The sequence below is a fragment of the Lobosporangium transversale genome, assembly GCF_002105155.1.
Source record: "Lobosporangium transversale strain NRRL 3116 chromosome Unknown BCR41scaffold_60, whole genome shotgun sequence".
NCBI classification, from domain to species: domain Eukaryota; kingdom Fungi; phylum Mortierellomycota; class Mortierellomycetes; order Mortierellales; family Mortierellaceae; genus Lobosporangium; species Lobosporangium transversale.
The window spans coordinates 113,897-183,349 of NW_019029038.1; the positions used below are offsets into that span (position 1 = coordinate 113,897).

At 40.6% G+C, this 69,453-nt stretch overlaps 10 protein-coding genes and 1 non-coding gene across 11 annotated transcripts; 5 read left to right on the plus strand and 6 right to left on the minus strand.

Moving 5' to 3' along the window:
• Positions 1–2,835: 2,835 nt before the first annotated feature.
• Positions 2,836–3,430, minus strand: BCR41DRAFT_363119 (hypothetical protein). Its single transcript, XM_022025841.1, has one exon. The coding sequence runs from the start codon at positions 3,343–3,345 to the stop codon at positions 3,133–3,135; it is 213 nt and encodes a 70-aa protein (XP_021876337.1). The 5' UTR covers positions 3,346–3,430; the 3' UTR covers positions 2,836–3,132.
• A 15-nt stretch (positions 3,431–3,445) lies between these two features.
• Positions 3,446–5,157, minus strand: BCR41DRAFT_342296 (hypothetical protein). Its single transcript, XM_022022280.1, has 3 exons — positions 4,881–5,157; positions 4,734–4,787; positions 3,446–4,538 (listed from the first exon to the last, which is right to left on the minus strand). Exons 1-3 carry the CDS (start codon positions 5,019–5,021, stop codon positions 3,726–3,728), a joined length of 1,008 nt encoding a protein of 335 aa, XP_021876338.1. The 5' UTR covers positions 5,022–5,157; the 3' UTR covers positions 3,446–3,725.
• A 296-nt stretch (positions 5,158–5,453) lies between these two features.
• Positions 5,454–7,987, minus strand: BCR41DRAFT_401295 (hypothetical protein; the record flags this gene model as incomplete). Its single annotated transcript, XM_022029210.1, has 4 exons — positions 5,454–6,911; positions 7,001–7,322; positions 7,436–7,560; positions 7,655–7,987. 4 exons carry the CDS (start codon positions 7,985–7,987, stop codon positions 5,454–5,456), a joined length of 2,238 nt encoding a protein of 745 aa, XP_021876339.1.
• A 6,816-nt stretch (positions 7,988–14,803) lies between these two features.
• Positions 14,804–14,875, plus strand: BCR41DRAFT_t139. The gene has a single exon. It is a non-coding gene; the product is annotated as a tRNA-Arg (tRNA).
• Positions 14,876–15,071: 196 nt separating this feature from the next.
• On the plus strand, positions 15,072–15,451 carry BCR41DRAFT_207163 (hypothetical protein). The gene has a single exon (XM_022019934.1). It carries the CDS (start codon positions 15,164–15,166, stop codon positions 15,401–15,403), a length of 240 nt encoding a protein of 79 aa, XP_021876340.1. The 5' UTR covers positions 15,072–15,163; the 3' UTR covers positions 15,404–15,451.
• Positions 15,452–15,684: 233 nt separating this feature from the next.
• On the plus strand, positions 15,685–20,733 carry BCR41DRAFT_363122 (hypothetical protein). The gene is made up of 10 exons (XM_022025842.1): positions 15,685–16,324; positions 16,647–16,708; positions 16,838–16,988; positions 17,102–17,436; positions 17,543–17,615; positions 17,704–17,959; positions 18,069–18,395; positions 18,501–18,724; positions 18,822–19,135; positions 19,234–20,733. The coding sequence occupies exons 1-10, from the start codon at positions 16,171–16,173 to the stop codon at positions 20,443–20,445; spliced, it is 3,108 nt and encodes a 1,035-aa protein (XP_021876341.1). The 5' UTR covers positions 15,685–16,170; the 3' UTR covers positions 20,446–20,733.
• Positions 20,734–22,502: 1,769 nt separating this feature from the next.
• BCR41DRAFT_363123 (polyphosphate synthetase protein) lies at positions 22,503–25,612 on the minus strand. The gene is made up of 3 exons (XM_022025843.1): positions 24,940–25,612; positions 23,964–24,618; positions 22,503–23,831 (listed from the first exon to the last, which is right to left on the minus strand). Exons 1-3 carry the CDS (start codon positions 25,330–25,332, stop codon positions 22,645–22,647), a joined length of 2,235 nt encoding a protein of 744 aa, XP_021876342.1. The 5' UTR covers positions 25,333–25,612; the 3' UTR covers positions 22,503–22,644.
• A 6,833-nt stretch (positions 25,613–32,445) lies between these two features.
• On the plus strand, positions 32,446–33,126 carry BCR41DRAFT_375075 (hypothetical protein; the record flags this gene model as incomplete). The annotated part of the gene is made up of 3 exons (XM_022026914.1): positions 32,446–32,488; positions 32,642–33,019; positions 33,086–33,126. 3 exons carry the CDS (start codon positions 32,446–32,448, stop codon positions 33,124–33,126), a joined length of 462 nt encoding a protein of 153 aa, XP_021876343.1.
• Positions 33,127–34,919: 1,793 nt separating this feature from the next.
• Positions 34,920–36,254, plus strand: BCR41DRAFT_207272 (hypothetical protein). The gene has a single exon (XM_022019935.1). The coding sequence runs from the start codon at positions 35,061–35,063 to the stop codon at positions 35,955–35,957; it is 897 nt and encodes a 298-aa protein (XP_021876344.1). The 5' UTR covers positions 34,920–35,060; the 3' UTR covers positions 35,958–36,254.
• Positions 36,255–45,355: 9,101 nt separating this feature from the next.
• Positions 45,356–45,973, minus strand: BCR41DRAFT_313423 (hypothetical protein; the record flags this gene model as incomplete). The annotated part of the gene is made up of 1 exon (XM_022021133.1): positions 45,356–45,973. A coding segment is annotated over one exon (618 nt), but the record flags the coding sequence as incomplete, so codon positions are not given.
• A 12,355-nt stretch (positions 45,974–58,328) lies between these two features.
• On the minus strand, positions 58,329–58,502 carry BCR41DRAFT_294838 (hypothetical protein; the record flags this gene model as incomplete). The annotated part of the gene is made up of 1 exon (XM_022020409.1): positions 58,329–58,502. A coding segment is annotated over one exon (174 nt), but the record flags the coding sequence as incomplete, so codon positions are not given.
• Between the last annotated feature and the right edge of the window lie 10,951 nt (positions 58,503–69,453).

Genomic DNA, 69,453 nt, shown 5'->3' on the forward strand with positions numbered 1-69,453 from the left:
CGTGGATATCCCAGACATCAAGGACCTTTTCCTCCTAATCTTTCATCCGTCTGGCATGAATTGATGTGAGAGGGGATGATTCTGGCGAGATTGATACCCTCAACAGCATGTAGCATTAATATACCGAGAACTATTAATATACTGACGACACAATCCAATATTGTATCACATTTTACCAGTCAAGCGCGTGGCAGCCTTGGCCAAATTCTTGATGTTTTTTTATTCCATGTCCCTGGACGCCTAGAGATTCAAGACGCGCCGCCTTCACATACTGACACTGAATTGGCCGAACATACAACTAATATGATCTCATTGGCCACAGGTTGCCATCTCGTGCACGCGCACCATGGGACATTTATGTCTTTAGAGTGGAGCTGTCATCCTAGCTCCCGGTAAACGTTTTGGCGCCCTGGATGATGATAATTGATAGGTCTTTCGCAAGTGGCAAGCATCCAGATGACAAAGCATACGAGAAAGGATAATTTCCTATGCCAGCTGTCCTGGTGATAATAATATGATTTTGGGTCTCATCATCAGACTCTCACTGGGTTCTCCACAGGATTCTTCATCTCTATCCGTTTTTACAAAACTCTTTGATACAAGATCGCATAATGATCACAGCTTTATAAAGTTCTAAATGCCCCAAGTAGAAGGGAGGACGGATTAAACCGCTCTATTTATTCGTCTAGAAGGTAAGTGGATAATGATGGCTTCATTCATAAAGAATGAACCTGGAGAATCAAACCTGATAAATTAATAATGAACTGAGATATAACGAGACAAGAATGAGGATCTTTATTTTCATAATAGAAAAGAGTATTTATACCTCTTTTCTATTATTGTATGTCACGGGTATTAATATTAATGTAAATTAGCTATATAGAGATTTTAGGTGATTATGGCGCAGAACCATTGTAAAAATTTCTCAAGGAATGTGGTGAAATATGAAAAAGGTGGCGAAAATGAAGTGGAGCAAAGGAAAGAAAGGAGCGACAGCTGATAAATTTGTTCCTAGGTTAGGCGACGTGTGAGAAAATATTTTTTTCAAATCAGCCACGTGCCATTTTCTAGGTCATTGTGACGTGACAATCTTTAGTGCGCAGCAGAGGGTCAAGCTTGTCACTCTTTTTGGTTAGTCCTTTTCAATTATAAGAATTTTGTTAAGTAAACCATTTATATTTGAAAGAGTCTAGCCAAAAAGAGCGACAAGCTTGACCCTCTGGCGCAAAGAACTCATTTCTCAGTCTCGTCACCAGCCTGAGGACGAAGTTCATGTGTACATGCACAGGCTGGGACCAAACTTGACATTTTGGCTGGAGGTCTCTTTTTTTAAATTTGAAAAAGTTACTAAGTCAAACACACCGCTAGGAAAGGCTCTTTTTTTTTTCTTAGTCATTTACTCCATAGGGAATAGCTTTTTTTTATTTCTTATATTTTTTTAAAGGTGAGAATGATGAGAGGTAAATTTCGTAGTGATAATTGGATGAATAAATGAGTTTGTGAAGAAAAACAGTAGCATGCTTCACACGTAGGCCATTTTCCTCTGATCTGTAGGACTTTGCTTGAAAAAAATGATTTTAAAAAAAAAAAAAGCTGTCCCCTGTGGTGAAAATGACTAAGAAAAAAAAAAGAGCCTTTCCTAGCGGTGTGTTTGACTTAGTAACTTTTTCAAATTTAAAAAAAGAGACCTCCAGCCAAAATGTCAAGTTTGGTCCCAGCCTGTGCATGTACACATGAACTTCGTCCTCAGGCTGGTGACGAGACTGAGAAATGAGTTCTTTGCGCCAGAGGGTCAAGCTTGTCGCTCTTTTTGGCTAGACTCTTTCAAATATAAATGGTTTACTTAACAAAATTCTTATAATTGAAAAGGACTAACCAAAAAGAGTGACAAGCTTGACCCTCTGCTGCGCACTAAAGATTGTCACGTCACAATGACCTAGAAAATGGCACGTGGCTGATTTGAAAAAAATATTTTCTCACACGTCGCCTAACCTAGGAACAAATTTATCAGCTGTCGCTCCTTTCTTTCCTTTGCTCCACTTCATTTTCGCCACCTTTTTCATATTTCACCACATTCCTTGAGAAATTTTTACAATGGTTCTGCGCCATAATCACCTAAAATCTCTATATAGCTAATTTACATTAATATTAATACCCGTGACATACAATAATAGAAAAGAGGTATAAATACTCTTTTCTATTATGAAAATAAAGATCCTCATTCTTGTCTCGTTATATCTCAGTTCATTATTAATTTATCAGGTTTGATTCTCCAGGTTCATTCTTTATGAATGAAGCCATCATTATCCACTTACCCTTTAGACAAAGGCGATAGCGCTTTTAAATCAGTCCTACACACATACTTATTGAGGGCCCGTCATAACCGCTGTTGCATATTTCGTTTAATTGCAGCTCTCCAGCCCACATAAATAGGATCTTTATATATAGAAAACAAATGAATAAATACTCGGATAATGTGGTGCTGCGTGCAATGTTTTAACCTAATTGATATTGTTTATACATGATCTAAAAACAAAACCTGTGAGGAAAAAATAAACCTCAACGTGCATATTATTATTTTTTGCCAGAGGGAAATGTCCCACGACAGAGTAAAAAACCTCTGCGATACTCTCTATGAGCGTTATGATGCCATTCTCTTGGATCGTGTTATTCGTCTATTTTTTGAGTTGGCTTTATCAGATGGCTGTACCTTTTTTTGGCTTATTAACCTCTGGTGTTGCTTCAGGAGATGCTTCGGGTGCCTGAGACAAACTTGCAGTTTTATTTTGATACAGATTTGGATAAATGCCCCATGGATGTGATGTGTGAACCCACATCCTATTCTCACTTCTGCTCCCTGGTTACTCTTTGTCTGTCTAAAATTTTTCATGAGCTACTACAAACATGACTAGGTCGGGAAAGGTCTTCGTCTTGAAAAAGTTGTAAGTATTAGCTTGACAGTGCTTTTCTTGACTAATCTCTTTATTTCTATGCTTGGTCTAGATGGTGTTTTTTTATGGGGAGGACTATTTAGACAACATATAGACCCCACATATCTTAATCATAATAAATTGGTTTGGTGGCATTGTTGTAAAAAATATCTTTGCTTAAGGGACAGAAAGATAGACACAATCAGGAAAAGGCAGGACAAAGAGTGTCAACAAGATTGACAAGAGAAAATAGAGTCAAATAACCTTGACTACAAACAGCGCCATAGAATGTCAAAAGAAAAGATGGGAGCTTTATAGGTGAGCTCACAAACTGAGTTACCGGAAGACAAATGCTTGTTGTGAAAAGGGGAAAAAGATAAATGGCAAGATGAACTGCGGGTGAAGAATAAGACATGTGGGGAAAACTGAAGACTTTATTAAGAAGGAAGTTTCTTTGGCTTTTATACTCGGTAGTTTCTAGGTGAGGCGGACCCGCCTATGACTACAAAGGCTTTGCGCAAAGATTCCTTTAAGCTGGTTCGACAGATTAGTGGATACAAAATTAATTTTAATGACCAGTCACACCACTTGCAATAACAAGCGAGTCAATTGGCTGCCAATACATTTAAGAGTATTCAAAAAATATAAGGGATCGCGACCAAATGGAACGGGCTATACGATGAATTGAGTTGTGCCAAGCTAGACATGATGTGTTTTATCTTGACATCTTTATTCAGGCTGAAGACATAGACCTTTGTTTCATGTGGTGAGAAAGGAGAGGAAAAACCCAGGGTCCTAAAGCTTGCTGTTAACAGGAGAACTACCTTTAATAGAGACAACAGCTTTTCCAAAGGTCTTTCTCGCAGCAAGATCATTCAGACCCGTTTTGACAGAATCCAAACCCTGATAGACCTTCTCATAGACCACAGGGACTAACTGCTCCTTTGCGAATAGATCCAAGAGTTCCTTCCAGACCTTGGCAACGGTAGCCAAATCATATTTAGCATAAGCCCCCCAATGAACACCCACAACTGATATGTTCTTGAGCAAGATACGATTAGCAGGAATCTTTTCGATCGTGCCTGCAGCAAAACCCACAACCAAGACACGAGCACACCATGCGCTGCACCGAAGAGATTCATTGATCAAGCCAACAGGGTCATAAATAACATCTGCGCCATGGCCACCAGTGAGTTTGAGCACTTGTGCAGACCAGTCCTTATCCCTGTAGTTGACACCATAGTCAGCACCATTCTTGAGCGCAATATCAAGCTTATCCTGCGATCCTGCCGTCGCAATGACCTTAGCACCAAGAGCTTTGGCGATCTGGACTGCACATAGCCCTACTCCGCCGGCTGCAGCGTGAACTAGACACCATTCACCGGCTTTAAGATGTGCACGCTCCACTAATGCAGCGTAGCTGGTTGGATAAGTGATGAAGAGACCACTGGCTTGCTCAAATGAGAGGTTACCGGGAATAGGGAGTAAGCTCTTAGGATCGCATGCAAGTTTCTCGGTGTAGCAGCCCTGAGTCGAACCAAAGACGCGGTCTCCGACCTTGTAAGATGTCTTTGCATCAGGATGGATCTGAGTAATAACTCCTGCAAACTATCAATGTCGATCACAAGAAAAATACAAATACACAAAAAAAAAATATTGGTCGGTTATAAGGAGGTCCCTTTGTTCTCGGTTCGGCACCAGCTGCTTTGTAATTTTGCGGGTGCGGATCCCAACGTTTTATTTTTTTATTCCAAAAACTACATGTCTTTTTATTGTCAATACTCAAAATAATTATATATTTACCTCCGCTCCAGGAATATAAGGATATGGCAGCTTCACCTGATATTTTTCTTGAACCTATTACGATAAGAAAAAATCATGAGTAAAAGAAAAAAAAACCCCCCCATTGGTACAGCACAACAGTGATAGGAAAGCTAACGATGAACCTACCTGCAAGATATCGAAAAAGTTGAGACCTGCAGCCTTGACATCAATAAGGATCTCACCTTCCTTGAGAACAGGGTCAGGGACAGTTTGGACAGCCATCTGATCAACAGAAGTCAATGCCTTTTCAATGAGAATGGCCTTCATGGCTTCTTTTTCTTTTTTTTTTTTTCTTTAGTAATGAAGGGTCTGTGAAAGTTGATTAGAAAGAGGAAATAAGAGTATAAGTGCGTAAAGTGTGAAGAAGAGTGAGAATGAGAGTGGAGCAAATAAAAATGAAAATAAATGGAAAGGAGGATGAGTGAATGACTTGAAAAGAAATGAAAATGAAAAGTAATAAAACTGTCCATGAACTTCCACATTGAACAGAATACAACTCTCTTTTGAGAAATGATCGGTCGGTCTGTGTCAACATTTGTGCAATATGGCGCTTTTTCCGTTACACTAAACAGCGTTTTATGGACATTTACATGTCATCGAGCCATTTTATATTAGAGGATGTTGTAAGTGCTATGCTACATTATTATTTTTATATATGCTAAATATTAAAAGTTAAGATTAGAAGGGAGGTATATCCACTTATGAGTTTCGATAGGGGGTAAGAAGCCATGATGGATCTTGTTGGTCATTTTCCTCCTGTGGTGTAGGTGTAAATGTACTCTCGGGCAGAGAAAGTTGAAAATCATGATCACCTTTCACGTCTGTAATCATGAAAGTACTCCTTGTTACTGCTGCTGGTGGAGAGACAACACGTGCTGGGGATGCCAGTGAGTTTGCGTCCATTGCCTTTGGAATGCTTGGTATCCGCTGCGTCCGAGGCGGAGGAGTTAAGCCAGACCCATGATGTTGAAGCCTTTGATACTGTTGCTTCTGCGCCTCGCAGGTCCGTTGCTGCTCGCGACGTTGAGTCCGTGTTGACTGTCGTTCAGATGTGGTTGTTGACAGACTGGTTGTGGAGGCTGCCTGAGAGGATGTGCTAATGGAAGACATTCTGTCTGTAGCCTGTGAATTTTGCCCATTGGAGGAAGATACAGACCGTGATTTGTCGCGTTTGCTCGTGCCGCTTTTATTGTCGCTACTACTACCCTTGGATTGACGTGAGCTTGGTCGTATCGACTTCAGAGGGAACGATGGTGAACGCGGACTAGATGCTGTGGGAGGGTAAGCAGGAAGAGGAGGACTATTTGGCCGATTCAATGGTTGTCCTCCGAAGACAGTACTACGAAGGTCAGGGGAACGAGAGCGATCACTTCCGCGAGCACAGAACGTTGTATTAGAATCCATGCTTTCTCGGTTTTCTTGTTCCATAAGGCTAAAAGGCCGAGCCGACGATCCCAATGATACCTTTCTCGTGCCCTCTTGCCCTGGCTTATTGGATTCAGAGAAGGTATCGTGTATGGATACAACTTCCATTAACTCAAGCTGGCTCCCATGATCCGCCAAATCAAATGAATCGCCCTCGTACTCTCCTTTTTCCATCGAATTAGCAGAGCGAAGTGTGCTTAGCTCGGCCGAGTCACGCAGTGTCAATGGTGCTTCAGGGTCCGATGGAGAGGACCTTGAGCCCTTTTGATTGGGAGACGAATACATATTTTTAGTATTTGATGGCGAACTCTTCTGGCCGGAAGAGGTTGGTACCAATGAATGTGTCATTGATGTAGCCGGATCATGAAGACCACGTCGTCGGTTGCGTACAGACTGTACAGCGATTAGGGCCATGATCGCAAAGAATGCAACCGCAATCGCGCAAGTCCAGAAAAAGGCCATAGTATGGGGAAGTCCATCATGTTCCATCGCAAGGATCCTCTTGCGGCATATGACCCAGATCATGCAGAGCGAACCAGCCAGTAATGTTACTAATGCACCCCCAAAGCCTGTGAGCTGTAATTGGATGAACAAGAACCGTGCAGGGCTGGAAGAGCGCAAGTTGCTGATACCAAAGGCTGCTTTGGGTGCTTTAAGAGCAGCCTCCGCAATAATGATATTAGCTCGAAGAATAAAAGTGTACTTTAGACCATAGTAAAAGAACATTATAGCCTGTATTGAAATAAAGACGTGGTAAGGATGTTAAAATCTTTGAAATTGTTGGCAAGCTGCAAAAAAAAAAAAAAAAAAAAAAATCTCACCATAGCCCAGAGGATCAACACCCAGTTTGAATATTGGACGATAAGCAAGATTTCAGAAAGGTGCCCATAACCAGGCATCTGTGCAAATACCGCGGATGCCACGCCCGCACCTGCGCCAAATACCGCGGGGTAGACAACGCCCATAACTAATAAAAAGTTTTTTTGAACAGTCGTTGGCGTTAGGACGTGGATGGGAGGCAGAGGACGTGAGTCGAACGTGGTTTCGGGCTGGTAAATGGCAAAGATGCCTTCACGCGTTGTTACAGGCATTGCATACAACAGGCCAACGAAATAGGAGGAGAATCCGATAGCGACGAAGATCCTATTGTGTCAAGAATAACGAACAAAAGAAACCTCGAGCTGTGAGTTTCACAAAAGAAAGTAACGGACTGATGTATTGAGCCCTTTATGAGACGTTATAGATATTGGGCTTACCAATAAGTTTGCTCTATAGCAATGCGAATCCAAAGCCTGTCCTTAAAAACATCAAAGATCACAGGCATATTGACGCCAACCTTGATCAGCGAAGCAAGCCCTGTGAAGAAAATGATGCAGTCCATCTTTATATTGATGTGTGATGTTAGTGTCCAAAAATGAACTCATTTATAGCTGATGCAGAGGTTTAATATGGAATCGCGTCTGCGACTGACTTACAGGCTTTGGTCTCAGTCCAGTGCCAACTTGTGTGAAGAGTTCTGTGACGATCCTGCTGTTAAAGCCGCGGTTGCGGAAAATTAAGAGCCAGAGCCCGAACAAGAAGACGAGCCCATGCATGACAGAAGAGGTGATTAAAAGGTTGCGAATGAAGTCTGCATCACGACAGTCTGCAGCTGACCGGATCCAGTCGCATAGTAGCTCTTTGTTTGCTGGAGGAAAGAGTGTAGCGGACGACGCAGGGTCTACAACAGATGTAGGTGTGGGCATTGCAAGGGTATTGGTGGGGGAGCTGAATGTGGTTGGCAGAGTTGAAGTCATGGTCCAACTCATGATGCTATTCCACCGCTCTATTTCTACAAAATGAACCAATGTATATAAACAAGAAAGAAGGGTAAGAAAGGTGTAAGAGTTGTATTTCCAAAGATGGAGAAGATGCAGGAAAAAAAAAGAGGAGTGATAATCCATCTCTCAAAGAAGAGGAGGGAAATCGTTTGTGCCATCATTGCAATACACTAATTGGCATGTGCGCAACAAAAACAACAAAGGCGTAAGGAAATGTTTGTGCTGCTGTTTTTTCTAGTCAGCAAAAATCATTTGCCTCACGTGCCTCTTCGCCCTGGCACACGCGACTTATTTCCAGGGCACACCCAATATGATTGTTTAGCATGCCAGAAGGTATGCTACCGAATGATCCGATCAGCGATAACGAGATCGAAAAAAAAAAAGAAAAAAAAAAAAAAAAAAGCGGTATTTGTCGCATGAAATGACGAATATTTTGAACGAGCTCTTCAGAAAGAGAGGAGGATAGCAAGTGATAGATCACACAATGAATGTAAGAGATAAAAGGATAGGATGGATAGATGAGCTTTTGGAAAACAAATCCTTGAGGATCCAGACGTACAGCAATGACACTGAGAAGCAAAATCGGGATCCACTAATGACGCTGCAGTATTGAAGTAAACCGAAGATAGAGTGAGAGGAGAGTGGGGAGGGGAAAGAGAGAGTGAAGGGTGGGAGTGACAGTGAGAATGTGGTAGGTGAGGATGAGGATGCGGAATAAGAGGAAGTGAAAGCGAAAAGAAGAAAGTGTGTATGTGTGTATGAGAGAAGAGAAGAGAATGAGAAAAGAGAAAAAGAGAGGGTTCAACTATGAAGAAGAAAGAAGAGAAGAGTCATTAGGGGGAAGACAAGAGGGGATCTTGTAATAAAAAAAAAAGAATTTGATCGTGTGGATGGAGAGAAATGAAAGGGAGGAAGAAGAAAAGAGAACGGAAAATAAAAAAGTGTCTTCCAATGGGGTGTTTAATAATGCACATCCATGGATATCCATGGAGCAAGCAGTGATCTTCAGTTTAAAAATAAGTTTTTGAATAGATACAGACAAGCTGTAGTCATGTTGTACAAAGACTTAGACTCCACACTAGTCTGTTTAAACTGTAGAAATGTGAAATTAGACACTTTACTGGCCGTTTCTTGACTACATGCACATGTATTTTGGTTATTGACTCTTTGACTTGCCACAGGCCATTCTCTCTGACCTATGGCGCAGTAGCAGCCAAATGTCAACCGTATACCCCTTTTATGTATCACTGATGCTTACGTTTTCCTTGTAGCGTTCTATTAAAGTGTATTATAGCTGCATTGCTGCCATATCGCCTTTAGAATTAAGAGATGGTCAAAAGGGCAGAAAAAGAAAGGAAAATAAACAAACAAACAAACCCATAAAAAAAAGCATAAACCCGCCCTTTCCTTTTGTCTCCCCTTTCTGCCCCTGCGGCTCTGTATTATCACACACCTGCTCTTAGCGTCAAAGACGCTCAAAACTTTGCTCACGTCCTTCTTCTTGCTCACTTGCTGCTTACTATTTTTTACCTTTGTGTTATTTTTTTTTTTCTTCAAAATCTGAACCCTTTTTGTGTTTGGTTTCCTACTTTCTTTAAAATGTGTGTTCGCTTTTCTGTCTCTGTACTCATTTAAATCCCTATGACGTGTTCCATGGGTTGACTAGCTGAATGGCAAGCACAAGGCACACGGACCTTAACTCAATTGAAAAGACCATTAACGATCTATTCACGCTAATCAATAATTGTAGGCTGGAGATGCTTTGTTCTTTCTATTCGGACATCTTCACTTTACAAGAATATTAATGCACTCTTTCACTGCCCGCATTTTTTTTTTTTTTTGTGAGACGCTCAGACTAACAGGGTACATGTGCAACATGAGGGTCGTTGCGCTCGGAAATCTATTAAATTGTCTGTTTGATAATGTGCAGGGTTTTTATTAAAATTATTTGTATTACATGCAGGGAAGGTGGACAGTCCAGTGATGAGATTTTTTTTTTTTTGTGTCTTGATCTGAAAAATAAAAATAAATACTAGTGCGCGTGTAATCTGTCATACATTTGTTTAAGCAAACCGAGGATTTTTGTGTTTTGTTTTGTTTTGTTATTTCAAAAAAATAAAAAAAAAAGCTCATTCAAGTGATGACATCTGCGTGTACTCTGCATGTTCTTGGTCACGGTGTTGTGCACTGCAAATACCCTCGACATCGTACCCCACTTTTTCTGTGGAGTTGACCTGCGTATCGGTGTACCAAATGTGGTGAGTGGAGTATAGGGAGGATAGAGAAAAGATGAGATGGTTTTAGATTCAGGGCAGGGGAGTTGGACGGTCAGCAGGGCTCTACTTGATCAAATGGAACGGAGTGGGCGAAGAATCATGCCGATAAAAATAAAAAATAAAAAAGAGCACATATTCAAAGAATCCCGTATGCTCTTCGCAACCCGCATCATATCCATATTTGTATCTAACAATGCAATGGTCAAGAATAGATCCTAAAATTGATGCCCTTTTTTTTAGGCGCTCTCAGAGTCGATTTACCAGAGTTTAGTGTCTTTTATTTTATTCCTTTCAGTATGCGCACTGAATATGTGTTCACAAATCTTCGGTTTAGATCCAGTGCCCATGAAAAAAAAAAAAAAAAATCCTTCTCAACCGAAATTGAAAAAGTTTAATATTCTAATCAATTAGTCAATCAAAATTGCTGCCGCTATCCGCTAGCCGTCATCAATGCAGCCATTAGCTGACAATGGTCAAATATTAATAACAACTTTGTGGAATCGGTATCCTCCATCGAAGCAAGTGTCTTATACCTCTCCAGCTCTAGTCGAATGATCCCTAAAACTGGGAGTGAAATATGTAGAAGATCAAAAGTAGCGAAAAGAAAGAAAGATGTGCTTACAACAATGGCCCTCAAACCTTCATTTTATAAATCCGGGTTGTAGCATACAGAAATGGACTGCTAAATAACCACCACTCTCCCTCCAGATGAGGGGTCATGTCTTAGCCATATTTAATATAGTCGGGTTGCCAGAAAATTTTGAAACCCCAATCCCAATTCATCTAAGCAACTCTTCATTTCATCTAATCACCCCTCAATTCTACCCAGATGCGAAATATTCTTGTCTTCTTTAATTTAAAAAATAATAAAATAATAAAATAAAAAGACAAGATGGACCGGTATTCCAGTCACGGTTTCCTTGACAAAGAACCAGCAATGAGGCGATCTTGGGATGGATTCGTGCGCTCAAGTCGAAGACGGATCAACTCTGCGAACTGGAGCTTCAATCCATAGCAGCTATTGCATATCAGGGTCAAAGTGACAAAGCTATTCGAGCTGAGTTTCCCACACGAAGCTCGCATATTTCATTGTACTAAAAGCATAAGAGTAGAAGTCAACGCTCCAAAACCCTGGAACGATGTGTTTATCACTAGATTTGGAGGAATGGTAGAAGATGTTTCATCATGCTGGTTTGGTGTTGTGGTGTTACAGATACAAATGGAGCTGCAAGAAATCACCCGAGTGGGTGCATTGACCCTAAATGATGCCTAAGAAACACATGGCAGAATGCTTGGGCAAGAGCTGCTTTGGTTTGCTGTGGACAGATTGAATTGGATGTTTGGTCAGCGTCAAACTCTTTCTTATGCTTGAACCAATACCAACGACCATATCGAGCTGTGGTACAATTCGCTCAAAACGCACTTTTTCCAAGGATCAGCAGCAGCGATGCCTCGGCACAGCCATCTATATTCTTGTTCAAAAGGTGACCCTAAATTGGCAGAAGATATGCGTCTGGCGCGCTGTGCAAGTTGGAAGGGTAGTCTTGGGAAAGAAGAAAGTGTTCCATAGTCGACTTTATGCCCTAAACTTTGCAACGGGCAGACACACTGAGGATTCATAAGCTATCTTTCAATCGCCAACAATTGATAATATATACGCTTTTTCGGCCTACTTCGTTCACAAGATTTTCGATGGACATCCGAAGACGGAATGAATCTATCTCTCCAAACCGGAATCTAATCGTGCATTTAAAAAACAAACCATCAAAGCTGAGCAATACACTTGCCAGTCTGGAGTGGACTGAACTAAATGTTTTAAATAAAACTGTGCCAGATATTAATTTACTACGTTTTAACCTTAGCGACGAGATAATGTCTGCTGATCTAACCCACCTCAGCCAACTGTACCAGCATCGTGCAAGTCCAACCCTACATGTTTCGCAAGGGGGGGGTTTTTTTTTTGATAACAAGGGCCCTCAAGGTCATGGGATTTATTTTCTACGCTCTTTGGACAAAATGCTCCAGAAACTATAATGCTTCGCAGGGGATCTAAACTCCAACAGTCCAATGGATCGCCTCGTGCTTGTGAATAGATTTTGATCTTTGCAAAATTAAAATGCTTCGGTTCTTTGACTGCGTTAATCTTAATTAGGGCATCGTAGAGCTAACTTGCCCTTTCACGAATCCTCCGATGTTGCTTGGAACATTGTATGCTGCTCGATTCCCCTGATCTCGGATTATTTTTCAGATTCGGATGTCTGCCAATCTCGTATGGAGCGAAGGTTTGTTAGATCATAGGAGTTACAGGTCAACTCTGCAGCTACTGCAAGCACAGTCTTTCGTTATAGCAAGGCTAAGGTGATGACAGCGAAGCCAACATTTCGATCAGCACTTCAGTTATTCCTGTGGGCTCTGCTAAATGGGCAGCTGGAGAGGCCATCATATATCACCTGATAACCTTGACCAATACCTTCAGTACCATTGACGAGAAGGCTGCTATGCCTAACCACTAAGTGATAAAATGAGCGTTAAAGATGGCTCAGGAGCTGTGCGAGGCGCACAAGCAAATAAGCAAACGAGCAAGCGCTCCCAGAACGTAATTTTAGAAATAAACTTTCGATTTCTTTGATCGCTCCATCTCTCGATCCTTTTGTCTCTCCTGTCTCCATAGTATATTCAAGCGTATTGCAGTTCTCCACAGCACTTGAAGCCTTACCAATTGGCCCAACTCTTAGTCTCCATTGCTTGCTACTGATTGCAGTATTAATTCCATGCCTTATTACGACGACTAAGAGCACCTCTCGTACGGTATCAGACGATATCCTGTGTTCGTAAGAGAACGTCTGCCTTCAAAATAAAGATCCCTCTCTTTGTCCTATTGAGAAAAAGGGGGGTTTTTTTTGAAAAAAAAAAAAAAAAAAAAAAAAAAACTGTGTTATAGAGCGCCTTTCTAATCAGATTTGAGGTAACTCTCGCTTTGACCTACTTTTTTTTTTATGATTGCAAGGGCACAAAGTCATGTTGAGTCTATTTCGATGTAAGCTCTATAAACGGATTACCTCATTTCCAGGATCGGGGTAAAGCTGATTTCGACGATCGGTCATAGGTGTAGCGCCATACCACCACAATACAACATCCTGTTCATAGCCACATCGGCATCGAGTAGCCTTCCTTAGTCCCTTGGGGACATGTGAAAGGCTCTACTCCCTACTTGGTCTGTTGTGCGCAAAGGTTCTCAATCATCAAAAAATTTACAATTTTCTAGGTGCTCTTTAACCACCAACTCCACTTGTTGTCGGGAGGAACAACCGTGATCGTTTTTAGTCTTTTTTTTTTTTTTTTTTTTTTTTTTTGATAACGAGGGCCCGCAAGGCCCCTTTTCTCACAAGCTCTGCAACGAAATTTTGTCTGCGAGGGGTGGGTCTAGCATAGGTCCTGGGCAGTGTCTGTCGCGATGCGCATCCATTGCCGTATCACAATGACAAAAACCTTCTGCTGCCATAAATCCATATCCGCTGGTTCAGTCGCCTCTTGGCCCAGTGTGTGGCGCACACTTCCGTCTTGATCTCACACCTCGGCCCCCCTCCTTGGCGATGGTTTTCTTACAGCGTGACTTCCAAATCAACTCCGTAGCCTACTGCTCAAGGTAACCAACGAACTTGTGAATCACTTTACCAGCGATAGATCGCGCTGTACAAAACAAAGGGCTCCATTCGTTGATCAAACTAAGCGGTGTAATACCTCGGTAGAGGTCCATTTGAGATCAAGAGCACGATCGATTTTGTTGCCTGTGCTTAAAATCGCACGTATTCCACTGATGCATGAGAGTCCTTATAAATGCACATCTCAGGGCTGACTCTTTTCAGGTTCGTACTCTTATGATCCTTGTTGCATTTGATAGTGGCTGCGCAGCCCCAGCGATCTATGCGCGACAGAGCCTCCTCCCAAATGTTACTGTGGGTTTCACCCATGGCACTACAATTTTTTTTTTTAATAACAAAGGCTCTCAGGGTAATGTATTTATTTTCTACACTCTATGAACTGCAAAATACTCCATAAACTATAGTCAATAAACAGTTATTACTGCACAAACGGCGAGAGCCACTGCATCCATTTTTTTTTTCTTTTTTTATAACAAGGACCCTCAGCACTGCATCCCTGATTCACCCAGGGCATTACAGGTTCACACATGGCACATGGCTGTTATCTTCGTTTTTAGCCTCACAGACATAGCAAACTCAAACTGGATAAAGAAGAGGTCGTCGGACTTGCATGACGTTGAGGTAGGCAGCATACCATGCAGCTTCTTGATATGGTGTTTTTTTTTTTTTTTTTTTTTTTTTTTGATAACAAGGACCCACGAGGTCATGTAGGTTCTTGATATGGTGGTGTTTATTATGGAGGTAAAGCGGAGGCTATTTTTTATATAGAAGGCTAAGTGGGGGTATTGGCTGGTTGTGAACGGCCATCACGTGCAGTCCGTCTTATAACCTTTTAGAATACTGAGATTCTTACAATTTCAATAAAAGGTCTATTGGCCCAATGGAAAGGCGTCTGACTACGAATCAGGAGATTGCAGGTTCGACCCCTGCATAGATCACTTTTAAGTTTATTTTGCTTGTACTACCAGCAAATATTTCCCAATTGAGTTCATTTAACGTGTGACACGTGTCGCGTCGCCACCAATTTGTTGCTTTTTTTATTAAGCCACGACGCGTCCTTGCGCGACTGCTTTGCCTTTATGGGATAAATTATCTCCCAAAGAAAACTGCACTAGGCACACAATTCCTTCACTGCCACTATTTACACACTCATGCACATACACAGATTCGTACACTTTCACACACTCACATGAGAAAATGGACAATAATATCAATAACGGTGCTAAATGAGACCTCGTTTACTTGGAAAGATCATCAAGATAGACGTTTCTTTCAGGGCAATGAATCTACTGCAAATCGTCGGTTATATACGTCCCTGCATATTATGTCATTTCCTTTCATCCTCATCTCTTTGGTGTAGTCTTCTCTCGATCTCGTTATCTGTTTCCTCCTTTGACATTGGCTATGCTGTTGTGGTTGGCTTTTTTTCTTTGTTTCTCTTCCTTTTATCAATTCGTAAACGTTGACACAGGGTGTAGCGCATGCGATCTCTTAGAATAAAAAAGAAAAGCAAGTCCGTCAGTAAAGTACGCTTGATGTGTACATCGTATCTGCCTTGTTGTTGCTTGGTGCTATTGAAGGGAAGGATCGTGAATAGCTGAGTAAAAGCAAAGGAGTTCCAGGGTGACTTTTCTTGGCAGCAAAGCAATTTTTTTCGTAGTCAGCCTTAATTGATTGTTATTTTGCTGCCGTTGCTGCTAAAGCTTTTTTCTCTTATTCTCATTGTCATTGTCATTGTCATTGTCATTGTCATTGTCATTGTCATTGTCATTGTCATTGTCATTCTCAATTTTTATTTTTAATTAATCTTTGCATTATATAGCATTGGCATTTCACTTGCTTTTCTTTATTCTCTTTCCATACTTATTTGTTAGCTGCTTAGCCCTTCTTGTCTGTCCCCCGCGCTACTCTAAACCTGAGTTTGCTAGACGCGGTTTAGTTCTGTCTTCTATTAGACTTCATTATTATTGTTGTTATTGATTTATTTTTGCCTTCATCTCTTTTCTATTTTTCCTTCTCTTCACTCCGGTCATTGCAACCATAGGCATATACATTCCATTCTCATTCCATTGTTGGTGATTGCAAACCTTTACCTTTTCCTTTTTCTTCTTTTGTTTTTACCCTCTTTCTCTCCTTCATTAGTGGTTTCACCTTGAAGCTCATCCTATTTTCTTTGCATTCGCCTACTCGCGACGAAATGTGTGAGTGCTAAATTCAGGATCCTCCCGCCAGAATGACAAGCGATCAGATGGATTTGCAATCGTCCCCATCTTCGGATGCCAGCCGCTCGTCCACAACGTTCCACGCTAATGTTTATATAGTCAATCTTGAACGAGCTTCCTTATCCCGCAAGTTGGAAAGAGTCCAGTGTATCCTTGCCTGTGATGGTGCGTCTTTTAACTATTACTACTCCTAGTAAAATACATCAATAGTACCGAACATTTATTATTAGCAAAAATACTCTCTTGTTCTTCTCCCTGATTTCGACATCTTCAGCGCTGTCGTTTTCCTTTTTTTCGCTTCTTTACGACCAAATGTCTTTAGCGATTCCATTCGCAACGTGAACAGACAGGACCCGCAGTTGAGGTTGGGATGATGACTATATGCTTTTACTCGTGAAGGTCCCTTCCACTCACAATCAGTAACACCATCGCCGTTCTTGCGTATGGCTTGCTTTGTTTCTCCACCATTGACTTCGTCTGCTTCTAGATAGTGCATCGGTGAACCTGTATCTTGACCAGCGACAGGAACTTGACTATATTCAGTTTAGGGTGAGAAAAAAATCAGTAGATGAGGCGTTCTTCACGGCCCGGCCCCTCTTCTTTGCGACTGCCAAACAATTGCACGCCATTGTACAACAGCAACACATTAACACATCTTTTACATGTGGCGTTGCTTAGCTAACTCATGGGATCAGACAGATCCATCTCAACGACAAGACTGCCACAATTAAGGTTCAATTATCAACTCAACAGCGCTTGGAAATCACCCCCGATCCCCGGGGCCAGTGTCAGGCACTTTATGATCTATTGCTACATGTCAAGGCAAGACGTAAGTCAAACGGCTGAACACAAATACTCTTCTACCCGTTGTCGCGTCAATCAACATATTTTGTCACACCACTGTTTTCTTATTTAGTCTTTGTAATGATATTTGCTTCATAGCCAGTGATATCGCCAAATTCCCTCTCCACCAGCCCAAAGTCGGTATTCTCAAGCCAGATTCGACTACAGCTTATTTGATCGTAAATGATATTCCATCCAGTCTCGATTTTCGTTCCCATTCAACCGCCAGCACCATTCCATCTACGCCCTCAAAACGGAAATCAGTCATATTGGAACAAACACACAAGAAGTCGCGGGTGCAAAAAATAGAGTGCTCTTCGCACACATATCGTCAGTCGAAAGAAGCTTACGACCCAATATTATCATCGCCCGTGGGACCAGATGATAGTCCGGATCGATGGCGCCCGCCCAGTTCGCCTACATATCAAGATGAAGTAATATGTTTATTGACCAAAGAAAGGCTATCACACGTTGTATTTCATACTACTTTGAAGGAGACACTAATAATCAGTTGAGGGTTTTTCCTTGTAGACCATGAAGCCCCGTAAACGCACTCAAAAACCATATGTACTCGAGAATACAGGAGACTCAAGTAACCATCTGTCTACCAAGCGTAAGATGTGCACCTTATTTAGTTGATTTCGCAAGTATAGCAGATGGAATGCACTCTAATAGCATACATCTTGATGCTCCCATCTTAGTCTATACCTTGAAACCCCAGTTCCACTCAACAGTCCCTACACCTCGTGTACTGCGGTCAATTAACGATCGTATCAGGAGATATGGGCGCGATGCTGGAACACGAAAGTCAAAACGACTATCATCACCTGATAGAGCAAGTAACGCACGATGTATTCCCGCTGTACTTCGTGCGCTGTTCTCAATGGAGCCTTTCGCACGGGACTTACGCGATCCGTACTGGCTTCGTATGTCAGGAACCCAGCATAGCCTATATAGGTATTTTTATTTTCAAATCTCTACTCGCACCACCTTTGTTCGTCAACAATACTTCATTGAGCTAATAAGGATTTGGTATAATGGATCATACCCTCATATTTGCTCTCAGATCTTTAGTAGAATCCTACACTCCATATTCTGAAAACACAAACAGGGATGTCAAGATTGACGCAGTTTCAGAAAATGTGATCAAGACTAGTAAAGGGAAGCTAGGAGACGAGGATGATGCGCGTGAATTCCTTAACGATACTCTCAATCAAGTACGCCAAGAATTTCGGGAACGAAATATAGATAGTCCCTGTCCTCTCTCGCGACTGTTCGAGTGTAATATCGAACACAGGCTTGAATGCATGAACTGTGGGAACGAAATCGTGCACACCGAGCACTATCAGGACTTTTGTCTGGAGTTGCCGCCATGCGATAGCAATAGATCAAGGTATTAGCTGAGATATTGAGATGAGTTCTGCTTAATGCTCTTTTAAACTTGAGCCTAGATCCGACTGCTGACGACTGTCTTTTTTTTGACTCGACGTAAAAAAAGTCAGCCAGTTGGAAGCATAGGTGGCCTTTTCCCACAGTTCTTTGATACTCAACATATCTCATTTGAATGCGAAGCATGTCGGTCGGAAAGCGCCATAGTTCGCCGGTCTATTTCAAAACTGCCTGATGTCCTTGTTGTATATTTGAAACGGTTTACAGCGAGACCTAGCTATGGTTACAATAAGAATCGTAGTCGTATCACTATTGACGAAACTTTAGAGTTTTGTAAGTACCATCGTTTTTATATACATACCTTTTATCTTCCTTGCCATTGTTCGAAGATAGCGGCTGAATGGTTGTGCACTATGAACCTTGCATATAGCTCAATTCTGCGCTCCAGCCGCGTTTATTTCAGACAATGATGCATTACCAACCATGGCTCAACACTCAGAAGATGATGGATACTATGGACATCCTTATGTGCCCAGCGACAGCCCACCGAGCTCAAGCAGTCAATGGTTCTCTTCCATTAGTCCTGTGAGCCATGATGATTTCTTTAGTTCCTCCATATCGCCCCATGGTCAACATGAATACATAGATGCAGATTTGTACAATCATCATGCCCAAGGCACTGCTGCAAACCCCCACTTGTTAAACAGTGATGATGAAGACGACTCTCGTTTTGAGCTTTCACAAGTATGTAGAGCAATATTAATCTAGGAAGATGGCTTTGGATTGTCTTCGTCTTAGCAGGTAGCTAATGAAAACCCTTTGTTGGTACATTTGTTTTTTAGTCTATCTCAGTCTATGATCCTCCTAGTGAAGATGAGCAATATCAGTGGGCTATGGAGGAATCCATAAGGGAGTCGAAATCATTCTCTCAGGAATCGATCTTCAATGAAAAGATAGCTGATGGGGCTAAAGAAGCTCTTTGGTATAAGAATCTAGGGTCCAAAGAAGTAATTGAATTGGACGAACCCTTTTTAATCAATACCCACGATAACAGCAACGACGGCAACAACGATAATGGCAAGGACAAGGATAAGGATAAGGATGAAGGGAGGGTCAGGACAGGCAAGAGTGTATTAAAAACCAACGACTTCGATACTTTTGAACCCGTAGATATGCATTTGAAGGATAAGGCTCACCATAATGAGGATGAAGACGAGCTAATTAAAGCTGCAATACACGCATCTCTAATGACAACAGATGGTCCGACTCCGGGCTTGAGTGATAAGGAGCTGCAGGAGGAAGAAAATAAGCAACTGGAGGAAGCGATCAGGAGAAGCCTAATGGACTCAGAGGAAAACAAGGAGAATATTTCACCAGAAAAACGACAACTAGGCAAAAAAAAGGACCAGAAGGACAAACAGAAGCCCAGGCCGCCTGGACTCACACGATCTTGCTCCCAAATCTATACAGCTACACCGAATAGTCTCAGAGGGCCTCCAACGCCTACAACAAGGCCACCAAGACTTCAAAGAGCCAATACCGTGGATGTGATCGCAAGTTCACAGCAATCAAGTCGGGAGGACTCATTATCAGAAAAATTGAGTGCAAAAAGAAGTGTGCAGGGCCCTAGAAGCGGCAGAAATAGGACAGAGGAAGCATACTTACCAAATAACACGACATCAAGCTCTAATACAAACACCAATCCAACTACAGTCATCCCCAACGATAGCAAACATGCTGCGAGATCTAATGGCAAAGACAAAGGCAAAGGAAAGGAAAAGGACTATAATAAAGTCGAAGCGGCCACCCAAGGCTCTACCATAGGACTCTTTCAGTTACAGGCTATGGTAAGCCATACTGGTCTCATTTCGTCAACATCGGAAGGACACTACGTGTGTGATAGTCTTGGTGCAGATGGAGTCTGGAGGTGTTATGATGTTGGCCAGAGAACCAAAATAGGCTCAATCGCCGATCTCAGCCAGTACCGTGGACGGTCAGGCTACCTATTTTTTTATGTACATTGCTATTCAAAGAATTCCTTAGTGGTGTCATGACCAGCTACAGTATCTAACTATACTTAAAAAAAGAAAAGATAAAATTGCCTACATTTAACATGTTGGATATGATTATCACACAGTGCAACAAGACTGCATATTTATTTGGCTGTTGGCGAAGCTATAAATATTTAAGCAAACCAAACCTCATAATACCGTCGATGGCGATCAGATCTGCCCGGCGCCTTCTCTGTTGGTCTCGAATGGACTGGCCTTGAAATCCTCATATAGATGCGCCTTTACATGAGGCAAATATCATCTTGTTTTTGATCAAGAGTACGTAAGCAGACGAGCTTAATATCTTAAAAGCATGACCGGGTGAAGCTAAAGCAGGCATCCCGTAACAATAAAAGCCTGTCTAGGGTCTAACCCTACGATTTTGGCCACATTTTTATTTGTTCCTTTCATAAAGTGACATCGCACTTGTGATAGACACCAGGTTACATTCAACAACAAAAAGGGGTTGATTGCAATGATGTATTAGTCCGTGTCATTAACTACTAATCTCTCGAAGCAAAGCATATCTTAATAACCAACCATGGACTAATGACTTTTGGAAACTACATTAGCCCTGATCTGTCCGATGAAGGGCGATGTATACGATGAAGACAAGGACCAGGAAACACAGGAGTTAATGATAGGGCAATCACGGCATTGTCGCGCCTTGGAGGGAAATAGTCTGCTTCATAAGATGGACCATAGCCATGTATCCTATTTTTTTTTTTTTATTCTCAATTCATCTGAATTGTATATCTCTTCCTGCTGATCTAGATATTGTTCGTAATCAGATCGCCTTGGATGAGGATAAAAAATATTACCCAACAGTAGAGGAAATTTATGGCGAGGATATCAAGGCATTGGTTGAAGAGGATACCCAATCATTGACTGAACCTATTATTCAGCGTGTAAAATCCAAAATATTCTGGTTTGACGAAAAAGATTACATTTGACCCGATTCCGTAAACAGTAAGCGGCGCCTGTCGACTTTATTGATGAAATATCGACAGCGTTGCGTACCTTAAACGGGGCAGCACCAGTGATAGATGCTGTAGAGGCGCCATGTGCAATATTGAACGTATCATTGGACTTTGTATCTAGGAGGAAGTTTCACTCGCCATGGTTGTCAACGGTGTGGACCAGCTCATTCTGGAATTAAAACTTCCTCCCACATACATGTACTTTAGACTAAAGCATACAGTTGAAGGGATTAACACTACCATTTCACAAACTCCTGGTAGGGAGAGAGAGCATTAGGCTTTCGCCCGAGCTCGGAAATGTCAGTTTTGGGTCTCACAGATAGGCTGGTGTTTCACTCTCAAATCATTTGCCGAGCTCTACGCTGACTCATCATAATTTTATAGACGTTTTTATATATCTCTATATGGCACGAATATCAACAATTTAATCCTCTTTCGAACAGCTGGAGTTGATGTAAACAAATTCGCTTAGTGTTTTTGTGGGGCAATGTGTAATTCAACATAGAGACCAATCTGTGGTGACTGGTAATTGGGTTCTGTTGGCTTCTGAGTGCAGATCTAGCAGCAGAGCCTATTTATCGAAGAAGACACATTTTCTACACTGCTAGTCGTTTGTGTTACTCTTCGTTCTTGATGGCAAGCCCAAGGTAGAAAGAACTTGTATTACAATGGAAGTGCAGGCACCTGCCGACTGTGTTACTGCAGTGTATACAGCTCTGACCAGGTTTTTGCTCAGCAAATCTTTGACCATTGGCAAAACGTACCTGGCGATCCATTGAACAGGAGCATTGTTCTGCGCCTGCTCGAGCCCAGTCCAATTGAGCATTTGGCCAGGAACTTTATGATCAAGACACGTAGATGCAATTGCCTGAGTGAAGACGTCTCTGTCAACAAGTTCTTTGATCAGGACATGCTTCTCAACTTGGCACAACTCGACTCTGAAGGCTTTGGCTTTGGTATATAAGGAAAATCTTCATTTTCAATTAAACCTTTTTTTTCTATTTTCCTCTCATTGTAGACTGGAGCACTGAAATAGATGTAATGAAGATGGAACAAAAAAAAAAAAAAAAAAAAAAAAAGATTGCTATGATATTGGTATGTTTTATGACTTCATTTGAATAAAAGAAAAAAGAAGAATGCTAAAGAAATGCTGCGCGTAGATAGGAAATAATAGTGACAATAGTAATGGCTATGACTCTAGCTCTGACTGTACCAATGAGATCTAAGGCCTCTTTTTCTCATAAGCCCACTGTAAGAAAAAGTTAGTCACCATTGCAGTTAGAAGAATGAAGCACAGAAGTGTAGGCCCGATCCGGTCATCGAATGGTCCCAGTTCCTTGTTACGGATCTTATATGCACGCCAATGGTAGGTAACTACAGCATAAACCATAAACGACAAAGCCACGAACGTAAACAGACCTGCACTCACGCGCGAGACCTTGTCGCCAAAGTTAAGCAAACCCAATGAGAGACCACCCAGCAGAACCGTAAACTGGAGCCAGGAAAGGAACGTGCGCTCATTTGCAAAATAGACTTTAGGCTCAACACGGACAAGGGTTGCGATCTTTCGTCCCGGAGGCGTGATCAGATACGTTGTCTGATTGGCATTTACGGCCTCATCCTCGCCAAATGGATGCCCAGCTCTGTCCTTAGTACGGCGGAATAAGTAACGGAGTGTCTCTGCACCAGGCTTGAATGGTGAGATCAGCGAATTTTTGTTCTTGAGTTGGCGTCTTTGACTACCTAGAAGAGGTGTTCGTTCGCTCGAGGCGCTGCTCGAGGTTTGGGAAGGACGCTGGATCCAGTGGGTGGAAGGTTCTAAAGGATTCTCTTCGTCATCTTCCTCATCAACCCATTCATAATCTTGAGAACGCTTGGCTCCGCCTTGGTAACCTTGCTCCTCATCGCCTACTGTGATTCTGTCGTGGTCTTCATCGCTAGTCGCATTGGCTGGTGTACTATACCCACTTGGGTCGGGACGAGAAATGGATACATTCTTGTTGGGAGGCTTACGGATATCAATATCCATCTGATGGTACCAGAAAGGGAAGAGCTTAACGCGATGCTCAATCAAGGTTGAGACACCATGGATGAACTTTGAGAACTTGGGCACAGACTCGACTAGATGTGAGTTGACGAGCTCACGGACCCATTCTGGGGGTTCTTGACCATGCTGTGTCTGCAGCTTGACCTCAAGGACTGCATAAGGGAAGCGGCAGATATCGTCATCCGGAAGCTGACTGAAAGGCCAGTCGATGCCAATATCCATACGACGCCAGTTATTTCCAGATCTAACCCTGCCATCCATATTGTCTTCACGGATCAAAGTAAGCTCGGTGTCGAGAGAGATTCGAACACGAGCATCTCCAGGGAGCTGGAAAGCAGTACGATTATAGAATGTACGCAGCACTAGTATAGCATTGACCAAGACAAAAGAAATTATCCAGCATGTCAGTCAAAGGATGAAAGATTTGCATCCAATAAAGTTTTCGTTTTTTATGCATCCTTTTTTTTTTTTTTTTTTTTTTTTTTTTTTTTTACCTGGTCCGTAGTTCTTAGTCAAGATTCCATATTGGCACTCAGCAGCAAGTTGTTCAAATTCTTCAATCTCCTTCTCCGACTTCTTGCCTTCAGCTCTCATCTTGGCGACTGTAGCATCCATGGTATACTCGCCGCGCAAAAAAGCATTGACGTATTTCTCCTTGATAGGGAAACGTGCCTTGACTGATTTTTCACCAGTCCAATCCTCGCGATGTGTCTTTCTCTCCACAAAAATTTGCTGTTGATCCATGCCACCATACCACCTTAGACGGAGAGCCTCTGCGCCCTCCGATTTTTCCAAGCGTCCCATGTAGAGCTCAAACTCTTCATTATCAAAATAGATGGATGAGATAGCACTGTCAGCAGGGCTGAATTCCTTATTGGGATTGAAAACTAGGACAGGAAGATGTTTCAAAATGATCAGCTTAAGCTCCGTGATGTTGTCGGGATGGACCCAGTATTTAGTGGTTTGACGAACGAAGGCTTGCTGGTTGCCTCCTGCAGCTGAGTCTCCACCGTGCGCCTTCCCCCGTGTCCGGACAGTATCATAAAGATTCGAGAGCTTTACAATCAATGCATCGTAGTTTTCTTTATAGAAGGGCTTTGAGTTGAGACGGACCATAAAGATGGGCCTAAGGATCCAGTGAGTGATTTTCTATTTCAAAATAATCAAAGAAAGACCGAATTAGTTCTCGATTTGTTTACTGTGATCCATGACGTTTTGTAAAACAAAAAAAAAAAGATCATCTTTTTTGCTTTGCTAAATCTTTGGCTTCCTGCATCATGGGCTGTTTTCCGGTACTGAAGGTTTCCTTGTATTCAGAGCTGTTTCTCGCAATATGTATTGATTTTTTTTTCTTTTCTTTCTTTCCCTTTTCCAAGGTGTATGCGCACGTTTGAATGGACATCATGAAATAGATAAACGGAGAAAGAAAAAAAAAAAGGTTGTAAACATGAATGAGGAAGTAATGCTTACATCGTGTTTCTTGATGATCTTGAGGAATCCAGTGTAATTGAGTCGAGTGAATTTAGCAAGGTCGTGCACGTCAGCGATGATATGCTGAAGTTCCTCTTCCAAAAGGGCATAATCCTCGTTCTGTGCGTCGTTAGACTGAATGATCTCCTCGACTTCCTGCTTCGAATGTTGTAGACGACGCATGATTTCGCCGGACTTTACTTTTTGGAAGGAGTAGACCTTGTCAAGTTCCTTCTCCAGCAACTCTGCGAATGCCGTTTCGTCGTCCTCAGTCCAGCCACCATTGTTCTGGTTGATACGAGTCTTAAGTTCAGCCTTGAGCTTGTCGTAGGCAAGGTAATAGAAGACCCATTCTGGATAGAGCGAGGTCTTGAGTTGGTGACCGAATTTCATGGTTGATTTGTTGTGGTGTGGCTGAAATGGAGGAGTAACAATAGAATGTGAAAAAAGAAGGGCCGATGACGTTAAAATAAAATAAAATAGAGATAAATAGTAAAATAAGAATGAATGCACGCGTATGTATAAAAAAGAGGAAACTAGAGAGAAGGAAAGGGATTCGAATGAAAAGACATGGGAAGAGTGGAGAATGAGAAAGAGGAAGAGAGCTGATTTTGGCCAAAGTTAATAGCCGTGTGTGTGTGAAGAAGAAAAAATAATAAATAAAATAAAGAGATTGAGATGAAAAGGTGCACAGAGACTGGCCAGAGCGAGAGACGAAATAATGAAAAATTGACCAGCGCTGAGTATACGTGGGGTCAATGGAGATCAATGGTTGGACATTTCAGTCAGTCTGTTGTGTATTCCTGTTATTTAAGCAATTATACATTTATGGCGTATCCAATGCCCGTCGCATCCGTTGGCATGCCACACGGACTTTGGATCACACCCACCTGCGTCATACAGAGCCAGGTTCAACAACAACCGCCATTCTCACTTTTTTCGCTTTTTCTGATCTTCTCTCTTGACTTGACATACAGGTGTGTGTCTGCTGCGAGGAAAATGTCTTTTCTGACTCGTCAAACCGTTCACGGATCAAGATAGAAAAGAACAATATACAAATATAAATATACACTATCAGCTACCACCGTGATCACCAGAAGTACATGTCATCAATAACGATACCAACAACAACTTTATTTGTCAATCTAAGCTGGCATCTTTTTTTTTTTTCATTTGTCCTATTTAATTTTCCTTTGCATGCTTGATGAATTGTTACAATGATCAGTCTAGCCACCTAAATCAGAGATATCTAATCACTTTCCTTTGTTGTTGTTTTTTAAACATCCCACATTCGCAGAAACCTTGATGGGATACACAACAAAAACAGTGTTGGCCTCCGATTCCGATGCTGATGTTGATGCTGATGTCCACTGATGACGGTAGTAGTGAATGGCTCAATGTAGTTGTGTAGGCAAACGGTGTTGAAGTGTTGATAATGAAATACCCAAGTAGATCTTCTCTCCGCCTCAAAGAGAAAAAAATATTTATGAAAGCAAGATGGCGTTGTACACCAATCATGCGAGCACGTGGGGTGATGATTAGCCAGTGAAATTGACATCTGTTTGTCCAACCTTCATCTGCCCAGATAAGCAATTGAGCGCGTCCGATCCACAGCTACACAAAGATGAAATTTAGCTGATCTGACTTATTCATCGCTCACTTCTTTAGAGGGAGAGAAAAAGTTGGTCCGTTCGATCTCCACATGGCTCGTTTTTGATGCTCTGGAAACAAGGCTCATCTGGTGTGGATTTAATGGTCAAAGATTCGACCTCTTGATTTGCTGACTGATAAAGTGACTAATGTCGAAACGTTGCTTGTGCCATTTTTTGAATACAGTAGTGTATCCGGTAGGTACCTCCTACATACACTATACAAATATTCATGTCAATATATATATATATATATATAGAGGTAGTGAACAAAAATGGCAATGGAGCCGACGATCCTCGTTTTATTCCGCAAGTTATATGCACCCTTTTTTTTTTTTTTTTTTTTTTTTTTTGTTCCAGATATTTCTTGGTGCTAACTACAAAACATCCAAGAGCATGGACCTTGAAGAGTTACTGTTGTTCGACAGATATGGACTGTGTAATTAGATATGGGCTAATTTCAATAACAGCCTTGTTTCCATGATTACTCTTAGAAGCCAGCCTATAGGCCTATTGTTTCCAGTCCTGAGCATGCTCTTGCTATCTCATATTTATCGCTTTAATCTCCTTCTGAGTCCATTATAAGACTCACCCGTCTTTCCCTCTACTACGACATTGAAACCAACTCAAGTCTCTTAATGGAACTAGTTCGGATCCAGTAATCCTCTGGAATAGTAAGTCCATCCCTTTTTGCATTTGAAACTACCCAGAGTCTAGGTGTGAATGCTGATTGCATAACAACCTTTTTGGTCGATTGCGGTGGCCTTGTTCTTGATCTCCAAAAAAAAAAAAAAAAAAAAAAAAAAGTCCGTCACCTGTGCTGATAGATGACGTTTTGCTTTCTAATTCTTCGGTAAGATAGCGCAGGTTGCAACAATCAAAGCCGTTCCTTTGTCTAATGTCGACATTTTAATATTATTGGGACTATAGCCCTACAAGTGCAGGATGCTATCCTTTCCCTTAATGACGTTCCGAGCCCATGTCGGAAACTGATTAGTCTCTGTGACAATTGAGTCTTCTATTTCATCCTTTAAGCCAACTTCATCGAACGAAGGATATCTTCGTACTATTGCGTCCACATCTACATATAAATAAACGATAAGCTCCGATGCTCATTCCGGTGATCAATACTCTTGGCCATACCAGCATCCGACGAAATTCCTGCCATAATCATTTTTTCAAAGCACAGCACTACACTATAATTTAAGCTTTTGATAGTTCGGGGCGGCTACAGTGGCTTTGAGTTTGCTAAAGATCTCAAAGTCCGAGTCTTGTTTCATGTTGTGATAAGATTCCATGGCTGCGATCGACTTTGATACTAACATCTGTCTCGAAGGGGCGCGCTCTCATGGCATACCCTCTATTGACTATAAATCCATATAGAGTGTGGCGTTGTGAAATCCCCATACATGTTTCATCGAAGAAAGCATACTGTTCAGCCCTATGGCTTTTTTTTTTTTTTTTTTTTTTTTTGGCAAAGCCAACTATCCCAAATGTAGAACAAGATTGTCCAATGTATTGTAGACACTCCACTACTGTTTTCATAACAATCTCGTGAACTCGAGGAGAGCAGCGGTTGGGAATATAGGATTGAAAACGTTTCAATCTTATGACTGCGGCTCACATTAATGCTTGGTTCCTGAAAGTCAATTCGTTACCCATTATGGTCACGTGAAGGTTCGTCATCAACAGATAAAACGAGTACCAGCCCAGGAGACTTTGATTGTTCAGGTGAAGAACCTCCGCAACCCTTCAACAGTCATAGAGAGATTATTAAAGATCCCTCCTTTCGTTCACAGAATCATTTGAGTATTGACTGGCCTTGTTCAGTGTTTTTGTGCTTTGCAGTTTTTATGTATTTTTCTATCTCTGTAGTTGGAAGTGACCAGAACCACATCCCCCTACCCCAAATTTCCAACACTATCTAGAAGGAAATTTTTCCAACCAATCAGACCTTTGAACCATTGCTATGTTGAGCTGATTAATGTTTACACTGACGCACATTCTCTAAAGAGAACGCGTCTTCGACTATAACGTCATTGTTACCTACACCACTATTTATTTCTACTCCTTTTTTTTTTTTTTTTTTTTTTTTTCGCGATTTCCCCCCTCCAAATGCCCCATGTCCTTTTGGACCCACAGACAGGATAAGCAGCTCCTTGGCAGAGAGAAAGGCATGGAGCCAAGTAGAGATGTTAAATAAAAGCACCGAGTCTCCTTGATCCACAACCACAACCATAATCAAGTACAAGGGAGTGTTATAGATTTAATTTGATGTTTTGGTTTCTTGTTGAGACCTTGATTATCTCTTGCCTCTTTATTTTACTTTATACTCTTTTCCACCCATTACTTTTTTAATCTTCCACCATAATGAGATATGTGCGCTGCATGGTGGTAATAGATTATATTTTTAAACAAAAAGAGATGGTGAGCCAAAGAAGCGGGATAGTATATCGATTCCATAGAGAATAAAAAAGAGCCATGTAGCATGAAAATGTTCCATGTTTTTTTTTTTTTTCCTTTTTTCCTTTTTTTGTTGGTAACTGGAAGATTGAGAGCGGATTGTTTCTGATTCCTTCTTTCCTCTCTGTCTTTTTTTTTTTTTTTTTTTTTTTTTTGTTGGTAAGAATTGCACATCATTTCCTGTGCGTATTCGCCAAACTAGGCTCTGCTTCCTACATTCCGATGTATGTATAACTCATACCATGCTGCACACTAACTGTAAATTTTGAGAGAACAGCTCCATGCCTTCCCCGATTTTCGCACATGAGCTTTTTATTATTTTTTTTGCTTCTTAACTTTTTTTTTTTTTTCCTTCGGTAAAATACTCTATATAATATGTAAATGTATACATGTACATTGTACGGGATGTAAGCTATCGCTTTTTTTTTTTTTATTTTTTTTATTTTTTTTTTTATTTCGGCTTAAAGAGCCGAAAAAATAGATGGGACTGGGTTGAAAAAGAAAGTGGGTGTGCGAGCAAGTGTATGTCTTTGTGTTTGAGTTGAAAAGGACTTTGTGGAACACAAGGGCCTTTGGACAGAATTATTTTGAGTTTGCCTATTATAAATGCTGTGTTTTGTGCTCTCTCAGAAGACCAAAAAAAAAAAAAAAAAAAAAAAAAAAAAGTCAGGCACAGAATGGAATAAGTGGACCATTCACGTACCTTTAAAAAAAAAAAAAAAAGCGAATTCGCCCAAAAGGCTGAGAGTGAGCCACACACCGACTAAGCATCGGAGAGACTTGTACATCCATGTATACTGTAATCAACACAGAGAGGCAGAGACAGGGAGAGCATCAAAATAAAGAGCATAGCAGAGCAGATCAAGCCTGAGCAGAATGAGACAGATCAGGGAGCCCTTCTTTTTTTTTTTCCTTTTTCTATCTCGAATGTTTGCTGCATATCCTCAGTGCTACAGGGGTTGAATACAGCTTCAAAAGCTGCAAACAAAGTAAAATAAGGGGGAGGGAGGAAAGGGAAGAGAGAGCAAGAGAAAGGGAACACAAAAAAAAATAGGGAAAATGGAAGAAAAGGGAGGAAAGACGTTCCCGACTGCAATCTGCAGTCTACATGTACATGTACAATGCAAACAAATAAAATAAAAAATAAAATAAAAAAATAAAAAAATAAAAAAGTTTGAGATTTTTCAATGAATCAATGATCAACCTTCATGAATTTCATTCATTCAATTGTTCTTGAAAAAAAAAAAAAAAAAAAAAAAGAATTCGTCAAATTCGGACGACACGGTTTATTTATGTCATGGGTAAATGATCGATGATGATAATTGTGATTGATAAGGAGGAGTGATAGACTTCGGACTGTAAAAGTTAGCTAGTCTGTTAGGCTTGAAGACGCGTTCTATCGATGTTTATAAACAGTGATCGAGGATAGAAAAGTGGGTGGATAAGATTCCTCTCCGTTTTCCCTTTTTTTTCCTTCCAAACCTCCTGATATTCCATCTCCTTTCCTTCCCATCATTATTAAAAACAGCCGTGCGTCAAAACTGGTTGAAAAAGAAAAGGTTTTAAAGCAATTAAGTCAATGCGTGTTTTCCAGGCTGGGAAGAAATGTAGAGATGCAGAAGTGCATACGAAGCGCAGATAGTGGCGACTGTGCTCTCGCCTCGCGCGTTGTTGTCTTTGTTTGGAAATACAGATAAATATTTGTTGATGGGGTTGTTGATTATGATTATGATTATGATTATGACAAGAAGAGGAAGAGAAGGCAGGAAAAAAAAAAAAAAAAAAAAAAAAAAGGGGGGGTCAATTGGGGAAGGGGTAAATGCAATAATGCATGAGGCGTATGTGGAACAGATTACAGCTGCATCGACAGTCTAAATAGGTTCCTGATTATTCATTGTCTGACCTGAACTTTTTCCTTGTGGAGACAATTATGTATTGTCGACGTGTTATTTTGTTTATTTACAGTATTTGTTTTTCTTTTAAATAAGATAGAATAAAATAAAATAAAACAAAGAATAAAAGATAATGAATAAAAAATAAAAAAGAAAAAAATAAATAAAGAAAAAAAAAAGGTTCTGTCTACAGATTGTAGACATGGCGATGCCCCGGGCCCCCTGCCTGATGTTTTGAAGAGTTCCATGTGAGTGTGTCAGAGTGAGAGGCAGTGTGCGTAGTTGGAAACATTTAAAGTATATTGATGATGTCTTGGATGTTTATACTAAAGAACATTTATGTAAATATTTCTCCTGTGTTTGTACAACTGCATGCCTTTGTGTCCCTTTTTTTATTTTTTTATTTTTTTTTTGACGTTGTGTCTACTGTAAGATGCACTTGTTCCTGGGCAAAGTTGGTGATTTTTTTTTTTTTTTTAGTTGGAATCTTTGTGTTCAAAAAAGCATTTTTGTGTACATTTAGGTGGTTCCTCTCGCTCACTGCAATACCCTCTTTTTTTTTCTATTCTTGTCTCACTCCATCTCCATGTTGGTGATGGACTGATGTCTGCAAGACGGCGCCACTCTGGAGATCCATCTACTTTTTTTTTTTATTTTTATTTACTGAACTATACAATACCATATAATACAATACAATACAATACAATACAATATAATACAATCCAATAGGCGCCTCTTCGTCACACTCTCATTCTCTCTCTTACACCCACTTTTACTCTCTTACTCTCTCTCTTTCTCTCTCTTTTTTTGATTTTGATGACAGGCTCAATTCTTTTTTTTTTTTACTTTCCTTCGTGTTGTCATCAGATTCTTTGTTGTATTCCACTGCGTAAAAAAAAAAAGGACCGTAGTAGTACCAGTAAAAATATATTTATAATTTTGTATAAATATTTATACAATCGAGTAAACAGTCTTTGAATACTTTAAAACAGTCTCTACTCTATTGATCGTCTGTATAGTGTAAGCGAATTGTTTTTACTTCTGTCTCTTATTTCACTTGTCTTATTTGTTTGTTTAAATATGGAAGTTTAAATATATTTTGCCGCTCTTTCTCTCCACCCTTCCACATCGTTTCTTTTTCTTTTTTTTTTTACTTCTTCTTCTTCTTCTTCTTCTTCCTTCTTTCTATCTTCTTTCTATCTTTCTTCCTTTCTTCTTATTGTCCTCATTTCTCTTCTCTTTCTCTCTTTGGCTTTTGTCTCCTGTCTTTTTTTCGTTCTTTCTCATTCTTTTCTTTTCTTACTGTTCTTATTAGACCTCTTCTTGTTCGCTTACTTGACCTGCCTACTTCCTCTCCCCTGGTTCCCATTGCTTTCAAACTCTTTGTTTCTTTCTCTTCTTTGACATCATCTCCTTCTCTAGAGAACTCTCTTCTTTCTCTTCGCTTTTCCCTTGGCTTTTACTTACTCTTCACGTTTCTTTCTGCCCTACCATCATCCCAAATGCTCGCTCTTCAGTCTGCTCCACTCCACTTGCGTGATCAAAGTAAGCAGGAGAGGCGGTTTGATCAGCCTCTTCTTTTTACTGGTTATTCAGCTACTCTTCATCATCACCACCATAACCATAACCAGAGTCATCGCCAACATCATAACCATCCACGACATCATTCCTATCATCATCCGACCACGGTTTCTTCAGTCAACTCCATCTCCTCCTCAGCATCAACATCTCGACACCAACAGCACCAGGCACTGTTCTACCGCGAGTGTGATCTGAAACAGGATCTCTCTGTCACGAATGCAAAGATCATCATGCATCACAACTTAACCAACAACATCATCAATACCTCCAGCTCCAGTCCCAGCTCCGGCTCTAGTAACCACAGCAAGAACAGCATCCAATTTGACCCAACATACAACAACCTACCGAGTGCACCCCTCACACCGATCCAGAACTGCACCGGTCCTTATGAGGAATCAAGCCCTCTCCAGACACCTATTAAAAAGATCAATGATCGTATCGACCAAATGTCAATCGAAGACTGTTCCAAGGAGAAGATCGTTCTGATTCTGACAGGTACGGCTCAAAACAGATCAATTTTTTTTTTTTTTGTTTTTGTGTTTTTGTTTTTGTTTTATTCAGCGATGACATTATATTATGATGTGTATTCATTGGTGGGATAGTATTGTAAGATACGTATAAAAAAAAAAAAAAAAAAAAAAAAAACATGGACTGGGTGGCTGCCAACCCAAGGGCTGGATCGGAAAAAATGAAGCTGTGGATAGTGCTCCTTTGCAGTATCTTGTAAAAAATGTGGTGTGGAACTGGACTAAAAAAGCAGGTGGTGAATAGGTTGCTTACATTTACAATCCATACACCGATTGTGGCCAGTACGATGATCATTTCTTGTTCCCCTCCTACTTCTCCCCTTGCTCATTTGTTTCTTGATACCTCCATCTCTTGCTATCCTATTGCATTGTCCTACCATTTACACTTTTTTTTTTGTCTCCTTGGCACTTGTACATACATGTACACATACGCACATGTTGTCTCTTTTTATCCTCAATTGTCTGCAGGTTATCCCTCGGGAAATGCTGCATTCTCGATCGAACTCTTCCCCTCTATCTCTGCATTTAACATGTGCATCTCGGCTATTGGCCCTCACATGTTGGGGAGAAATGAGAGATTCAAAGGGGGAGGGAAATGTAGATAGACCGTGGATCAGAGGACAAGAAGTGTCCAGCCGTGTGTGGTGTAAATACATATTTGTAATGTGGAGAGGAGGGAGGGGGGGGGCGAATAATGGCTAGAGAGCAGTGCCAGATTAGTATTTTCCTTCGTATTTTCGATGCATGGTCATGCATATGGTTTGATGTATGTCGTTATGAATACATAAACAGTTGCGGCCGCCTGGGATAGCCATGACGACAGGCGACATCCGCAGCCATGGACACAAACAGTGGAGAGAAATTGGTCAGGGCTAACCCCTATTGCATCTTTGGCCATTTGGGTTTGGCATGTCCCTGTACAGCCCTCCCAACCCCACATCTCATTCTGCATTCTATCACAACAACATCAAACACGCAAAGACACAGGCCATGTCAATGGTTCGGGGATACCCTGTAGACTTTTGTGCTTTGGTGAGAGTAAAAAATAGAGCAAAGCATGCTTGGTGGTACAATAAACCACCCCACAGACACAGACATAAACACAGAACATTGCAGACCACCTTGTGATCACTTATTCTCTTTCGTGAGTCGTAATGGAACACAAAAATAAGGGCAAGAGAGGAGCGGCTTATGAGAGCACAAAAAAAAAAAAAAAAAAAAAGTCGATGACGGCGAGTGTCTGACCCCTTTTGCCTATCCTGTTTTGCCTGCCTAGTCTATAGCCTTTTTGAAACCTGTCTATCTTTCCCAATCAGTGCCCCAACCTCTTCTGCTTCCTGCTCATCATCACTCTTTGCCTGTGTTTATGTATTCTGTGTGCGTGTTGTGCATACTTGGACTTGTCCTACGTCTTTTTTTTCTTACTATCATCTGCTTCTGATCAAAATGCAGCCCCCTGTTCTGTTTCTGTTTCCACATTACCCCACAACTTGCACACAACATAGATGCGGGAGTGATAGGATAGACAGGGGCACCTGTTCGTTTAATCATTCAATCAATAACTGGCTAATCATGACAAAAGGGACAAAAGGGACAAAAGGGACAAAAGGGGTTAACAGGCACCCACACTTTGAAAGGGAAAGAGAGCAACTCTAAAAAAGCTAATTGGATATTACAAAAAAAAAAAAAACCATGTATAACTTTTGTCATCGCCCTGGACTGGGCCTCGGAGGAAAATAAAATAATTGGACAGGGAAGGTGTGTGATCGGGATGGAGAAATGGTGTGGTGAGGATAGAGTCCAAAATTGATTGTTTTTACACACGGGAACGGTGTGTGGATGAACTGTGAGCCTCTCTTCATTACTCATTTCCCTGCAGCCTTCCCAAAAAAAAAAAAAAAAAAAAGCCAAAAAACTTTATTTTTTTTTAACCAGGGTTTACGCCTTTTTTCTGTACTATAATCAATTATTTAGGTTCATTCTGTCCAATCCATGTACACCACATTGAAATGCTTAAGGCTGCCAAAGAAACCATGGAGAAGGGCCAGGATGGAATGGGCGCAGCCATGGTTCTTGGAGGATTTGTCTCTCCCAGTCACGATGCATATGTGGGTCAGAAGCTCAAAGGAGATGCCTTGTATCTGAATTCTGAAGAACGAATGGAGCTGTGCCGTTTGCAGACTGCGGACTCTGACTGGATCGATGTTGACCCCTGGGAGGCAACTCAGAGTGAATTCTATGACTATCACAAGGTCACATCGCGTCTGCAGCAGTTCCTGCATGAACAATGTCAGTCAAGGCTCGAGAGCAAGATGCACGCCCTTCTGCAGGACCAGCAGATGCATCACAACAACAATTTCATCATCAACCAAAACAACAACTGTAGCACCAGCAAAGAGATGTCACAAGGATCAGGGTCACTCGAATCAAAAAAGAATCCATTCAACATCAGGGTCGTATACATCTGTGGCGCAGACTTTGTCCTTCGAACAGGGGCACACAAACTCTTTGGAGGTCTTGTCGTAGTTGACAGGCCTCTTGGTCCTCCTTCCGGCAGACGTTCCATCCTGCTCATCAACTCTGGAGGACACATCAATGTACCAGTCTCAGACCAGGCTGATAGTAGTGAAATCTCAAACTCACTTTCACCGACAGGATCAACATCCGGCTTGACTGTCAAAGAAAGAGTATTTCAGAAGCTGACGAAATCGTATGGAGCACACTGGTGCGAAGCCAGCATGAACAACATCTGGTGGTTACCTACGAGAAGTAGTAGCGATACTGGTGACATCAGCTCAACTCGGATACGCAAGCTGCTCACAGAAAACGACGATTGTGCGGGTTTGCTTCATCCTGCGGTTGCTAAACGTCTTCGCGAGAAGCTAGACAGCAAGAAGAACGCTTAAGGAAACGCCGCCATGCGTTGATCGGATCTTTTCCCCCATACATCTACTCATTACCGTAAATTATCACTTACTCTGCTGTACCCTTTTATATTTTTTGTTGTTTCAATTTTTCTTTTCTTTTCTTTCTTTCTTTTTAGAGAAAGAAGTTGTATGTAGTTGTTGAATGTGTATTAGTACGTCGACGTCTTTAGGAGCTATAATCGAGACAATGGCTTTTTTAGACCTCCGTTTTTTTCTTATTATTTCCGTTTTATTCTTTTACTTTTATTTTCTCCTTGCTTTGTAAAATAAACCGATTATTATCATTTTCATTGATGCTGCAATGTGTTTTCAGATGTATCTATTTAATCACAAGCTTTTCTTTTTTTTTTTTTTATTTTAATGGCAATGCTGTTATGTTATATCCTAGGGTGTGTATTAGGATATAAGGATATAATAGAAGGGTGGGGAACGAAGGGCGCACGCAAGACTGGAAGACATGATAGTCAAAAGAATCCTCTGCATGCGTGTGTGTGTGTGTGGAGGAAAGCTGGACGGATTTTCTTCCTATGTAAATTATGTACATGGTACATATTCAAATGTACTCCCTATTTTTGCTTGCACACGCTTGCACACACATTTTGTGCCACAAACTTCAGTTCCGTAAGGGAGGGGCCATAAAATACAAACTAGTCAGTTTTTTTAAAAAAAACAGCCAATGTCACCAAAACCCTTAACAAGACACAGTGGATGGACCCGTTCAGTAAACCTTAACTTTACCTTGAGCTAAATCTCCACGAGTACAACAACAATAACAATAACAAAAAAAAAAAAACATCCAACACTCCTTTATGACTTCTAAGGTGTTCTATTGTGTAATTATACATGTATCATGTAGGCGAGTTCCTATTGTAGATTGTGAACAAGCTTTTTAACTATTGTTGGTACTTTCACGTCATCAATCGAAAGGCCTGATACCAGGTACCAAAATCATAGAAAATGTAAGACCCGATAACTCATGTCTATTAAGCTGACGGACGAACGCTGCTCTATAATATGTCAAAGGAGTATAAATTAAGTTTTATTTTTATTTTTATTTTCTTAATTATTGGCTCCAATGCAAAACCTGAGAGTGATCCCAATGGGTGGTCTTGTCTAATGAGTGCTCTCTCTTGATGCTATACATACATTTTGCTGTCAAAATGCCTTTTATTTAGAACGACTATAGGGGTTCTGCAATTCATCACATTCATTAAGATTGACCTCTTCTCCGTGTTGACAAATATATTATATCTTCGTCTAAAACTTGCGGTTAAAAGTTGAGCCTTTATCTTTCGACTTGATCTTTTGGCCGTCACTAGAGATATATACTTCTCGTAAGATCCCTAAAAAAAAAAAAAAAAAAAAAAAGTAGCAAATTAGTAACATGAAAAACTGTTCGTGTCATACGCGTTTATTTTTTTATGTTTATTATTATTATTATTATTATTCTCGACCATCTATTAATGGAACTTGTAAGTTTATATATACAATTAAGAATATGACAGATAAGCTATTTTTTTTTTTTTTTTTTTTTTTTTTTTTTCATCAGTACAGTGGAATCTCGATAATTGTACATTTTTGTACAAATTTCGAATTTGATATATTTCTAGGCCATTGGTTGGCTAAGAGCCTCTCAATTCAAAAATACTATTGTAAGCTGACCTCTCTATGTCAAACATGGCAGGAGGGCAGGTAAGTGACTGGCAAGTGAGGGAGATTGTAGCTAAAGGAAGGGATTGCAACTGAGGGAAGGTGATGGCGTAAGCTTGAAAAGATCTTGTGGTATTTTTTTTTTTTCTTTTGTCAATCATCAAACACGACACAATCATAGCATCAGCCATCAAGCAAGTCCCTCTTCTCTAGTCCGTTCTATTCACGATGTCGGCTACTCTCTCGAGCAACAGACACAGCTGCAGCTGCATTGGTCCCTCTCTACCCTTAGGGCAGGGAGAGTTTAACAGCCATCTTCGCGATGGCAAAATCCCACCATCTTCGCCATGGTGATGATTGTTAGTGACCAGCGCTGTCTCTGCAGTTGGTTTTCTGTCTGCTTCGAGGCCCTCCGCAAGCAAGAAGCAATTCTACAGGCTGGACGTCCAAACTCTTTCTCAAGCAGCAGACACAGTTGCAGCTGCATTGGTCCCTCTCTACCCTTAGGGCAGGGAGAGTTTAACAGCCATCTTCGCGGTGGCAAAATCCCACCATCTTCGCCATGGTGATGATTGTTAGTGACCAGCGCTGTCTCTGCAGTTGGTTTTCTGTCTGCTTCGAGATGGAGCAAGTCTTGATCCTTTTCACTGTCGCCTCTGTCATTCTCGCTGTCAATTGCCATAATAGTAACCACCTCAACATTTTTTCAGTCTACAGCTGATATAACATTTTGCCAGTACTCGATTCTAACTTTTTTTTTTTTTTTTTTTTTTAATAATATTAATAATCATATTATTACTATTATCAATATTATAACATACAAGACAAAAGAAGGAGGATCCGGAGCATCCGCAGCCGCACATGGACAAGAATGTTTGGCCTTTGTTGTTCACTCACCACTCACTCCCTCATACTTATTCGATATATAACATTTAATAAATCTACAGCTCGTCACTTTATTACTTTTTCCGGGGGGCTGGGAATGTGAAAAACCAAGTCTAAAAGTACTCCTCATGGATGGCACTTTGTGTGCATTGCATTACAGTACAGCGCAAAATTCTCAGCGTTGGGACGAGGGTATATCTGGAAATTTAGCCATAATCTTCGCATACGTTTCTTGTTGCTCTTGATGTTTAGCTTTTGCCTCTGCTTGGTCTGCCAAAAACTGCTTCTTATCATACTTGGTACTAGGATCTTCATAATCTGGGATCTCCGTTAGAAACAATTTGTCAGCATGCAACTGGATGATCTTTCGAGCATCGCCTTTTGCTATTGCTGCAGCAAGCATCATAACATCATGCCGTGCACCAGGAGACATATTCTGGACCCTCTCATCATAGTCTACTTGCTCTTCAGATCCATCAGTATCCATAGAAGAATCGTCATCTGAGGGTTGGATATGGACACGACTGACATAGGAGCCTCTCCTACTAGCTTTTGATATCGCGACATATTCGCCCAATTCCTCTGCATCACTGACATATACTTCGTGATCCTCGTCATCGTCATCATCATGCTCCTGCCAATCTACATCCATAAGTTCGGCGGCGCTTGGTCTTGGGGCGAGGTACGACAGAAGTTTCTCAGTAACTAAGCCTTCTTCTTCCAGCAATTCATTGATGGCATGGTATATGATGGGTGTCCCGTCAAGGATCCTCGCAAATGGTGCAACCGTATTCCTTAGTCTCGCTTCACGATCAGTGCGATTAAGGTCCCCGTAAGCTGCGCACACAAAAGGATCCTTAGAGCTTGGACTTGGTAGAGGGATGTTAGAACTTGGCACAGAAAGGTTAGGACTTGGTAGAAGAGGGTAATTGCGCCCCATGTCCGTTGTCGTGTTGCCAGTGTCGTTGGTTGCGGCTTCCTGTGCTTCATTATCGCACACTAGGGCCCAAAGCACATCTGGATCGTGCGCGACATTGCCTGAGAGCTCATTCTTTTGACGCCTACCAAAAATTGGGACATGACCAAAGCAGTTCCTGATACTCATACTTTTGACCTCGTCCCATGATCCAGCAATGATTCTCCATGCATCATAGTTAGAGACGGCATTCACCCGCCTACCATCTACATTGAAAGGGTCCAAACGCATGCTCAGAGTCTGATTCCTTACGTTGCTCTGATAGTATCGCTTAAAAACAGATATGATTCCTGCATCAAGCGGCTGCGTGACAGAAGTCGAGTTTTTTGGTAAAAAGATAACTCCGATGTTGGGGAAGCGCCGCCTGTCCTCATCCAGGAGCTTATGGCAGCCTGCATTATCAACAAGTAGCGCAACTTTTCGCTCATTATTTTGGGCAGCAATTGATTCTTGAAACCTCTCTAGCCAACTTAAAAACACGATTCTTGTCATGTAGTCAGGGCGATGGCGAGGCTTCTTTTGGCTTCTCGTATGAGTACTGCTCAGACTTTCGTCATGATCCTCAAAATCGCTGCCATGGCCCTGAGCAGCCTCGTTCCATGGATGAATCTCTATAAGTTCCTGAAGAATGCTATCATTATGGAAGCCTCGTGGAAGATATTTGCCTAGAAATACTCTGGTTATTACATACACTGTTTGAAATGCTTACACGCTTGAAAAATGAAAGGGGAAAAATATGAAAAATACTCTCAAACACTTACTGAGGACAAACGGCTTTCTTTTATCTGTCCCGGTAGCATTGGTACAAAGGAGTATAGAAACCCTTGTAGACGGAATCTTTATCCCTGCCAGCTTTTCAAAGTCCAAAGTCCATGAAGATAATGTCTGGAGAAACAAGCCAGTCTCATCGGCATTATAGATATCTTCAATGCGATACGCCTCCAAAGCAATCTTTATCTTTTCAACCTCCTCCGCAATAGCTTCCAGGTCAACTCCGCCCGCTTCTCCCATCATCTTATGGTATGTAATACCCCAATGGGCCTTGAATGAGTCGAACCACCCTGATGAAAATGAGGGCTTTGCAAATTCCAAAGGACCCAACTTTGTCACAAGCATATCATAAACATGGCCCGCCATTATCCTCATCAACGGTTGATTGACAGGCAGTCGGCGCTCTCGAAGTATTTGAAGCAAACGGACAAGAACTACTTCCACTGGATAAAAGGGCCGGCGGATAACTTTGAACTTATTGCCCCAATTGGCCCGCGGTTCGAGCTTGACTTTCTTTTCCCAATCGAGTAAGCGATTAATGGTATGTCGGCGAAGGTGATGCTCCTCTTCAAACGGTCCTTGCTTTGGGAAGGAATGCTTTCCGCCAAACAGCTGATGGTTGGCTACATGACTCTTCCACATTTGAAGGATATATTCCTTCACGTCAAAGCTATGTATTTCGTACTTTGAAGTGGATGGTTTGGGCATTAAAACCACAGGCTTATTGATGCGTCCCGCAGGCCCATGTTTAGAGCCGACAGATTGAAACCGTTGGGGGCTTTGTATAGGCTGTTGTCGGAACTGTTGTGGGGGCTGTGCCGCGGACAGCAGCGGATACTGTGGTGGTGGTGGTAGAAGGGGTGTTTGAAGCCGCTGTGTAAGTTGGGGCGCAGGAGATAGTTGATTCAGTGGTGTTGGGCGCTGCTGTTGAAGTTGTGGTGCGGGCGGCTGTAGATTGAGCGGTGGAGGGAGTTGATATGGAGTTTGCGGTGGAGGGAGGAGTGGATACTGTGCTAGTGGAAGCGGTGCAGGAAACTGTTCTGAAGATTGTGATGAAGGCAGCACGGAACTAAGCCATGGGGGATGTTGCTCTGACGAGTTTTGTTTTGATGAGCCTTGCATTGAGGAGTCTTTCTTTTGTGCATCAAGAATCTGCTGCCTATACTTCCATAAGTCCAAAGGAGCCTCTTGAGAACTCGTGGAAAGCTGTTGAGACTTTCTATGACTAGGCGAAGCTAGCAGATCGCTATGCATATTCGTCTCGTTGTAGTTCACAAATATCAAGCGCTGTTGAATGGGTGTTTGAGACTCCATTGTAAATAAATGCAAATGGTAAGAAGTAGGGAGATTATGAGTGGATGAGTGAAGCAGGAATAGTTTTGTTGTAGATTGAGGATTTTTATGCCAGTATTTATTCAAGGACTGTTGCCATGTTTAAGCGCTAAATGCTGAGTTGACTCTCTGCAAACTTTGATCAAGGTTAATTAGAGATGATTGTTATGATTATTATTGGCTCATGAGTTCCAAGGCCGATATTTTCGAGTCTTGAAGCCAAAGAGATTGTTGCCAGACAGAACTTTTTATTAAAGTCTCGCCTGACCGTCACACCATGTTCTAACCTAATGAAAGTGCCCCTGAGGTGCTTGCCTCGATACGCAACACACATCGCTTTCAGAGGCCAGGTGGCTCCATGGGGCTACTTAGAGTCACAATCATCCACAATTATCAATGATATTATTATAAATCTATCTGCGGATGGAGAGCGTGACAAAAATCGGAATTTCACGAACCTTTTTCAGCAAGTGGTGTTTGAAAGCTGTATCATTGGGCTTTATTGTGCATCTTTAGACCGGTGTCAATATTGCCAAAAGTTCCGACTTCTGAAAGGAATGTAAAAAAACAACCCGGGCAACCATTTGCCAGTGCTTCAGCCTTATTCGCGACGACGTATGAAATACGAAGGGCGAGTATATTTCAGATCTTGGGGTTCTTGGGGTGAAGGCCCAGGAGGCGAAGCCTGACGCCCACGAACCGCCTCTGCCACGCGCTGTACAAGCGGCTACGAGTAACAAGAAAACATTGAGCTGATTAATAATAGATCTAATTTATAATGCAATGTGGATCAAAGCTCGAACATGACAAGGGTACCTGCACGTCTTCCAGAATCCCAAGCCCACCACACATCCGTGAGAAAGTTGATCTATCGGTGGGCAAATGCATCCGACCAACTTCCTTCGGGATGTATAGTGCCTCGGACCTCAACTCCATCATGTAAAATCTCATTGCTGTACCTAAAACGCATTGGCTTTATAGTGTAAAAAACATATATATGTGCATACGTAAAATACAGATATCTGAAACCTACTTTGGACAAGCACACCAACAACCACTGGGTTATTGATGTTACCCCAGACCATCTTGTTTAAAGACAGCTTCATCATGGAGAGCAGCTTGAGATAATCAAACGATAGGAGTTTCCCAGCCTTGATCCCAGGTTTTTTCACTTCCACGAGGAGAACTGGAAAGTCATCTACCCGTGCGATGATGTCGGGTCGGAATTCTTCCAGACTGGCATCCAGGGATGGCATCTCCTCGAGGCGAGAATCTCTAGCAGATGTTAAGACATAAATCGAGCGTTAAACGATTTTAGGGGAAACTTTGCCGGTTGGCAGATACTTATAAATGAATTCGTGATTACATGGCAATTGTTGCTCCCAATCCATGCAGGAGCGTCTCAATTATAGGAGTAACGAAGAAATGCTGGTATGTCGCTTCATTGAGCGATTGGCCTTTCTTGGTCCCCCATATTCGATCGGTACAGGTCATATTCTGGATTACCTTGAACGTGAGCGAATTTCTGACAGCATTTGGTGCCTTGGAAAGCTTATCCTGGAAATGCTGATAATCCTGGGTACCCGCAGTTCGGGTACATCCTTTAAGGAAACTGCAATGTTCCTCGGGTATCCTGGTTACTTTCCTGGTCCCAAATATCTCTCCAAGAACCTGGTCACTAACCAGCGATTTAAGAATTGATTTCGAAAAGATAAAGTTGAGAGTTCTAGAGATATTACGGCAAGGGAGTTTTTAATATAAGTATCAACTCCGCATTCCACGCTCTACGAACACAGTTGCGAACACAGTTGCGAACACAGTGACATACAATAACTCATCAGCTTTTTTCAAAGTCGCTTCTTTCTTCACAAATATTTCCCGCGCCTCCATTGCCTTCAACGAAACATCTACGTTATTAATAATCAAGTGTTCTTGGGAAAGGCGGCAAGATGTTGTTCCTCGGCCGACGAGATTCGTAACAATAGAGAGTCCCTATTAGTTGCATGTTAGTTGCATATTAGTTGGCAGTTCAATGTTTTTGGAATGCTATTTCAGCACTTGGCAATCTAATTGAAAGGGAGAGAACACACTTTTGAAGAGTTGCTCTTTTTCTTATTGGCAGTAATTTTATTGGCAGTAGTGAATTTAGGCATGTTGAAGAAAATGTTGATTGAGAGTGTTGGATAATTGGATAATGGGTGATTCAGCTCTTTTTATAAATAGTGCAGCGTTTATCTTTTGGAACGGTAAAGCACGGAGCTCTCGGGACAGCATAATGTAATGCAATGCACACAAAGTGCCATCCATGAGGAGTACTTTTAGACTTGGTTTTTCACATTCCCAGCCCCCCGGAAAAAGTAATAAAGTGACGAGCTGTAGATTTATTAAATGTTATATATCGAATAAGTATGAGGGAGTGAGTGGTGAGTGAACAACAAAGGCCAAACATTCTTGTCCATGTGCGGCTGCGGATGCTCCGGATCCTCCTTCTTTTGTCTTGTATGTTATAATATTGATAATAGTAATAATATGATTATTAATATTATTAAAAAAAAAAAAAAAAAAAAAAAGTTAGAATCGAGTACTGGCAAAATGTTATATCAGCTGTAGACTGAAAAAATGTTGAGGTGGTTACTATTATGGCAATTGACAGCGAGAATGACAGAGGCGACAGTGAAAAGGATCAAGACTTGCTCCATCTCGAAGCAGACAGAAAACCAACTGCAGAGACAGCGCTGGTCACTAACAATCATCACCATGGCGAAGATGGTGGGATTTTGCCACCGCGAAGATGGCTGTTAAACTCTCCCTGCCCTAAGGGTAGAGAGGGACCAATGCAGCTGCAACTGTGTCTGCTGCTTGAGAAAGAGTTTGGACGTCCAGCCTGTAGAATTGCTTCTTGCTTGCGGAGGGCCTCGAAGCAGACAGAAAACCAACTGCAGAGACAGCGCTGGTCACTAACAATCATCACCATGGCGAAGATGGTGGGATTTTGCCATCGCGAAGATGGCTGTTAAACTCTCCCTGCCCTAAGGGTAGAGAGGGACCAATGCAGCTGCAGCTGTGTCTGTTGCTCGAGAGAGTAGCCGACATCGTGAATAGAACGGACTAGAGAAGAGGGACTTGCTTGATGGCTGATGCTATGATTGTGTCGTGTTTGATGATTGACAAAAGAAAAAAAAAAAAATACCACAAGATCTTTTCAAGCTTACGCCATCACCTTCCCTCAGTTGCAATCCCTTCCTTTAGCTACAATCTCCCTCACTTGCCAGTCACTTACCTGCCCTCCTGCCATGTTTGACATAGAGAGGTCAGCTTACAATAGTATTTTTGAATTGAGAGGCTCTTAGCCAACCAATGGCCTAGAAATATATCAAATTCGAAATTTGTACAAAAATGTACAATTATCGAGATTCCACTGTATAAAGTATGGACTTGCTCTTTTTTATTTTTTATTTTTTTTTTATTTTTACCAAGCGATTTTGATCTTAATATATTCCAAAAGGAGAGCTTCTATAGTTCTCTCTTAAACTGCAATCATTACAATATAGAACATCAATCCATGTTTTTTGCAGATCACTTTTTTTTTTTTTTTTGTAACTTGGTGAAAACCACTTTTCATTTATTTACAGCTCTCTCCGATCACCAATTCTTTCAAGTTACTACTTTATACAAGTCTGCATAAACTTATGCTGATTTCATTCGATGAGTGAAGTTCTTACTTCTTCACCCTATTCTCCTTTTTCCGAGGCCGTGCCTGGGTTTAGTTTGCCTTGTCTTCGGCGGCAGTGTCCTTCTCTTGGCGAGGAGTGTATTCCTGGCGAGGGGTGTACTCTTGACGGGGGGTGTATTCCTGACGAGGGGTGTATTCCTGACGAGGAGTGTAGGCTTCGGCGTCAGTGTCCTTCTCTTGGCGAGGAGTGTATTCCTGGCGGGGAGTGTATTCCTGGCGAGGGGTGTACTCCTGGCGAGGAGTGTAGGCTTCAGCGCCAGTGTCCTTCTCTTGGCGAGGAGTGTATTCCTGGCTGGGAGTGTACTCTTGACGGGGAGTGTACTCTTGGCGGGGAGTGTAGGCTTCGGCGCCAGTGTCCTTCTCTTGACGAGGAGTGTATTCCTGGCGAGGGGTGTACTCTTGGCGAGGAGTGTACTCTTGGCGAGGAGTGTACTCTTGGCGAGGAGTGTAGGCCTCGGCAGCAGTGCCCTTCTCTTGGCGAGGAGTGTATTCCTGGCGGGGAGTGTATTCCTGGCGAGGGGTGTACTCTTGGCGAGGGGTGTAGGCTTCGGCGCCAGTGTCCTTCTCTTGACGGGGAGTGTATTCCTGGCGAGGGGTGTACTCTTGGCGAGGGGTGTACTCCTGGCGAGGGGTGTACTCCTGGCGAGGAGTGTAGGCTTCAGCGCCAGTGTCCTTCTCTTGGCGAGGAGTGTATTCCTGGCGGGGAGTGTATTGCTGGCGAGGGGTGTACTCCTGGCGAGGAGTGTAGGCTTCGGCGCCAGTGTCCTCTTGACGAGGAGTGTATTCCTGGCGAGGAGTGTACTCTTGGCGAGGAGTGTAGGCCTCGGCAGCAGTGCCCTTCTCTTGGCGAGGAGTGTATTCCTGGCGGGGAGTGTATTCCTGGCGAGGGGTGTACTCCTGGCGAGGAGTGTAGGCTTCAGCGCCAGTGTCCTTCTCTTGGCGAGGAGTGTATTCCTGGCGGGGAGTGTACTCTTGGCGGGGAGTGTAGGCTTCGGCGCCAGTGTCCTTCTCTTGACGAGGAGTGTATTCCTGGCGGGGAGTGTATTCCTGGCGAGGAGTGTAGGCTTCAGCGCCAGTGTCCTTCTCTTGGCGAGGAGTGTATTCCTGGCGGGGAGTGTACTCTTGGCGAGGGGTGTATTCCTGGCGGGGAGTGTAAGCAGAGACGTTGTTTGCCTTAACCGCGATTGGAGCAGCTAAATATCAAATAATGGCGATAACGTGGGGGCAGAGAGAAAGTGGTAACAAATCGAGCGTTTAGCATACTTGGACAGTGTACAAATACAATACACTCAGGCGCGAACATGAACATATACGTGGACAGACGTAAAGATCTTACCTTCTGACAAAACCAAGGCGGCAGCGGCCACGGAAAGAGCAGCGGTGATTGAGAGCTTCATAGTGTGGAATGGGTAGTGGAGATCTGAGGAGCTTTTTGCAGTGTTGAAGTGTTTGATGAAGAAAAAAAGAGGCGTGAATGTGCCTTCTTTTATACGAGAAAACATGTATACTAAACTACTTGTCTCGCTGAGCTTGACAGATCGAGCGACCATAGCAGTCTACGAGTCTACGGATCTACAGGTCAAAGACGTTATTTCAGGTCGGTTCAGTTGTATATCACCAAATAAAGAACAGAACGTTTGCACATGTACTAACTGGTATGACAAAGTGAGACTTTGAGGTACGGGGTCAGAACGTTTGATTCGCATAATTTAAGTTGTGCGTCATTTGGCGTCAAATAGTACAATAGTGGAGCGATATGCCGAACACCCCAACATGGAAATCTAGCCATCATACAAAACTAATGAGACACATAAGGTTATCGTAGAATGGGTAAATATAGTCCATATATGTGGGGTAGTTGAAGAGAAAGGTATACTCGCGTATTATAAACCCAAGCAGACAAAGCTGCTTGCCTTTGCTACCATTATGCTGGCCAATGCATTTGCTTTCGAAATACTCAATAAGGTCAAACTGTTCACACTTTGCCAATATGACGACATCTTATCTTTGGATTTTTTACCCCTTGACAGCCAAATACCTGAATTTACTTGTACGTACTTTGTAGAGAAACGACAGTAGCTAAATTGGGTCTGTTTCTTATGAATCTAATTCGACAATGCATTCAAGAAATACCTTGTTTGAGTTAGAGGCTGTAGTCTTATTGCCCATTGGCCCTAGGTTTCATCAAATAAAATGATATCCACTCGTCCAGGGTTACGAGAAACTAGGACGTGAGCCGTAGGCTCGATCCCTTTCCTTGTTATGTACTGTAATAGGTAGTGTCTCTTTCTCTACGACAAATGGGACTTGGAGCTAAAACCTAGCAACGTAGTGGGGTAGTGAAACATAATTCGGCAACAATTCACAAAGGCTGCCGCCTAGTTTCTACTTGAAATAAGTATATCGCCCAGATCCAATCTTGCAAAACCAGATCTTAGATTACAGCTATGGGTAGTCTAGTGGCTACTATCTACACTCCAGTCTCACTGTTTTGCAAAATGTGCAAAAAAGTGGATTTTATATACGTTCTGCGATGCTCATTGGCTAGATTCACATTTAATTCAAAAATTTTTATTTTAAATTGGCTGGCAAAGGGTAAGAGGAGAAAGACAAGCAAAAAATCAGCCAATTGAATTGTGGTTTTAGAATAAATATTTTGAATTTAGCCAATGAGCATCGCAGAACGTATATAAAATCCACTTTTTTTGCACATTTTGCAAAACAGTGAGACTGGAGTGTAGAGTGCAAGGTATGAAAAGAGGCTATGTAAGGGAGTGCTGTGTATGCTCCAACAATAGAAGTAAGAGAGTAAAGGGTACAGTCCTTTGATATAAAGCTAGCGATATGCTATAAATGAGCGCCAGCTTCTTTATAAGCCTTTCAGAGCTAGAAGCGCCTTTTATGGGCTCTTTGCAAGTACTTTTGTCACTATAACTAGATATGGATTTAACGATCAATGGTACACAGCGTTGGCTAAATTTTGCACGGACGCACAAATAGTGCGGTGAAGCTCATTTATTTTATATTATACTTTAACGCGGGGGGGGGGTTTCTTTTTTTTAAAATGGCAATCTCTGCTTGTGCCACTTATTCTCAAGTGTTTGCTCTTCTCGTTGTGGAAGCGCTGGTTCGAGGGGCTCCAGAGTGCCTTAAAACCTCTTTTGGGCTTGTGGTCTTTGTGGATAGTCAGTATCTTTATCCCTCAGCTTTTCCAGAGGCATCAAATGCTGAATGTTGATGGCGCTACGACATGTCCTGAGAGCAGTATTTGGGCCATCCTCTTGACTAGGCACCAGCATTTCCAGTTGTCATTGAGATTTATATCCCTATTGACCAACGCAAAGTGGCCTGGTAGGGAGCATTCCCAGCTGTACCAAAGCTATATGCCTACTACAGGCGCTGATCATGCTGAAGTAATGGCAGGAGCATGAAATAATATGGCGTCTAGCTTACACCTTTCTTGGAACAAGATTACACACGAAGAGTGTCATCCTCTACCAAGATGAATAGAAAGCCTCGTATCCTCCCGACTTATTGGCCTAGAGATGTTCTGCTGCTCTTTTTGAGGGGATTTATCCTGCCGAGGTTAGCATTACTCCTCTACGCTTGTTTGAAATATGAAATTACCGAGACAGTAAGGTGTAATTGACCGTATCGGCTCGTCGCCGATGCTTAACTTTAAAAATACCGTTTTAGGATATTGGTATATTTATTTATATCAATACTAGAATACGAAACATCTTGGCGATAGCATAACACCTAAGACTTCTACGCGTCCATGGCTTGCGGCTCATAGGACTCGAATATAGCTTTGCCGAAATAGTCATTGTCCAAATACTCCAGCGTCGCTCTTTGGCCCTATTATGTTTCATGGAACGACTTAGTGAGGTCCATGGCTGTGGTCTTATCTTTTTTGTAAAGAATCTTGCGAAAAACTATCTTAGCTTTTGTGAGTGCCGTCAGAGCACAATGTATTCTCACGGATATAGCTACCACAGAAGCCGCAATTATAAAACACAAAAGTGCCATCTCTAGCAAATCCTTCCATCCACAATCGAGCTGATAATGCCAAAGTTTTTTCCTACTGTGGTAGCAAAGAGGAGAGAACAGGAGCAATGATAGGGTAAGTAATGGAGGCAAGAGCAAGGAACAAAGAGTGGAAGCAGTGAACAAGATTAACATCGGAACAAGGGCAAAAAAATGTGAGTGACAACTGGAAACGGTTACTCAGAAGTGGTATCGAACTTCCATTGCAACCATGACAGAGTTTTTTCTGACTGATAACACCTCGTTGCTATACTTTCTCATGGCTGATGTAAAAAAGACTGACAATGATCCCTAGAAGCTGACAGAAAATAAGAAAACGAATAAAATAAAAAATAAAGAAAATGGACAGAAATGGCAATAATAAAATAGTAAAGTTAAGGATCGATCTTGGTGGAAGAAGGATTGGTACTCCATACTAGCAATGCACCAGCCTCTAGATAAGAGTGATAGTACTAAAGGAATGAAGAGAAACTCACCTGCAAAATGGTAACCAAAAGGAGTGAAAGATGAATGCTATTTTGCAGTGGAAAGGACGCAACTTAAATAACAGAGTTGATGATAGGAAATGAACGGACTGGATACGTAAATGGAGCGCTTAACGACATGGTAACGGTTGTGATCCGATGCCAGATATTGTAAACATCATCATATAATGAAATCATCACGAGTGAGTTCCTGATGGTTCCCTCGCAAATACCCTGTGCTTCATTGTCAACTCCTGTATCATGTTTCGGAGCTTTTCCTCTATTATACCCTAGGGCCCGAAAGCGCTCACCAATCTCAAAAGATATCGTGAACCCAAGCCACTCGATCCCAGACTCCAACCCTTGTATTTTTTGACGAACTGCAATCGCCTTTTCGTACGTTCTTCATTTGAGCATAGTCTTTTTTATTTTATTTTTTTTTACTACAATCTGGTTGAAAATATTCAGCTTCTGCAACTGCTCTCCCCACTTGTTTTTTTTTTTTTTTTTTTTTTTTGGTAACTGAGTGATGATATCCTTAAGAGTGTCCCTCCTGTGTGGCGTATGGTGCTTCTGACGTCTCCTTCACCTATCAAAATTTAGGTCGAAGCGTGAGTGGTGGTTGACATTATGCATTGGAGATCGTCGGCGCGTATCATGCCACATATGGCCAACAACCAGCACAATTTGCATGTTGTTATTGTCCCCTAGCGAATGTAAATGCTGGTAAATCAGTCCTAAATTGATATCCATATGCCGGATTCACTTAATGCCTGTGGCTACAGCTGCTTTCATGAAAAACTGAAAGTCGGGATCAGTCGTGATGACGGTTGAAGGTGGGTACCCATGCAAGATATGACTCTTGTAGTTCTGTATCGTAGTGACAGCCCATCCGTGGGTATAGTAACCATAAGCGAAGTAGTTCATCATGTTTATTGCCGTGGGGTTTCTCCAGCCATATCCAGTCTCCTGAGCCCATGCTTCAAATGCCGACTGGACTGACTCGCATTGATTTTGCTAGCGTCACATCGCAAGGGTATCGGAAATTAGTTTAGTAACATCATTGCTGGCGACTACTAGTATCAATAACCGCCGTTGATGTTCCAAGCGCAAAGAACCCACTTTTGGTTCCGGTCTAAGACGTGGTCGCAGCTCTCTGACCCTGTTAGTACGTCCTTTCGTGGGATTTCACTGGTGGACAAACTGATAGAGCTTTGGCTGTAGGACATCATAGCGCTCCCTCCCATAGTGGTGTAATGATAGTCGCTCCAGACGTTCCTCCTGTACTTGGTGTAAGACCCTCGGGATTAAATTCCAAGGTGGGCATATCCAAAGAAGACTCCTTCTTGATACAGCTTGATAATATTTTGGGCTGTGGACCTGGGTTATGGTGTGGTCTCCGCGGCCTTCATGCCTCGTTGTGCATTCCAACACTGATAGCCTTACTGTTGATACCCAAGTTTCTGGTTTGTTCAAGCTGTTTATGTGGAAAACGGACTCCCTCAAAAAAAAAAATTTGCCAGGTGACTGCCACAATCAAAGCTGCAAAGGATTTGACACGTGAACAAAAAATCCTGCACAGCCATATTTATTCAGTTTGCTCTACATGCAAGAGAAAAAGGAGACAAAGTTACTAAAATAAAAGATTAGAATCAATCACGGTTTAGATCAAAAAGAATAAAGCTACTGATGAAATGAAAACTATATTTTTTTTTTTTTTTTTTTTTTTTTCAATTTGAATGTAAACTGGGTGGCTGCGCAACAATGGAAGGGTAGATTGCAAGAAAAAAATAAAATAAAATGCATGATATCTTTGATGAAACTGATGATAAGCATTAAAAAAAAAAAAAAATGGCGGGATTGGATATAAAAAATTTATGCGATAATGCAAGAAGGCAGTTGTCGATTTTCCTACACAAACGCCTTATCGATGGCACAATTTTCTTTTTTAATTTTTTATTTTTTTATACTTTCATTTTGTAAAGGTTAGGCGTTTATTTCACTTCATCTGTGGAGCAATGACCACAAAAAAAATGAGGCGATTGACCGAAGTTGTGCCTGCATTTTTTTCTTTTTTATGTTTTATTTGACGACAAAATATATATATATATATATCTATATGAGTCATCTCTTCCCTTTCTCTCCATCCCCGCTGTATACAATATACGTTTCCTCCACGTTCATCCATTCTATGGTGAACCCATCTATGCACTTTTATATCAGATAAAGAGTGAGGTTCGCTCAATACCAATAAATTATAGCATAAATAAACGTATATATATATTTATATATTAATATATAGCCTATTTTCATTTAGTTACGGTCCCTCATGTGTTCTATTAAATAGGCATCGTAAATAATGAAATGAATTCAAAAAATATATGTCGTGACAAACTAGAAACGTGTATTTTTTTTTTTTATTTTTTTTTTTTTGATTGCTTCCTCGTGTAACTTGCTGGGACATCGAAACAAAAAAGCATGTAGCTTACAGTTGGGTTTTTTTGAGGGCTCACGACGACAGAAAGGCGGCTTAACATGATTATCAACATCAATTTTGAATCTAGGATCAATAGCTTCTACATGTAGATATTTTCAAAATTACGGAAGGATGTATTAATTTTTTTTGCCCTCTTGTAAGGATTCCTTTTCAAGTAATAGTACGATCGCAGCCCATCTTTTTTACTTAAAATGTTATATTATATATATATATATATATATATATATATATATGTACAGCGCCCTGAAAGGGTTCAGGTATGGTGGAAAATTCGTTTCTTCTCCATCACCTGTTTCGCTCACATTACTCCACAAACCCAGCACATTCCTTCAATTCCCAAGATAATGTAACACATTGTCCTACATTGGGACATGGAGCGCATGGGACAAATGAGTAAAAAAGAAGGAAAGGTCAAGAGTTCACTTACCGTATTGTACAAAAAAAAAAGGTTTGAGGAACAACGGACAAAGAGTTGAGAGCCAGGGCCATCTACCTCCACAAATGGCATGTCAGTTTACAGTTTATGCAACACAGGGGAAAAAAAAGCTTAAAAGCAAAAAAGAAAGAGGATGAATGTAAGAAAAAAAAAAAAAAAAAAAAAAAGAATAGAGGACCCGATTCGAGGCGATATATATAAGGATATATCCATCTAGCATTAAAAAGATAGAGATATATTGGAAGATCGTGTATGACGGGCAAGAAATTAACATGAGCGATCTTTTAGTTGTTAGACAACGATGAGGAAATAGGTAGCTCATCTCAGTTTTTTTTTTTTTTTTTTTTTTTTTTTTTTAACTGACCCCATGCAGTCCTCCACGCTCTCTTTTTTCCCAGCCCCACCAAATGTATGTTGTTTAAACATTAGACAACAATGTCCATAGCATCTTTGAATGAATTGTTTGGCGTAGCGGGACGTTTGTTTATTTGTATCAATGTACTTGTTAACATGTATCCTATGCTTAGTCCATGGCTCATGGCAACAAGGTTACAAGGTTGGAATGAATGGACAACAATCACATAACACATCAAATATAACATAATATTTGATCCGTCTGCCGTCTTACACTTCCCCATTCCCGTCCATACTCCGAGGGAGGATACCAATAGTTGTTTGGCTTATTTGAAGTCTAAAAGGATCTAAAGATGGATGAACTCTCTATCTACTCATGGTGTTAGTGTTTTCTATCATGTCAGCGTGTCAGTGGAGTGTGTTACCCAACTTGCTACAACAGCATCTCAAATGCTTACACCAACGAGGGAGTCATGCGGGAAACGGTCAGGTAAAGGGTATGAGTATATAATAAAGACATCGCTTCATCTAGAGACTAGGGATACTTTTTCACCACTCGTCAAGCGTGTGTTATCTGAATGACAAGAATCGTCAACAAAGCTGAGGCTTGGAAATGAAATGCACCAATGGGGTACTTTCATTAGTAACTAACAAGGTCCTCCCTGCACCAAATTGAAGGCGGGCTTGTAGGTAATGACAGGCTGACAACCTTTCGATTTTACAGGTTAAAAAAATAAAAATTTATGGGCAAACCTATAATCAATCTTTGAATGAGACTCATAGGTAGGCAAGCCTCGGTGTATTCGATTCGATAATAGTTAAACCCATTGCAGTACCTACAAAATACATACGAATATATATATACTTGCCAATGCATTTTGATCATAATTTGCATATTGCAAGATGATGTTTAGATCCTAAATAATAACAATAATAATAAAAAAAAAAACGCGACTCGGTGGAAGGACTAAATAAGGAATGAATAAAGCGCCTAACGCGTCAAAGCGTGAGATTTTTTTTTTCTAGACCAGCACCCGCACCCACACTCACAAGCTTAGCCTCTTTTTTTTTTTTTTTGACGCCATCGCTGCAATTTTATTACCGTGGAACAGGAACAGAAAATAAATTTATTTCAATGTTTAACATGTCGGGGTAAATTGGCAATATGAACAATTGATACGAGCTGCAACAAGGGTCTGAGGCTAGAAGGAAAAAAAAAAGTCTAAAATCATGATATTACATGATGCAATATAGGATCAAAAAAAAAAAAAAAAGATCCATTTCCGATGTTTACTTTCTACTCTCTTTATTTATCACTATGAATGTATAATACTTTTTTTTTTTTCCTTTTTTTTCTATGGGGCTACTAATAAAAAAAAAAAAAGAAATACATTTCCTTTGAGGCCTCCCCAACATTGGCAAATGGAGAGACAGACAGATGCCAGATAACACAATAAAGAAAAGCTTCTTCAATTTGTTGGAAATTTGGTAGCTTTCTTATTTTTTTTTTTATTTTTTTTTATTTTTTTTCGGCGTTATTGTTGTCTTTCAAAGAAAGGAGAGAATGATAATAATAATAATAACAATTAATAAACAAAAAGTCGACAACAATCAAAAGAGCTACCTATACCAAAGGAAACCAAAAAAAAAAAAAAAAATCAATAGCAAGCTATGGCGATTACTGCATTAGATGTGATAATAACAAGAATGAGATAAAAAAAAAAAAAAAATCATTCATTTATACAAATATGCCTTACTTGTGGCTATCCAACAAGGAGGACTTGGAGATTGGTACAACAATTGTTTTACCATCTCCACACTATTAAACATCCGCATCTCCACATCATTAAACAATAGCCCAGAAATAAGATACATGTCCAGTAGTAATTAACATAAATGCTCTCGGCAGCTACCCGACTCACCCACAAAAATTCACTCCAAAAAGAAAAAAAAAAAAAAAAAAAAAAAGGCGGAGGTGTGGGATCTCCTTTGATTAATATGATTGTGATGTTGTTATATTTATATATATATTGATGTTTTCAGTATTGGAGAGGCTCAATCAGCTCGTTCAGTGAAATACTCCAAGTGAGCGGAGAGAGGAAATGAGAAACATGGAGCACAATCAACCTTATGCATCGCACTCCTTTTGTATTCTCAGATAATCTCTCTCGCTATTAATGGCGTGTAACGGAACTACGCTAATCCACTCAAAATCGGCGGCTTCGTGAGGGCGCAAACTCCACACATTTGTATATATAACACATTTGTATTCATTTTACCCGAACGGAGGACCAGTGAGATCCGTTGAGGACAGGTTTTGGAATTGATGCTGTCTAAAGTGATCTTCATCACTACCTGCAGCTCCGTCTACTACTGTCCAAAATGTTATGGTGAGCTATTAGGCAGTATGTTAGGAATATAGCACTTTTTTTTTTTTTTTTTTTTTTTTTTTTTTTAGACAGAACGTTTAGATCGCATCAAGACACGTCTCTATGCGTCAGTCACACAAATCTATTTGCTTCATTGCGCTAGGATATGACAATCTTCCTTGGCTTGACGCGTGTCTTCATTTTTATGACTAAAGTCAGTATCAATAACTATGCGTACTGTTAAATATACAATAGACATAAATTAGTTGAAGAAAAAAAAAAAAAAAAAAAAAAAAAACTCACTAATAGGCGTTGACAACGAACTTTGGCGGCCTTTGCGTTACTGATCAAAAATAATCCTCTGCTGTATATCGAATTGCTGTAATTGAATTTTACCACTAGGTATAACTGAGTTTTGCCTAGTATCGCTTTTCTTTTGAGGTCCTATAATCAATTCGTCTGGCAAAAACTAGGTATTTAGTGTCAATGAAGTAATATAGCCCTATCAGACGTTCAAAAACCCCAGGGTGCAAGAGGCTCATTGGACCTATCGATAGCTAAGCACCAGGCCACGTCCCAGCTGTATAGACGAGCCGATGTACTCGTAAATCGCCCATGTCGAGAAGGCGATACATTGGCAAGGTGTTGCCTGCAAGGTTGGATTGATGAAAAGAAAACTAACATACCTTTTAAAACCGAAAGAACAAGAACAAGTATAGTCGAATGTGCAATCACAAAGAATAAGCAATTGATGTAGGCTCAATAATAGGGATACCCAATTGATATGACTCGAGTAGAAAAGAAGAAAGAAATAAGGATGTGAACACATACAAGAAAGAGAAGTGTACTACCAGAAGCGGAGATCGAAAGAACAAGCAGCCGAACACTTTACCATGGCGAAACGATGAAGTCTGTTTCGCCTTTTTTTTTTTTTTTTTACAGGTCTGGCGATAATGCTTGTATGCCAAACCCTTAATCTTCTTTCTTTCCGGAGCTGCACACAAACCTTCAGAATGATTGATAGAAAAGTCTAATGTAGGCACTGCTCTGCTCTGTTCTGCTCGCGGCAATCTTTGGGATGATCAGCACCAAGGATTTTGACTCTTATGACTAGAAAGAAAGAAATGATGTGGATGATACCTACGTTGGTCACGTTGTCCACGTTGATGCGGATATGGAGAAGCGTGGAGTTAGAGTATCCTCACTGCTTCTCAATAGATTTCGGTAGACAAGACAAAACAAAACAAATCTATAAATGTATTTATCTATACATTTCGACTTTAATCGATGGTTTTGTTGCCTTATTGAATGTATATCTCTATCAACTCATGGAGCACTTTTTCAACACATTCAACTGTATACATTGTACACTATCTATTGTTTTTCTGTGTGTGTGTGTGTTTTTTTTTTTTTTTTTTTTTTTTTGTTTTATTTTATTTTGCAAGTGCAATGATTAATAAGTATAAAAGTATTTTATATTTTATAAATGCAATTAGAATGTAAAGGGGGGGAAGAGGAGAAGCGAAAAATGAATGAAATGATATTTTACAAGGAATATATGAATTGGATTGTAGAAATGTGGATATGAAAAAAAAAAAAAAAAAAAAAAAAAAAAGATAATTAATGATAATAATAAAATGCTGAAATAGCAACAGGCAAAAGGGCATGAAAAAAAAAAAAATAAACAAATTGGCCAACATAACGAAACAAATGAACAAATGCTATGTACAATCGGAGAGCAGGAAAAAAAGAATTAAAGTATAAAATAAAAGTGCGGGTGGGAAAATAAACAGAAGCAACCAAAGCTCAGGTAGCTCCTGGAGTACTAAAAGCGGGGTCGCAAAAGAAAAGAAAAGAAAAAAAAAAAAAAAAATGGCTACATTTTTTTTGTGGGGTTCAGGTGAGAAAATAAATAAATGATTTAAGAGATAGAAAGTAAGGACTTGATAGGAGGGAGCATAACATTTGATCCATTGTTATTGTTGCCATTGTTGCTGTTGTTGTAGTTATGGCTGTTGAAGCCATTGCCATAATTGCTGTTTGCGATCGAAGGCAAAGGAAGTGAAGTGTACTGGCTGTTATTATCGTACTGGGTTGAATGCTGGGGGTGGGGTTTGTGGAGGTGATATGTGCTCTCCATCATTGAGGGCAACCCCGGGTGATGAGGCTTGTGTTGAGGATATGGCGCAGCGGCATATCGAGACGAACTAGCACTGCCATATCGAGGAGACATTGGTGGTGAATAAGGAGGCGTCTGAAGCACAATATCATCGTGGCTACTCTTGTAATATGACTGTGGTTCATGATGATATTGCTCGTGCTGCGGCTGGTGCTGATAGTGCTGTTGTTGCTCCTGATGTGCCACGGGTGTGATGGGCGTCATCCTGGCCCATGAAGGATAGTAATCAGTCATAGGCTCGTCTGATTCCGAAAGCGAAGGAGACATGGGATAGGGCGACATGGATGAGCGCACAGAGCTTGCAGGCGAGTGCGACATAGGGGATGATTCTGCAGAGGTTCTGGCTTCTGCAGAGGACTTGCGGCTGCGTGAACGAGTGACATGTGTTTTGGCATGCTCGCGCAATGCATCTGATCGAGTAAAGCCAAGGCCACAGCTCTCAACAGGACATACAAACAGCTTTTCAGATGTGTGAGAGCGGATATGGCGGGCTAGGTGACCGGAACGTGTGAAGGACTTGAAGCAATTTGGGACTGGGCAAATATGCTTCCTGGCCCATTCGGCGGATTCGACTGCTTGGATATATTCCTGGTAGGTAGCATAGTGGTGGCGCGAGGTTGAGAGCAGATCTGCGTTGCCGTTCTTGCAAGCAGATGTATGGGCTTTCATATGGCGAGTCAATTCGTCTGAACGGGAGAAGCGCTTATCGCAGTTGGGGAAATCGCAAGGATGGGGTTTTTCGCCTGTGTGGGTGCGGATATGACGAGTTTGGTGCTCAAGACGGAAGAAGGACTTGTCACAGAGATGGCACTCGTAAGGACGAGTGACCTGCTCTGTAGATTTTGTTTTTCTAGTCGAAGATGACTCCTGATCAGACTCTCCACAAGACGAAGCTGAGGATGCAGAGATGACTGATTTTTTAGGACGGGATGTGGTTGAAGTTGAAGGCTCGTTCATGATGTTGGCAATAGAAAAGGTTGAAGGTGTGGATGCCATGGCTGCGAGATATTGTAGTAATGATGGACAGAAGGAAAGGGAACGAGTGTAAAGAATGAATGTGAGAGGGAGCGCACAAGATTATGTGCTTTTCTTTGTTTTTGTAGGATGTAGGGATAGGTGATAGGATCGGGCTAGTTAATTGTGGAGTAACGTAAGAATGGATGAATAAAAAAAAATAAAAAAAATAAAAAAAGCTTTATCTGAAATGGTTTTGTGTGGAGGCAGAGAAGATTATGGGTAGTGATGATGATGATGGTGACGATGATGATAATGAATGAAGGAAAAGAGAAAGGGATGTAAAGAAAGAAAGAAAAAAAAAGAATAGAAAAGAAAAGAAAAGAAAGTCAAGAGAGAGGAGGAAGGAAACGGATGGTCCTTTTATATATGCCACCGACCCGATCGAGTGGTCAAGCTCCAACAAAGCAATCAATAAACAATTGTTTCTGTTGTAGCAAAGCATTGCAGAGGGTTGAGCCACGAGCCACGACTGGATGTTGACATGGGGGGTCATGGCATGGCATGGCCCTTTTTTCACTTTTGATTGATCGATTGAAACAGCTAAAGAATTTTTTATTATTTTGATTTGATTCAATGGATATCTAATAGATTAGTTTTTTTTATGTTTCTATTTTATAATGGGATGGTTATAAATGTGATTGAGTAACAGTTACAATAAAACCAATATAAATATATCAGAGAGCAGAGAATATGGTGTGATTAGGAATTTAAGAATTAGGGGACAAGCACAGGGCTGTCAGTTCGGACAGGACGAAAAGAGGCGACAGCGTTGTGCAGCTATGCTTTATTTTATTTTATTTTATTTTATTTTATTTTATTTTACCCAATGTATTTATTTATTGGCCATGTATTTATCGATAGCAAAAAAAAAAAAAAAAAAAAAAAATAAAATAGATTATTTTTAACAATTCCAAGTCCACCTGGGTGAAGTGGAGTGTGTGACATATGCACCTCCCATCGCATCATTTTTGCATGCCCATGTTACTTTTTCGCTCTCTCTGGCTGGGTTTTTTTTTTCTTTCCTTCGTACTCTTCTCCCACACATGTGCTGCACTCCCCCACTTTTTTTTTTTTATTTGCAAAAACAAACACTTTAGAATAGAATACGCGTGCTTACCCCGCTTGCCCTGCTTAAACGTAAAAAAAAAAACGTTGATTCAATACTGAACTCAATACATTTATTTTATTTTATTTTTTATTTTGATCACTCTCCTATCTTTGTCTGTGTTCAGTCCCACAAACATATGTCGTTATCACCCACACAATGTTGTTTCAGCAAAAGGAAAATGTCGCTATGTCAAATAGTCAAGCAAATCATCACTCTGCCCGTCCACGTTTTTCTTTCTCACTCCACTTCCTATCCCATATTCATCCAATCTCTATCTGTCTTTCTATTCTCCTTCTTACTGTACTTTGTCAACCTCACTTTCACAAGGAAGGTCAACTTGCTCTTCCATCACTTGCCATTAGTGTAATTCATGATCCTTTTAGTACATGTCATCTGTTCATCCTTTTCTTTTCTTTTCTTTTCTTTTTTTTTTTTTTTTTTTGCTCGCGTGAGGTTCGTCTGCATTCGTCGTGAACAATGAATGACCAGTTTGACGTGCCTGTGTTCCAAATGAACAATGTGTATACATATATATATATATACAATAAAATTTTTTTTGCTTTAAAATGCATAAAAATATCTTTTTCTTGTAACTTATTTTCTGAACACAAAGAAGGATGATGACACTTTCTTATTCCTTCTCATTTTTTTATGTATATCTGAACCTTTACATTGACGCGGTTCGGCAGTACAAAAAAAAAAAAAAAAAAAAGGTATGTAACATGGTCCGCGTCCTTTGTTTTACGCTTTAGAAAGGGGCGGGAAATACTTTTCAAGATAAAAAACATTGTTTGCACGCACGCATACACTCTGGACTGGCATGTGAAAGAGAACAAAGCAAAGTAAAGCAAGCAAAAGAAAAAGTTTGGAGCTCGCTGGGAATCAAAAAGAAAAAAAAAAAAAAAACTATGGGTTAGTCAGTATATATTAGCAATGACAAAATGATAATGAGCAACCAGTTATTTGAATATCCGGTCAAAGATATATAAATGTAAGATGAGCATATTGCACCCTCTCGATGTGGAGCAATATTTCTTTTTTAAAGTAGATAAAAAGGATCCATGCTGGCTCTAGATTGACAGCATGGATCAATTATGACAAAACATACTGGTCATGCTCCATCGTAATATACGTACATTTAACCTAATGTTCTAATGTAATCTAATGATATATATACCATATTATATAAATGCCGCAATGAGCTCGTCTTTTCCTGGCTTTGCCACGAGGAAGAAGGACAAAATATTCATATTATTGATGGTGCCACCAAAATAGTGTGTATATGTAAGCCCTCGTCATCATCATATTATCCATCCGTTGTAATTTGTTATCATTGATGTCTCCACTCCCCGCCATCATGTATGCTCGCATATGAATATGACGCACAATAAAAAAAAAAGTCGACTGAAAAGGATAGTGGGCAAAAAAAAAAAAAAAAAGCAATCTTCTAACCCTCATAATTCTCAGTCCTATCCGTTTACATGTACATTCATTCAGTTGAAGCAGGGAAAGGGCGAGGACCCTGACTAAAATTCGTATGGATCGAGGATGTTTCATTTACCACATCCCTGTGCAACGCTGGGTATTAGCATGAACGGAGGATTGGACAGGAACGCATAAAGAGGATGACAGAGCAAGGGTTAAGCTCAAGCATCGGGGCAATTCGAGATAGCCTACACCACAACCACAGACGATCACTCTTTTTTTTTTTTTTCTATCCCAAAAAAAAAAGAAAAAAAAAAAAGGCGCATAGGCCAACGGAGACTGGCATCAATGTTTGTGTTGCAGAAAAAAAAAAAAAAAAAAAAAACGCCATTGTGCAAGGGATATGTGCCTCAAATTGAATCATCATCATATCATTCACTATTCCAAAAAAATAAAAAAAATAAGATACAGATGCAACCATCTCATATCCCGATAGAAAGTTGGGGAAGGGAGACCGGGTAGATCGGAGTAGAGACCAAACATTCGCCGTCGATTACAAATGTGGTGCTTACTCACTAACGACCAAGTAGCCCATCTATGCTATCGTTCGTGTAATTTTTATGCGCAGTCTAGTCCTATATCTGAGCACCAGTCAAAATTGGGATTCCCGTCATCTCTACCTGATCCATATAAACTTTCCAGAACTTGACTGCCCCAACAATGGACACAAATGGTGGACTGTGCGTTTGCATCCTACAACCCAAGTATCAACTATATACAGTATATATCTTTGAGCTGAAAAAATAAAAATAAAATAAAGATACTATATGCGTCCAATAATGATTCAAATAGATGAAGCATATCACTATCGTAAGGATTCTCCAAGTCAGGTAAATGCTTTTGGACCCACCACTTTTAGGCTGGTGGACAAATGATGAATGAGCCTTTGCAACTTTTCAAGCGCGTTACAAACTTTGAAAAAGGATAAATTGCATTATCTCCAATACAAATCCATGTGGTGAATGTGGTCATTGACAAAAGACTACTATTGGTGACAGATGTCCTAAACTGCACAGCTTTCGTATGAGCTTCTCGCCAAAGGTAAATAGCCCCATCTACAGACAAGCGCCTCACTGTGTGTTACCATCATCCCTCAATTCAGGGGCAATGAAGGCGTAGACGAATACCAACGACAGTAACATGTTAAAGCCAAAAAAAAAAAAAAAAAAAAAAAAAGATTGATGAGCAACCGTAGAGCGATCTTTTCACTGCCATTTCGTCCCTTCTTCTTCCATATCTCTTTCCCTATCAAACACGATGGTTAATTCGTGAGCACGAGTTGTGTCCAAAAAAAAAAAAAAAAAAAAAAAAAAGAAGGGGTAGAGGAGTCAAGAAAAAAGAGTAAGGAAATAAGAGTACAAGAGTGGAGAAAAATATATTTGATCAGAGAATTGTTCATCTCCACATGTACACTGACCACCCCAGGACAATTGTATTTTGTTTACATTCCATAATAGGTTAGAGATTGAAGAGTTGCTGCATATTCGCAATTGTAAAGGTTTGGGCTACCGAGAATACAGTGCATCCCGCATACTGGGGGAAGCACCAAGAACGAGGAATAAACATGTTATCACGTTAATAGGGGAGGCTGGTCAGAACTAAACTTTTTTCGTTTCGCTGTGTACATGTTGTACACGGGTTTGGAATGGTATATAGATTGTATAAATATACACATGTACCGTTTATATCCATCATATGGATTTATACAGTTAAACTCCCTCCTCAACGCTTGCAGCTGACTGAACCTTAGCATGCCTGGCTTCCCACCACGTTTTTTTCTGGACCAAAGGACAAAAACAAGGGTATCAGGCATGACAATGGGAAGAATATTGTTTTTTTTTTTTTTTTGTCTTTCTTTGTTTGTGTTATGCATAATATGATATTTTTGAACATTATGCTAGATGTTTGGGCTGGTGAGTTTAGGCATGTAGGTACACTACAAGAATACAACATCTGGAATAAAAATGCCATCATTTTCAAGCTGAAGTATATTATATTTATATACATTCAATATACATTTGGACTATGCTTGCCTACAGCCTACTCCTTCTGGCTGGGACAAAAAAAAAAAAGACAGAAAGACCGATAGTCGGGCAATCAGAGGCATATAAACAACAGATATAAATCATAAACACGCGAATGGTTATAGGAAACTTGTTCGCACACACAAAAAAAAAACAAAATGAATATTGCAGCTATATGTACCACGTCTTCATGTGTTTGCCGAAGCATGCAGCCCCAAGCCTGCAATATAAAGAAACGTGTCTTCTAATTTTCTTTTGAGGAATATGGTCAAAGACAGTGCATACATATATATTACCCACTGTCCCCAGACCATTCAATATTGCTCGGGATGTAAACAATAATTGAGAAAAACTCTTTTCCACGTTTTTGCTTTTCCCACGTTATTTTTTTTTTTTTTGTATTGGTTACAAATATGTAGGTTACTTAACGATACTGCTGTTCACATTTTTTTGGTGCTCAGTAGTCAAATTTCTATAGTAAGATAGAGTATATACAATTGGCTTATCTCCAGTTCAGGGTTTCTTTGACAAAGTCATTTCAGATAAAGGGGGTTTTTTTTTCTTTTATCGTCGATGTCTTATCGTGGACTATTAAAGGTAATGAAATCAGAGTATGACGAGCGAATCATGATTTAACTAGAAAAAGCCAGAGAAACCGAAAATTAGAAATCATGAGCCAGGAAAAGCTTCATTGTTTGCTATCAAATTCAAAAGAGAACAGCTCATGCGAACTATATGTACCCCAAGGCAACTTTTTTCTTCTTTTTTTACGGTCTTACGTTGGAGGGATAGATTAGTAATGTAACACAGTACATTTAGAACCCTGTCTATGATATGATCTTCATCGATGCCTTGGGGTCATCCAAAACCATTTTTTTTTTTTTTTTTTTTGACAGATAAAAGGGAGGAATGTCATTCTATCTATTTAAGACATGATCGAGACTGATGACGGGCCGGTCCTTTTCAATTATCTTTTTTTTAAAAAATAGATTTGCTCCACATAGTTTAAATGATACAGGATAGGCATTTGCTTTTCCTATCTCCTATCGCAAATAGAGTTGGGACCCCGTTGCAATCAACAGTTGAGAAAGACTAAAACCCCACTTGTTGGATAGTCTAACGATTCAACGCAGTATAAAGATATTTTTATCAATACTGGCTATCTTGTGTAAAAAAAAAAAAGAGAGAAGTATATATCTCGTAAGCTTTCTCATGGGGAGATCTGCTGGGCAGTGGCAATAGCAACATTGAGGAAAGAAATGCAGAAATCTGTGTAATTTGCCTTTCATGTGTTGGGTCGTGTAAGCATAGACAACTTCCAGAATGTTTCTATTCAAAGAAAATGCCCCAGTCCAAGATTTTTTTTCCCTTATTATGCAGACTATTTGACAAACTTCCACATGTATCTTTGCTAGGATGGATTTTTTTCTCTTCACCAAATGATGCATGGCATGCATATGTATGTATACATGAATATGTATAGGGTCTGTCAAAGGGTTTGTTTTGTCATCAACAAAGGTAAAGAGCAAAGTTCCCATTCTCCTTCTTGAAATCGCAATTGTGTATGGATGCATGGTATTTTTATCCGTCTCTTAAATCTTTTTGCAACCAAACTTCAGCACTAGAGGAAATAAAAGAAAAAGAAATACATCTCATTCAAATCTTCCATCTTACTTTTAACTTTAAACCATGTGTCTTTTTGTTGTTTGTATGTTTTCTGAGATGGGCTTGCATATTGAAATGGTTCTTTCTCCGCCAGGCCCATTGAGAAAATACTGAATTGTTATCGATCAGATATCTTTGGATTACTTGATCTTTCTCCTGCTCCTTTCTCTCAAGTCTTTTTTTTCTTTTTCTTTTTCTTTTTCTTTGAGTATATCCGTTAGTTTGGAGAGAGATCTTAAAATTATACTTATTCATTTGTACGAAATATTTTGTGTTTACTGTTATCTGGAACAAGGATCAGATGGATAGTTTTTTTTGGGGGGAGGATTCAATAGGGGAAAAGATGTGGAGAATATCTCTATATCCCTCCTTCCCTCTAACGTCTCTAAGCTCTAAAGATAGTCTAACCACCGTTTTGAGTAACATTGCTCTGAGAGATCTAGAGACTAAACAGTTGATGGGCGAAGCATGGCATAGCGAAAAACGGGTCAAAAGACATGCTGATAGACAAGCTCGTCTTTTTAGAGGCTATATAAATAAATATATACAATAATATATATATATATATATATTATATTATTATTATTATTATTATTATTATTAAAATATTGGAACTTTTCTTTACTGTGTTCATCATTTAGTATCAATAACAATAGCAATAACAATAGCAATAACAATAGCAATAGCAATAGTAAAAAAGTAAAAGAATTTGATCGCTCATGCAATTCAACCGCTGTATGTGCCACTAAGGACTTTATTCTGGAACATCCCATCTCCATTTTCTGCCTAGTTGTGACAATAGGACAAGACAATGGGGAGTTTGGTAGACTTCTTTGCAACTTGGCTATTCGTACAAACTGCTACTATTTCCACATGTACAGTAACAAGTATAGTTCATTAAGAAAAAGTGTCGCAACAAGGACACATTTGGACTATCCGGAAGTGGCAATGGAAAAATAAAATTGAAGCTGAATCGGAAGTGGACGGAGGATCTTGGATCCGGTCCTAGCCGAAAAAAGAAAGCTCGTGTCTAATAAACATTCTTTGCAAAGAAATCTATCCGTCGTTTAACATGCATGGTACATGCATGGCACAACTTTGTTCCCATTCTCCATCGCTATTCCCGTTGACGTGATCAAGCCGTTCGTTTAGTATATATATATAATATATATTATATACATATAAATGTCCTCTTTCTCAATTAGTGTACTCAACACCGCCGAATGTCGGTAGTTAAATAGTTAAATGATCGGTCTATCTGTTCCAAATATTTTGTTGCCAAGAACAAAGAGAGATCGAATTTGAAAATCAGAAACCTATTGAGGGGAATTATCTCAAAGGACTGAGATGTGTAAACTGGTGTTTAATAAACAGATAGATGGAACAGATAGGACAGATAGTTAAAGGCTTGGGAGAGTTCTCAACTTTCTATATTGTAGACATCGTTGTGTCATTGCTGTGCATGGCAGGGAGAGTTCAAAAGTGGTTCGATCCCTTCAAAAAAAAAAAAAAAAAAAAAAAGCATGTGAAAAGGGTTCATGGCAATTAGGTACCACAGAGCAAAGTTGATTTTTGTGTGGTGACACATTTTTTTTCCACATGGCCCAATTCATCCCTTTCACAAGCTTAAACACAGTTCTAATAAACATTTATTGTGGAGAAATTCAGGGTTTCAACAATCAATTGATTTCACTTTCTGAAGGTTGGATATTTTTTTTTTTTATTGGACCATCACGTGTGAATACACGAAAAAAAAAAAAAAAGTTTACAAATTTGCTTTTGACATGTCCCTTGCATTGATCAAAGGCATATGTATATAACATGTAACATTCATGAATGAGGTATTATATAAATAATATATATTGGTATATTTATATTAAAATTACTTTTCATAATAGCAGCACGTTGTATATTGCCAAACCAGTGCCCGATTTTCATCGAACCGTTCAAACAATGTTTTCACCCCCCAAAGTAAAAAGTGAATATCTCAAGTGTCACAAGAAAAGAAACTCTATCTGTGAAAGGTTATACAAAGATCTCTATTATAAATGGATTTAACAATGAGGAATTTAACCGCCATGAAAGCGTTTTAGAGTCATAATTTATGTTAGGGCATTAGGCTGTTGAACATCTATCGAAAACAGTACATGATCATTCGGAGACCACAAAAAAATTCCAAGGGCATCTTGAGCCCTTATCTTATAAATATGTTTAAGGCTTAGAGAGACCCCAAAGCTGAGTCAAATGCCATTGGACCATCTTTTCCTTTGTGGAGAAGTCGCGTTCAAAATACGCTTGACAGTGGATGCAGTAACAGGACCGGCTCCCTTTACTTTGAAGGAACGAGCTACAATTGATGCATGGGTCGCTAGTGTAGTGCACCCAATTACTCGGCACCCAAACGCCGTGCCTATAGGGTAAAATAGGATAAGGTGCTTTCAAGGCAATCCTGTATTCTTGTTGAATTATCCTCGTCTGATTGTAGACAAAACAAACTTATCGACTAATTTCCTACATCTAGGACAAGCTTCAAGGTGGCATTGATATTATAGTTTTATGCCGTCTGTTAGGCTTATTTTGTATATGTCCCATATCTCTTAACATATCAAGGATGTGCGTAGAACTCGCAAAGCGCGTTTATTCTGCTATTTGTCGCGAGGTAATTCAAGTAGCTATGAACTCGACTCGGTATCAATGGCAGCATCATCAATTCTATGACAACAATATCATGTTCCTTTTTTCCCTTCCTGTAAAAGACGACGGAAAAGCTCCATAACGCTATTGCAGAGAAGAGTGCTGAACAGTGTGCGGCTGGAAGGAGGCCGGGCTGATCAATGTGGTCCTCATAGTGTTTCGTTCACATGGGAGCAATCCTAACAATAAAGATTGGTAAAGGTGGTGCTGAGGCGTATCAAACACCATTCTCACATTTGGGAGTCATATTCCCAATTGCGTACCTAGATCTGAAGGCAGCTGAGAGGAAGACAGTATTGGAGGTGGAAGCGGGAGTGGTAGTTGAGAGAATCGTCTTCGCCTCCGCCTTTGTTATTCTCTCCTCAGCTGGTGTTACTTGTATTCTACGACAGGTGGATGGCGTGTCGTAAGCAAGAGGAATAGGGCATAAGCCGTTGGTACAGATTGTCCTCCTCAACTTGAACTCTGTAAAGACGTCTTGCTATGGTGTTCGCCATGTCGACTGGCAAGTTCGACTGAATATAGGATACGTTGGATAAACGAACTTTAGCTGATATTGATATAGGTTTTGTATTGATGCATACTGTTAATCTGGAGCGACTGTGATCGGATTTTTCTGTTAAGATATTTATGGAGTGAAGGTTACTCTTTGGAAAGTCAGCAAATGCTTGTCTCCTCGTGTTATTCACAAAAGGTTGTCAAAGACAACTCTACTATCAAGAATACAAAAAGAGTTATTGGTACTCTAAGCTATAGCATGATTGTATACGGAGAGAGGCGCGCTAAAAAAAAAAAAAAAAAAAAAAAAAAAAAAAAGCGTCCTTTGAGATGTAGTTCGTACTTTTACCTCCAAGTCTCAGAACATACTTTGCACTCTTTATCGTCAGCCTCGCCACAGTCGAAAAGAACATTTTGAATGTGGGGGAAAGTGATTTCATTTGTCTTTGGGATATAGGGACTCGTGTACCGTGAGTACTGATCATACGCCCACTTGGCATTAGAAATCGTAGGCGCTGGTCGAGACCGCTAATAATTGTAGAGCGTGTATCAATTGTGTGCGGCGAAGCTTGTCCTAGTCCCTAGGATGCAGACCCCGAGTCAGGTTGGCTTGAACAAAGCGGCGTTGCCAGAGAGAAATAGAACTCGTTATTATTTAAAATTATTTAAAATATCATCGAGGCTTGCCCTGTCCTGATCTGACGATGAGTGGGTTGTTTGTGTAACGGTGAACCTCAAAAACAGACGAAGTTTGTGAGCTTGATCTCTCTAGGGTGACTCCATAGCCTGCAATCACGGTTTGTTGCAGGTACTTATTGGTACTCCTGCGGACCAGACTGTGCTGTGGCCTTGGCCTCGCCTTGGCAATTTAGAGCCAAGGAGAGTGAGGGAAAGAGGAAGAGAGGTAAAGAGGGAAGGGATGAAGTCGTCTTTTATCAGTCTTTTTATAAAAAAAATGCTCATGCGAGCATAATTAATATTAACGACCCTTGATCATTTTAAAAACCACAAGAAGATTGTTGTTTCGACAAGTACACTATTAGCTGGCGTTGTGGTTATACAAAAGTCGGAAATCCTATACGGGTCAAAACCACACAACTGACATTACCAATCATATAGGCTGACACCTTTCTTTAAGATGTTTACGATCGCAATCGTGCATGGCTTGTGAATATTGTAAGAATGCACATGCATGTATATCATAAAAATGCCAATCTGATCAGTTCGATGACTGGCCTAAAATCGCTAACAAATGCACATTGTTTTTATTTTATTTATTTATTTACATGCA

What these genes read in the sequence shown, in the direction of transcription:
- BCR41DRAFT_363119 (XM_022025841.1), bottom strand. Translation starts at nt 3,345, where the DNA reads ATGTCTTATTCTTCACCCGCAGTTCATCTTGCCATTTATCTTTTTCCC.
- BCR41DRAFT_207163 (XM_022019934.1), top strand. Translation starts at nt 15,164, where the DNA reads ATGAGACCTCGTTTACTTGGAAAGATCATCAAGATAGACGTTTCTTTC.
- BCR41DRAFT_363123 (XM_022025843.1), bottom strand. Translation starts at nt 25,332, where the DNA reads ATGAAATTCGGTCACCAACTCAAGACCTCGCTCTATCCAGAATGGGTC. An exon ending in AGATCATCAAGAAACACGAT is followed by an intron (nt 24,619 to 24,939) that starts GTAAGCATTACT and finishes ATTTTGAAATAG; the next exon opens with AAAATCACTCACTGGATCCT. An exon ending in GACTAAGAACTACGGACCAG is followed by an intron (nt 23,832 to 23,963) that starts GTAAAAAAAAAA and finishes ATGCTATACTAG; the next exon opens with TGCTGCGTACATTCTATAAT.
- BCR41DRAFT_363122 (XM_022025842.1), top strand. Translation starts at nt 16,171, where the DNA reads ATGACAAGCGATCAGATGGATTTGCAATCGTCCCCATCTTCGGATGCC. An exon ending in GCTACATGTCAAGGCAAGAC is followed by an intron (nt 16,989 to 17,101) that starts GTAAGTCAAACG and finishes TTTGCTTCATAG; the next exon opens with CCAGTGATATCGCCAAATTC. An exon ending in TGCGATAGCAATAGATCAAG is followed by an intron (nt 18,396 to 18,500) that starts GTATTAGCTGAG and finishes ACGTAAAAAAAG; the next exon opens with TCAGCCAGTTGGAAGCATAG.
- BCR41DRAFT_207272 (XM_022019935.1), top strand. Translation starts at nt 35,061, where the DNA reads ATGCTTAAGGCTGCCAAAGAAACCATGGAGAAGGGCCAGGATGGAATG.
- BCR41DRAFT_342296 (XM_022022280.1), bottom strand. Translation starts at nt 5,021, where the DNA reads ATGAAGGCCATTCTCATTGAAAAGGCATTGACTTCTGTTGATCAGATG. An exon ending in ACTTTTTCGATATCTTGCAG is followed by an intron (nt 4,788 to 4,880) that starts GTAGGTTCATCG and finishes TTATCGTAATAG; the next exon opens with GTTCAAGAAAAATATCAGGT. An exon ending in CTTATATTCCTGGAGCGGAG is followed by an intron (nt 4,539 to 4,733) that starts GTAAATATATAA and finishes CGACATTGATAG; the next exon opens with TTTGCAGGAGTTATTACTCA.